General features: G+C 50.3%; 2 protein-coding genes and 1 non-coding gene across 3 annotated transcripts; all 3 read left to right on the top strand.

The window, feature by feature from the left end:
* Positions 1-29,594: 29,594 nt before the first annotated feature.
* On the top strand, positions 29,595-47,865 carry HSPA9 (heat shock protein family A (Hsp70) member 9). The gene is made up of 17 exons (XM_010226480.2): positions 29,595-29,600; positions 29,857-29,915; positions 31,457-31,544; positions 31,657-31,838; positions 32,328-32,452; positions 33,881-33,954; positions 34,039-34,145; positions 34,806-34,968; positions 35,619-35,711; positions 37,477-37,686; positions 39,583-39,810; positions 40,413-40,517; positions 41,501-41,618; positions 43,110-43,204; positions 45,062-45,154; positions 46,778-46,918; positions 47,672-47,865. Exons 1-17 carry the CDS (start codon positions 29,595-29,597, stop codon positions 47,729-47,731), a joined length of 1,947 nt encoding a protein of 648 aa, XP_010224782.2. The 3' UTR covers positions 47,732-47,865.
* On the top strand, positions 40,044-40,114 carry LOC148595050 (small nucleolar RNA SNORD63). Its single transcript, XR_015913268.1, has one exon. It is a non-coding gene; the product is annotated as a small nucleolar RNA SNORD63 (small nucleolar RNA).
* A 1,445-nt stretch (positions 47,866-49,310) lies between the features above and the next one.
* ETF1 (eukaryotic translation termination factor 1) lies at positions 49,311-68,994 on the top strand. Its single transcript, XM_088522638.1, has 10 exons — positions 49,311-49,431; positions 59,330-59,505; positions 60,303-60,442; positions 63,613-63,751; positions 64,621-64,811; positions 65,336-65,465; positions 65,831-65,986; positions 66,589-66,653; positions 66,980-67,127; positions 68,144-68,994. The coding sequence occupies exons 1-10, from the start codon at positions 49,346-49,348 to the stop codon at positions 68,224-68,226; spliced, it is 1,314 nt and encodes a 437-aa protein (XP_088378764.1). The 5' UTR covers positions 49,311-49,345; the 3' UTR covers positions 68,227-68,994.
* The last annotated feature ends 241 nt before the right edge of the window (positions 68,995-69,235 follow it).

Raw genomic sequence — 69,235 nt, 5'->3', positions numbered from 1 at the left:
CTTTGTGGGAGGATGGCAAAGCACCATCAGGTTTCAGAAGCTATCCTAAATCTGCAGTTCCTATGCAGGAATTCGCCCATTCACCTCACTAGATGCCACACTGGGCAAGGTATCTCAGCAGCAATCGCAAGTTAGGGCTGGAGACCACATTTGAGAAGCTGTGACTCCTTCTAATGGAAGTCCACAGCAATAGGAGCATAGCCTGAGCAGCCAGCTCATCTCTCCTGCGCTTTACATCCTGGGAGAGGAAGGAAGAGAAGGGTCTGGAGGAAGCTGAGCGGAGTGCCAAGTAGTGTGGGGGCAGTGCTAGGGGGACGGAAGCACGGATCACCCCCTTCCCCTGATTCATGTAGGTGCCCCATGTCATGCCAAGCAACGCGATGTATCAGAGCTCAGTGTGACAGCTTGGCATTCCGCGGTCGTCTATAGCAACTGAGCCACCTTGGAAGGCTGCACTGCGTGTGTGGGCTTGAAATTATGTGGTTGTTTTTGTTCCCATTTGAAAAAAGACAATCTGATTTGTATGTAACTCTGAATAAATTCCTTGTTAACCTTTAGAGCCATCTGGAGGGAGAGTCATTCCTCGTTCCAGAGAACACCGCGTCAGTAGGAGGGAGCATTCCTGCTCCAGCCAGATTTTACAGGAGTTGGCATCAAGATAGCTGGAAGCACAGCCATGGGGTTATTCAGCAGGCAGCGAGCCGGGCGAGCTCGCCCGCTCCATGCGCCCTCCAGAGTCAGCTTGACTTGTGAGACTTTGCCGGTGCGGTAGGCGAAGCGACAGGGCAACGAGGACAGCCGGTTAGCTGAGACACACAAGAGAAGCTCAGCCTTCGTGCAGACCCAGCCCGGGCAAAGCCTGGCCTCTGGAGAGCATGGAGATGTTTGCGTTCAGAGCTTTGAGCTGCTAATTAGCTGACTGTTCATGTTGATCTACCCCTTTAGCTTCCAGCCCGGACCACAGCCTGTAACAGGAACAGTTTCTCTCTGGTTGTCTTTGGTGGAAGCACAGATGGAAAATACTGAGGGAAAAAAGAAAAGAACCTTTCTTTTCTTCACAGGGTGAAATCCAGGGAAGCCCTGAGGTGTGAGGGCCTGTTCGAATCAGAATAACCATTTCTGAGAAGCTTCATCCCAACGAGGAGTCCAGGGTGTTGCTCCCACAGTCCCAGAAGCCTGAGGACATGCAGGTGCTGGGTCTGTTCCTCCACCTATTGTGTTGCATTGCCCCAGCACCACGCTCTGTACCTGCCACCAGCCTTTCTGAAGACCTGGGCTTTGAAGTTTGCCTCAGGAGCATTGAGGCTTCTGGTCTGCTCCACATGCTCAGTGTGTCTCGGGTCACATGGAGCAACTGGCACAGACCTTGTGGTCCAGCTGATGCACTCACAATCCCAGCAGCATCATTCATCTTGCCAAAGAAATCTCTCTCCTGGGATTTCTGTGCCTCAGAACCATCCTCTGGTATGTCTGTCCTAGACCTGAAAGGCATTAATTTGACTCCAGGGCTTATTCCAAAGTCTCTTATCTAATGGCACTGTGTCTAGCAGTCATTGCCATCCTTGCGATGCTGTTGACTTTCTGGGCTCTGACTGGAAAGTTCCTGCCCCTTTCAGCTGGAGCTGCAGCACCCGGCTGGGCAGTCGTTTTCCCAGCAAGACTCACACATCCTCTGATGAGTGCATTTGATGCCATCTCCTCAACTTTGCAGTTTTCACTCAATGTGAGCAATAACTGTTTAAATCTTCCCTAGACTTTCCTCCTGGCTGGACTTGAATCCTGAATGCAGTGTTGTCCTGAGGACATGGAGTCAACCAGCACTGCTTTAGCCAGGATGCTCTGTCAGTAGTCCTGTATAACTCATCTTTGTATGGATGGAGATGCTTTGTGGGCCCTTCTAAAGCCCCTGCATTATTCTGATCTTTGTTACTAACACTGAAGATGATGGTAGGCTGTCAGGCAGTGTATGTTCCTTTAGAAAGGGATTGATCCTACCTGGTGTTCATGGAAAGTGAGGGGAGGGATGCAGAGGATCCCCAGCTGCCCATGTCATCTCTGTTGGGTATCGTATTCTCTGGTGCAAGGATTTCCAGAAACTCCTCTGGGAATTTTTTATCCAGAAGAGCAGTAGGTTGCATTCTAGGCTGGCCATAGACCTCATAGCAACTCCCAAAGCTATGTGGTTGTGATGTTCTTTAGAGAAGACCCCAAATACCTTTTGACATAGCAAGAGGTCAAGGAGTAGAAAACAGGTTTCCATCCTCCATTTGGAGCCCTTCATCCCTCAGATGGGCTCCCTTACCCCTGATAGAGCACCCAAGAGGGCTGAACGCTCCTCACACCGAGCCACAGGTCCCACCACGTTCCTGCACCAGCCTGGACACAGCACCCTGGGGCTGCAGACGCGCCCATCCCCCGGCTAGTTGTGCCAGCTAGCAAGGGGCAGCAGAGGGGACAGGGGACACATGCCTCCAAAGGCTGAGCAGTGGCAGCCTGAACAACAGGAGCAATTAGAGATCCCACAAAGGAGAAAGAAAAGAGGGGAGCGCAAGCCAAATAAACACAATGTAACTTTATTTTCTTTCTTTCTGTGCTTCTTTTAAAATTTATAAATATTTTGAAAACTTTCCAAAGGGAGGGAAAAAACAGCAAGTTGCACATCAGTGACTCAATGCAGTGTCACTCTGTTCATTAAGAAAGAAGGAAATCAAACCATTACTGGAATTAATAAAGAAAAATCTCTTGGTTGACAAGGAAAGAGGGGGAGGGGGAGATGCTTTAAGCCGATCAGCTCGAACAACAGCGTGGCTGCTTTCCAACCATGCTGAAATCTGTCTGAAGGTCTTAATTATAAGCAGCTCAAAAAAACCCAATGAGAAAAGGAATTTGCAACACAAAAGAAATAAATTAGATCTTGGGTGCCTCCATACATACTTAAATGCTGGGCTGCTGATGAGGAGGAACCTTCCTGATCCCGCCGTGCTCTCTGGGCAGCCCGGGGCAGGACCAGTGCCTGGTGGCCCTGGCCACTCAGGAGGACCTCAGAAGCAGCCCCGGAGCCCAGGGACAACCCAGGAGAGCACTGGGATGAAGGACACCTTTGGGCGAAGGAGCTCAGCTGCACGGGTTGTAGGTACCTCCCTGCAGCCAGGGAGGGGCTTGTGCCCATCTTTGGACCACATGAGAGGAGAGGAGAAGCAGAGCACTTTCCCACACCAGAATTTGAATTTTTGGGACTGCCTTCAGTTAAAAAGAGGTTTGCTCCAAAGACCTTAGAGGGCCCCTTGGCTGCAGCAAAGTCCAGCAAATTATTGCTCCCCTCTTTCACTTTTAAGCAAGTCTCAGTGCTTAGGATCATGACTTGTACTCTCTGAACTCCATTAATTCACTTTGTCATCTTCCGTCTGATGACTGGAAAGATTATTTGTTTTTATCGAATAGAAACTTCTAAATCTCCTGCGCCTTCTTTTTATGTATTGATCTCCTGCAACCCCCAGGATAACCCTTTCCATTGGATCATTTTAAAACTTGGTGCAGATATTATCTCTTCCTGCTTCTATTTGTGTTTGCGTAGTGTGTCCTCATTAATTAGGATGTCTTGTTGGACAGAGTGTAGTCTTCGGGGAGTTCCTTTACTGATTTGTTTACAGATGTCAGGTTAGCAATACATTGGGAGAAATAATTGACCTTTCTTGTAAGACTTTGCTAATCCTGTTTCTTCTTAACTGTTTCCAATTTTTAGTGTACCTCAGTGTTTCTCTTAATCAGTTGTTCAGACTGGGAGAACATTAGGGTAGGTACAGTAAGGAACACGTAGTGGTGATATAATTTTAATGATTCATTCTCTGCTTCTTGTTAGTTCTTTGTATTTTTATAGTGTTGAATTCAGAAGTTATTATGATTTTAAATAGTTTTCTTCAAAAAAATCAAAGCTCTCTTTTTTTGTTGGTAGTTGCATTGTTGTTATGTCTAAGGCTGTGGCCAGGATCCGCTCTGCAGAGCACTGGGCAAAGAGCTGAAAGACTAGCCCAGCCTCCGATCCCAGCAAAACAGATTCCAGATGTAAAGAGAACAGTCAGCAGAACATTTCTATTAAAAACTGTTACTTTTAAACAAGTTAATTTTCCCAGTGGATCAGGCCACTGTAAAGAGAAACCCCATATGGCAGGCTAAGTATAACTGTGATACTCTCATTAGAACCACTCAAACTGTTTTTTCTACCTAAAAGTTCAAACTTTTGCAAGTTGTCTACAGCTACTTGGAAGAGAACCAGCTTTTGTTTTAGGAGAAACTGTTCAGTTTTTAAATTGTACTTTAAAAACTACTAAAATATGGTCCTTGACCGCTAGCAAAACAGCCATTAAGTGTTCTGTGAGGCAATCTGCTATTCCAAGGAGCCCTGTAATTAGCAATTCAGCCATTTACTTACAGTTACAAAATACAGTCAATCCAGGTCAAAACTGTGTTTAATAATAATGATAAATCCCAGTTGAGCGATTTCCTTTCTCAGCGGGGTCAAGTGTCAGCCCCAGCATTCCCTCAGTTGCTCCAATTGCAGCTTGTTTCTCCAGGGACCACGCAGTAGATGTCATGTGAGATGAGCCCCAGGTAACGTGTATCTCCAGCACAAGCTCACACTGACTCTTGTGCACCTGGAGCTATGTTGAAAACAGTACTAGAACCAACAGTTTATAAATCAGACATCATTAGTACAAGCTTTTATCTTGTTTCAGGAGCAGCTATCAATTCAAGGCAATGCTGCAGACTCTGCGTTATCTCCAGGATGTAATTGCCGTCGGGATGCTCTCGGTTGTCGTTTGGTGATGTGTAAGACACCAGCGGTGTCCCCTTGGAGGAGCCTATAGAAGAGGAGATGTCATGAATTTTCCAGCCTCCCCACTCAGATCACTGCAAGTGATTTCAGGCATCCGGGGAGAAACGCGCTCAGCAGCAGAAGGCACACACGCACCTCCATCATCTACCTTCTTCCCAGCCCAAATGCGCCTGCCGTGGGGAATATTTAGATGAAGCACTCAGCCAGTGGAGGAAGACTCAACGTCTGTCACCTGCCAGGTAAAACGAGAGCCTGGATGTCCTCCAGCTCAGCCAGGCACTCCTCATGCCTGCTTACTGCTGTTCATAGAATTGTAGAATCGTTAGGGTTGGAAAAGACCTTCAAGATCATCAAGTCCAACTGTTCCATGTGTTTCGAGGTAGTCTTTCTGCCCCAAAGGTGTAATCCTCCCCTCTGTTTTTTAAGAAAGGCTTGGAGAGACGAGCTGTCATGCTGAGGCGTTATAGCCAGTAGGTAGGTCCAGTTGTCTTGCTGTCATTTATAAGTCTTGGGCTCCAGAGCACACAATTCCACCCAGCTTGGCTCCCTGCCCAGCCACGCTACCTCCCCTGGAAACTCGGTTCCCAAAGCCTGTCCTTCATTCATTTGCACTGAAGAGCAATGAACATCTCAGTGTCTGCTTACAGGCTCACAGTGTATAGAAAAGCACATCTGAGGAGGGCAGAGTGCCCTCGGCTGCGCTAGGCCACCCACTGCCCTCATCGCCAGCACCCTGGCGCTGGGCAGATGCGGGTGTCCCCGCATGCCCGGGGCAGCCCTGACTCCAGGGATGATTTTATTTGGGTATTTAGAGGTATGCAGTGGGCAATCTGATAATTTTGCTTCACTGGGTGCTTTTCTAGCAGCCTCTCCAGTCAGCTGGGGCTTGAGGAACTGCAGAACCAAAGCTCTGACCAATGCTCCTTGGTGGCCTGCCTGGCTCGGACAGGGCAAGGCAGCCTCTTGAGAGCTCGCTGGGCTTTGCCTGCCGCAAGGACAGTCCTTGGAAAACCTCCCGACCTGCAGATATTCCTTGCAGGTTTGGGCTGGCATTCAGTGCATGTGTTCGTAGCAGTACCCTGCCCTGCTGGCAAAAATCACCATGGGGAGGGACGGACAAATAGACAGACACGTTATGGCAGTGTTCAGGGAGGCAGGTGGCACGACCCCATGGGCTTTGGCTCCTCAGGACAAAAGAAAAAAAAGAAAAAAGCCAAACGGTTTACAAATGAGGCCGTTTTCAGCAAAGAAGACAGCAGAGCACAACAGAGGAGCAGCCTGCGGATGCCGCTGCCCTCCCTTCACGGCTCCTCCGGCTCTTCCACTGCGGTGGGAAGGGAAACTCCTCCTTCGTTGGTAAATAGCCTGAGAGGGATTTCCTGCTCCCTCCCCAAATGAAGAACATACTCTCACTCCTATCCAACAGCATCATTTTAATAAGAAACTATAAACAGACCCAGCTGGTTGGATGGGCCTTTTTATTTTTTAACTGATGAGATTTGATCACTTTTCTCACAATTTTTGGGCTCAAAGACATAAGAGAAAATCAATTCTGACGCCAGTGAAGCCTAGTGTGAACTGTATCACAGGGAAGTAATTTAATGAGGGTGATTTCTGTTCTGGTTTAGAGGGATAAAGCGAAAGACCACGTGGGTCAGAAGAAGATCTAGCCAGAAGCCACATCACATGGGGCTGAGGTTAAAGCTTGTTCCTGGGTCTGTAACCCTTGGGGAAGTGTCTCTGCTCACCCCACTCTGTCTCTAGGTCTGTGGATGGCCAAGAACAGATCACTCAGTTTCTAAGTATTGTTACTAATCTAATAGCAGTCATGTATCGTCCCTTCACTCTGGTGTTCCGGACTCACACTCACAACGTGGTTAGGCAAACTCTTTCACCCTCTCAGTTTGGGGTTCATTCAGGGAATTTCTCCCTGGAGATACCCCAAACCCACCTGGATGCCATCCTGGACAATGTGCTGTGTGTGACCGTACCTGCACAGGGGGACTGGACTAGATGGTCTCCAGAGGTCCCTTCCAACCTCACTCCTGTGATTCTGTGAATCTATGGTTGTTTTTATATGTTTCCACCTTGTACTTGTCAACTGGTTATTCTCCTGCCTGCCTTGTTGGCCCACGGGGTTGGCCGTGCTGATTATTTTAGCTATAATGATTATTTAGGTTTGCTTGACCTTCTGTCTATGCAATGTGAGTTCTTGTATGGAGGGGAGACTTGTGCAATTGCACAGAGCCAAGCTAAAAGAAGTAATAGCATAACTAAAACAAGCTCAGAACAACAGAATATGCAGCAACCATCTGCCTGCTCGCCGTTACAGCTCGGACAAGCAAGACAAAATCCTAGAGCAACTTGAAGGCCTGGCAATCATTGCTTAAATAATCTTTGCAGATAGAGCTAAAATATATTCAAGACCAGGCAAGGCCTGACAACTCCTGAAGCCTGCTATGGCTAATTATTGCTCTAATGCTTAGGGCTTGTTACTTGCAGGTGGCACCTACAAATTGGCAGGACTCTGGGGCCAGCACTTCCTGGGGACAAGCACTGAGACGTTTGCTATAGCCATGCAAGACTGAACAAGAGCCCTGGAAAGGACACGGCAGGGATGCAAAGGAGCCCAGACACAGACTATGCAAATAGGAAAGCCACCAGCTAGCAAAGAAATCAATGGCAAAAGCCTTTATCTTTGCCTACTGCACAGGGTGGACAAATTTGTGATTGATGGATGGACCACTTTGGAAATGCTCGGTCAGGTCCTTGCGTTTTCAACCCCTTTTTCCATAAGCAGAGCAGAGCTGCATGCATTTCCCCCATGCATACACCGGGGTGGTCCAAGGTCTCAGCTACACTCGGCTGCTTTCACCGCTTTGGCATCTCCTTCCTGATCTCCTGGGGGATTATTCCTGCGTACGGATTTTCATGTCAATTGGCCAGCGAAGAAAAGAGATTTTCCAGGGCTCTTGAGGAAGAGGCTTTGGACGAGAGCAGCCCTTCGGGAGGTGGAGCTGCTGGGCTAACTCCATCCATCCCCGGCTCGCCGGCAGGATTGACTACGTCGTTACCCAACGAAGGCCCCGACTCTCTGCATAGATTTAACTGCCTGATAAATGAAGGACCTGAGTCAAGGTATGTGAGTTTAGAGCTTATTTTATGAGACTGACCATACAATAAATCTAATAGTGCTGAGTTCAGCAGCCTTCCCCAAGCAACTGCAGCTAATGACTAACTCCGAAATTGATACAAGTGTAGCGCTGTGTGATGTCTCCGAAGCTGTAAAAACAGAAATCTGCAGATGTAAAAACTGCAGCAAACTGGCTGTGTGTGCCGGCTCTTTTGCCAAGAGCTGTTAGCAGGTCTGGGAAAAGTGCCTGAGACTTTGGAGTGTGGCTGGATATGGAGGGAGAAACGTGCGCCTCGCAGGCAGTCCCCAGGCAGGAAAGGCTCCGACTTCTTGCAAAGCTGAACTTGTCCCCCGAGGCCTCCAAATGCCCATGGGGCCATGGATTGGGTGGGACATGTGTCAGGTCTGCTCGAGGAGCTGCGTATCCTGGTGTGGGAGCCCCAGCAACGGTGTCTTCCCCGTATCCGCTCCGTTTCTCCGTGGAACGCGGCAATGGGCGGCATTTGCATCCTACTGTTTGCTTTCTGTTGCTTTTCTTTTCCCCATTCACTATTAAGTGTGGGGGCGATAACAAAGTCAGAAAGAAATCCAGGAGATTTCAGTTCTAATCCTGTCCCCGCTGCTAATGGGGAGTGTGGGTTTGGACACCTCTCCCTCGCCTCTGCTCCCGCGAGCTCGCACCCCCCGAGGCAGCCGCAGCATCTGCGGCGTCGCGGGCTCACGACATTACAGAAGCAATCAAACACCTTGCTCCAGGGCCCGAGTTAATCTCCCTCCTCCAAGTGGAGCACTGCACAGCTGCCACGTGCGTTGCTGGAGACCTCCCTCTTCCAGGGAACAAGCTTGGGCCGTTGCCCAAGAGTGGACACTCAGCTGGGAAACCAGTGCCCTAATCCAGCCCAGCAGCAGCACCCTGAGCTGCAGCGTTGGGTGACGAGCACCGTAACCTCAGATACTGCTTCCTCAGCAAGGAAAAGCAGCCCAAGCTCACAGAACATCTAATAAGGGCTTCAAGGGCTAAAAGTCCGTCCTTTTCCAGTCTGAATTTGCTCATTTATTCAGCATCCAAGCATCTGACAAGTTCTTGTGCCAGTTGCACACATGGTCAGGCCAGAGGAGAACAAGCCCATCCAGTGCTGCTAATCCTCAATGAGAAACTGCCCCTGCGGAAGTAGGAGAATTAGCACTTCTCTGACATGCTCCATGCCTGGCTGGAAGACGCTCCAGCCATCCTCTTGTGTTGCAGCAGAAACAGTAATTGGACCGTTGGCAGACGATCATCACACATTTCACATTTTTAATAAGCATTTCAAGAAAAATGATCGGTTCCTCTCCTCAGGCTTTCCATGAGGACACAAAAAGCCGTAGACAACCTGCAAGCCTGCTCAGCCAAATGCCTGAGCATTAAGGCTCCGCAGAACAGGTCTCCTTTGCTGGCGGGCAAGAGAAACCCGACCAAAACTGTGCAGGGATCAATTCCAACACAGTGTTCAGAAGCAAATACCGGGCTGAGCTCTTCAGCTCTTGCCTACATCAGTGTTATTAAAGGGATTTTGGCCAATATGTCTTAAAAAGCACGGTAATAGCAGGATTTTGAGAACACTCAGCAGTAATTGTTTTAACAGAGCAAGTGCTGCTGATTTCCTAGAAGAAGCGATAATCCCCAGGTTATATTATTTTTGTCATGGTATATTGGATCTACAGTCTTGAGAGCATCTGGCTACAGTGTATGTTCTTTCTCTACGAGCGTGATGGGACAATTCCAGTAATGTTTTAATCTAGATATTAGAGAAGCTCAGTGCTTTCAGAAGGTCATTGATTACATCCACCCCAAAGCCGGGTCTCTTGTCTTTGCACTTGGCTCTTCCAGCTCCTCATTCCCATGTGCTTTGACATCTTTGTGGGGCTTTCTTGGCAGATGGATTACTGGATTATGGGATTATGACCCAAGCTGAGCTCCCAACTATCATGAAACCAAAAAAAAATAAAAAACAAAACAAAACTGTGAGGGAGACCAAAAGAGCCATGCAGAGTCCTTGACCAGTGTCCAGGCTTTTGGACTCCATCTGTTTCTCCATTCCCTGGTGTAAGAGTGCATGAAAATTAGAAGTTGAAGGCATAGCCTTACGTTCATGGCCAAAACGGTCTGATGCGGCATAATGGACCAGGCAGAGGTGAACTGGAATAACGACCAGGGGCTGCAGTGTCTGGAGAGCTCTTCTGTACAGCAGCAAGCTGCGCTCCACGTCATGCAGTCACCCCAGCAAGCTGTTAACAAATGCAAAATTAGGGCACAAACGCATTTGTGTTATCCTGTCCCCATCACACGCCCTGGTGAGAGCTTGCTGAAAGTGGGAACGCGCCCGCCGTTTCTCCTGGAAGGCTTCACCTATTGCAGATCTGGCCAAAGATCACTGATACGTGAGGAGGCCTCCAAGGAGTGAGAAACACCTGGAGAACCACGTCACAGGCACAAACACACACACCAGCGAGCGAGCAAGTACTTGGAACACAAGAAATACGAGGAAGAAATGAACATTCAGAGTCAAACCTAGCTTTATTTGCTTATACGTGCAGACAGCCCTGGCCACTCTGCTTGAGGCACTTTGTGGCTTTTCTTCCAAAAACATTAAAAAGCATTTGAAGGGAAAGAGATGTGACACAATGATCGAAGCTGGAGCGTGCGGTCTAGGAAAGCAGTGGTCTAGGAAAATCAGTTACAGGCGATTAAGGGCTCCCCAACCCTTTTGCCACAGCTCTCCGGGGAACAGGAAACCTCTTCCTTAAACCACGGGGTTGTACGGAGGGCAAGTAGCTGTGCGACTGGGACACACAGGCCCTACACCGACAGCATAACAGCTCTTCCATCTGCGCAGCGTGCGGACGAGCAGGGCTTTGAGAGATCCTCAGGCAGCAGTAATTGCATCTAAAGCTATCCCTGGTGCAGCCGTGGGCATCTCTAGGCATTGCTCCGAGAGCGGAGCATGAAAATTAGCTTGCAAGGGAGCAGCTGCGACAACAAGGTGGCAACACGGACTTTGCAGCACACGAGCAAGGACGTTGCGTCTCCAGGGCGCTCCGAAGAGCTTCCCTCTGATGTGCAAACGCCCACGGAAGCCTCTGCACCTTCTCTCCCAGCTCTCCGTGATTCTGCTAGTGACGGTCAGCAAGGACAAGGACCGAGCATGTCTCGTCCCCATATCTCTCCTTGCCCAGCACCACGGGTAAACTGGCACAAAGCACAGGGAGAGTGCAGGCAGCACGTCACAGGTTTGCTGGGAAATTTTATTTGGCTGTGAAATCTCAGTATTTATTTACCCCTTTTCACTGCAAACAGTCGGTCTGCAATTGCTGGAGTAAAATATTGGCGCCAGGGGAACAGAGAGCCAATGTGTTTCACTGCACAAGTCAAGAGTGACAGAAAAAATGGAGAAGGAGAGAAAACACTGTGCAGGCCAGAAGATGTTGGGCTGGTACTTTCAGAGGAACCTTATGGAGGTGGGCACCTCCGCTCTGTGGAAAGGCCATGGAGAACCAGCACATAAGTCTCCCAGGCACGCTTAAAAATCGTGGCCTTAAACCTCAGCTTGAACAAAGTGCTGCTGTTAGTACTTTCAGTAATAGCAATAAAGATTTTTTATTGTTGTTTCATATAGGGATTTTACAGTGTGTCCCTATCATTATTTTAAGGTCACTCCTAAGTTCCAGCTGCTACAGCTGCAGTAATCGAGGAGGCCAACGTGGAGCGTGTTCTGCGCGGCGCCGGGTCGCGCCGCAGCGTTTATAGCGAGTTTGCTGGAGCAGGGACGATGCTCGTGGTCCCTGTGCCTGGAAGGCCTCTGGGAACCAAGGGCTGCTGCTTGAGCAGGACCAAGCGCGTTGGAAAGGCCTCCAGGCTTCCTGCAGTGATTTTGCTCTACCCTGCTCTCACGTAGACCCAGGAGCGCAGCGATGCACCGGGATCCCAGCGCTCCCCATCCTCATCGCTGCCCCCGGCCCTGCCGCACACCCAGGTCATCCCGCTGCGGCCCTGGGAGCTTTTGCAGTGTTAATCCCACGCGGGCATTCCGGTTCCCGTCCCCTTCGCTCAAGGCACCGCGTGAGCTGCTGTTTCCACATTCCTCAGCATAAATCCTCCCTACACTCTCTGACAACTGATGCACGCGCTGCTTCTCCCGCCTATCCGCAGCGCTGCCCATCTGCTCGGGTGGCACCGTGCCCACGAGGGTGTGACGCCAGTTTTGCCATGGCTTAGGTGCCAGCTAAACAAGCACGGAGGGGAACAGCCTGCACAACACGGAGAACGATCCCTCTGCTGCCAGGAGATCCTGTTTGCAAACAGTGCCAACTTTGGGCAACTCGCTTCATTACAGAGAGTGCATCTGCATGGGCTTGCGGGCACGATAGCACTGACAAGTGCCTTTGCGCTGCCGTTCTTCTGTCCAGTTGCCTCCGCGTTGAAATTGGACAGGCAGGCGGGGAGCTGGGAAGGGAAAACGTGTTGTTCGCTTTGCAGACCTAGGGCAAACGATCCTCGCTGGAGCAGAGCTTCCCCGGCAGCTCTTTTGCAGAGAGCTCACTCCTCAGATGGTCTTTTTCTCCCTCATTTCCAGCTGCTAAACTGCCCATGAAGGTACTGGGCTTTCTTAGCATGCATTTTCATTGTGAGCCCTTCAGAGCTTTTGCATGCTTGTGAAGGGGGAGGTCGTCCCTGTGCTCACAGAGGGACTCTTGCCCGTAATACAGGCTTTGCAATAAAACCTAGTCTTCCCAGGAAGCAAATATGGAAACCGCTACCGTATAACCCTTAACAGGAGAGTTATTCAGAGCCTCATGCTGGGAGCAGCGACGTGCCCGGGAGCAGCACAGAGTCTGCACCAGAAAGGGCAGCAGAGACTGCGCCCGCTGTTTTGGGGGACACTTGACTTTCACAGTGTGCAGCTCCCCTTTCTCACCAGTTTTATGATCCAGTTAATTGGAAAGGGTCGTCTTGCTGACAGGGCTCATTCCTGGCTGGTTGTCTTAACTGGCAAGTGCGGATGGTGGGAGTCAGAGTGGAAATTTGGTTTGATATTAGGTCTCTGTCCCAAATCATTATTTCCTGCATTTACGCCAGTCGTGACTTCTCAGAAAGAGGTGATGCTCTGCAGGCGTAATGATGCTCAGATCGTAGCTGCATTTAAGGAAATACCTGTCTCCATGAATTATCTTTTATAATGGTACCAGTTAGCCAGGTCTGGTAGCTGAAAGGCATGAAGGATGAGTAGGAAAGCAACTGTGACTAATGGAAGCTTTTCTCAAATGCACATAGTCATAGGAGTTAATGAAAAGAGGGAAAAGAGCTGGCTCTTGAACTCTCCATCGGGAGAAGTGAGGTGTAACACTATGCAGAAAAACGAGCCATTATTTTCAGATTCTTTTCCGGCAATTATTTTGTATTTTAAAGTCTCTCTGAGCTCCCAGGTCAGCTTCGAAAAGTGTATTTTCTGAGCATTTCCTGGAAAGGCCCAACATCAATATGGGAAAAGCTGCTCTTCTCATACCCTTGCTCTTTCTTGTGGGAGCAGAAAGTGCAGGGAAGCATTAGCTGAACTGCTGCCCCGTTGGATGTTCATCCTGCTGAACTCCTCGCACGGTGGTACCCGGCTGCCAGCTCTGCCGGTCCGAGCTACCCTATCCCTGGCAGCCAGGGTCACAAGTCCTGATGGATCAAGCTTTTGCTCGAGGCAAGTCTGCAGGAGAGGATCCAGTATGTGAGCAACCGAGGGAAAGCCAGCAGCACCAAAGAAGCTTGGTTTAGTTGCAAAATCACAGCTGGATGAATTATTTCTGGCTCTTTGTAAGGGGTGACTAAATATTATACAATGAGGCTCGGGAAATGCGATGGTGGCTTGCAAAGAAGAGCTCCCTTCTGCTCTCAGCCTGGGCAGAAAACTTGAGTACTTCTCTTTGTCATGTCGGTGGATTAATCAACAGCTAATCGAGGCTCTGTCCCTCCTCGTCGCTTGACACACGGACCCAGGACACAGCTCAGGCCGGGAGCCTCCCTGCGGGCTGCAGACCAAGCCTGTGCTGCTCGTGTCACGCTCATTGTTTAGGTGGCATCTTTTCCAGCTACTTAAACAGGAAATGTTTCGTCTAATGCATCATTTGCTTCATTTTGCAAAATGCTTGCTCCTAATTCAGAAATCAAAGCCCCCAAATGAGGATTTGCAGCAAGATCCCTGTAGCAACAAAAGCCTCGAGGGTTCACACTTCCCCAGGGCTGGAGACAAGGCAAATTTTTCCCTTGTTAGATGGGGACTTGGGAGCCCAAGACCCTCCCCGTGTCACTGTGCACAACACGGGGCTGGGATGGCAGAGGCAGCACCCAGCAAGCCGGGACCTCCAGGGCTGCACACAGGAACCAGGACACGGGCAGAGCACTTGGCGCATCCCAAACTTTTGAGCCGGGGGCAGAGCAAGGATAAAAGAAACTTTCCTGAATTTGACTTTAATTCTAGTTACACAGAGCCATTATCCAGCTCCTAGGGAGCAGGCCTGTGTGCTGCCGGCTTTGGCTTGGCTCTAGCACGGAGAGATAAGACAGAAGCAGCCTGGTTCCATCAAAAAGTGAGTAATCTGACTAGAGCAGGTGCTTAAAATATCTGCAGGAAAGAAAATCAATTAAAGAAACACACACGTGCTGGGAGAGGCCAGGTGCTGAAGGACTAGAGAGGGAGGGGACTGGGGCTGCAAGGGCTTTTATAGGGGGTTGTGGAGAGGAGGGGGCTTGGAGCAGGGGAGGTGCAGGGCTTGGGTAAGATGGTGATAAGGTCCATGGGCCTTGTGCATGCTGCATTCTGGGGCTGTCTCCCTGCTCCTGCGTGGGAGCTGAGCCCTGGGGCTCCTCCTTATCCCTGCTCTCGTGAGCCCGGGTCTGGAGGAGCCCTGTTGCTCCCGGAGCCTGAGCAGTCCCTCAGATCTATAATGCAGCATGTTTGCAGCCTACATGGGCAGGCTGGGAGGAGGGAGAGCTGGGAGGGCTCTTTACCTGCCTGCTTTAATTAAGCTAATTTTAGCAGGAAAAAAATCTTTGGTGACTTCAAAGGAGTTAGGATTGTGCCTATGAACTCCTGGTTAAACACTTTTTTATCTTCCTTCTTCTGCCTTTGCTGGGAGCTCTTCCCTTAGTGCAGAGCTTGTTGGGCTCAGGAGGTCTTTGTCTGGATGTGTCTGGTGCTGGGGCTTCCAGTCCCCCAGCTTCCCTGTGCCCCAGGTGAGACCTTGGGTTGATTTGGGGATGGCTGAACTGCAGCTCTTGCAGGACCACAGCTTAGAGCAGGAAAACAAGCCCACACTGATCAGTTTCCTATGATGAGCTTGGGTGGTTCAGGAGCTGCTTTGTGCCCTTGTCATCGGGGCTGCAGTCTCTGGGGTGCAGTGGGACTGTCACTAAATGCAATAGCTGCTCTGTTTTAAAGCCTCCTTTTACCATGGGCATGATGGAGGCAGCATGTGCAGGAGCAGTGCTGATGAGGCCGCAGGCACCGGGGCTGGTGGGCACTCGGACCTGGATCTGCAGCCAGGCTTGGAGGAGTCTAGCGAGCCCATCCTTCACAGTCTGGACTCCTTGGTCAATATGGTTTTCGCCGTCTGTTGGTGTTAGCTTGTAGCCAGAGTCCACAGGCTGATTCATCTTCCTGTCCTGGTTTAACTTAGCTCTCTGTGATGGCTTCCTGATAATCCAGCTGTGCTTGTAGCGATGCTGTCACTGCATCCCTGCTGGCTCCAAAAGGCCCAGGGGGACTCCAGCAGGCCGGATTTCCTTCCTGCAGAGACAGAGTGTAAATGTTTGGAGTTTCAGCCTTAAAGAGGTTACCAGATCCCTGGCATGACAGAGTGCTATGAAATGTCCAAGCTAAGCATGTGCTTTCTTGAACTGAAGCCAAGATTATGTAGTTTTTCCCTGGGAAGACTTGATCCAGGAAGGCACGAGCGTGTGCTCAGCTCCTGCTTTGTGCAGCATGTTTAAGTGACTTCCAAGCCCTGTTGACTTCTGTGGGACTTGCGTGCTCCAGACATGGCCTAGATAAATATTGTTTAGGAAGGGTATTAACTTCATTAGCTAAAAAGCAGTTTCCTCCCCTTCTCCTGCCGCCTTAGCCACGTTTGGCTACAGCAGTTGCTGTCTCCATGGGCTCCCTGGGGAGCCTCATTAGCCCAAGCCTGTGATCCCGCCTGGGCTGGCGCTCGCCTCCTGGCTTTGATCAGGGATCGTGAGCTGTCTGGGTAACTCCACAGAACTTAAAGTCAAAATTCTTCCTCAAAGCGGCTGCTTGTGACCTTGTGCTCGCTAATTGCCTCTTGTTCCGTTAGCGCATGCCGCCTCAGAGGAGAGCGGTGGTGATCGTGGAGGGAGGCGACAGGCGGCCCCCCAGCAACCCTCTGCCTTCGCTTCACCTCCCTCCTTCCCCTCCTTTGGATTTTTAGTGCTGGTGAAAGAGCCAGGCTGGACTCTACTATGTAAGGTTAAAATATATATATATAAATAAGCTGGTTTTGGAATACGGGCACTGAGCTTCCCAGGGCTGTGAGCTACCTGGTAGGTGCTTCCCCAGTGCTGCTTTTGGCACTGCTGGGCCTGCTGCCCGGCATGTATGTGCATGTATCGGAAAGCCTGTCACGCCGTGGGTTATACCCTGGCTGTCTCCTATTCTTCAGCTTTCAAACATTTCAGCTGCAGTACCTGGATTGATGCCCATCAAACCATTAGCAGCATTGCCACTGCATGCGGTTGTACTGTGGCTTCCAAAGTTCGGGTGTTTCTTGTTTCCTCAGGGCCACCGGGAGCCCCTGGGGGCTGCTGGACCTTCCTGCCAACAGGCTAAACCCCCAAAGACACAACGGGTTTGGTGTTTCTTGTGTGGCTTTCCCTTAAATTAAGGTCCAAAAAGCAGCAACATGCCCTGTGGGTCTCAGCAAATGTGCAAATCACAGCTGGCATGGAGAAAACAGCACATAATGTCGCTAGCTCCTAAAATTGAGTGGGAAGGTCTGGCAATGTGACCTCCCAAGGGTGCAGAAAGCTGGTAAACAAGACCCGGCATTTATTATGTTTTATACCTCCTGATTTTTCTGAGATGCTTCTCCGGCTTTTTGGGAGCTGGATGCTCTGTTATTGACTACTTGGAGTCAAATGCCACCATCAGAAGTGTTCGTCTTCCAGGAGCCCTGGAAGGGGCCCAGAGGGAGGCGAGTTGCCCTGAGAGATATTTCTTCTCCGTCTTCCATCACTGGTGGTTATTTATACTGAGGTGAAGTGGTGTAAATTCCCACTACATGATTTGCATCCATGTAAATGATTCTGCAGAGGTTCCTGGCCCATGAGACCCTGCCACTCCCGGCAGCACGGGTTCCTAGGCCAAGCTGTGTGCTTCTGGCTGGGCTAATGCAGGGGTCTGTGTGCTCACCTGCTTGGGGACGGCTCCCAGGCACGCAGGGTGTCTGGGGACACTGGGCAGGTGTGCAAGAAGGCTGCCAAAATCCTCTTCTGTCCTTTAGGTGCCTCCATGTGTGAGATGAGCTTCACGATTGGCAAGCTTTAGGTGTAAGCACAGCAGATCACAGCAATTGTGGGCAAGATTTCAGGGTCCCAGAAAGCAGAGGGACCAGCCTGGGGGAGGCTCTCTGAGGCAGGGAACATCCTGTCCCGGATTTGATCCAGGAGGGTGAGGGCAGTGCCTTGGATCCTACCCCCTTGCAGGGTCATCTGTGCTGGACGGGGCCTCTGCCCTGCTGGGTGCTGAGCTGGTGCTGAAGAGCCCCAGGTGCCTCCTTTTCTCCTCCTGCTCCTCTTTTCCCAGCTGGGTGGAGAGCTGGGGGCTCGTGGAGCTCTTCCCCTTGCTGGGCATAGCTCCCTGCTCTGCTCCCCTGTCCCCAGCGTAAAGGGGGTGTGAGGTAAAGCTAAAAAGTGCATTCCTGGAGCTATCCTTGGCATGCAAAGGAGGATAAACCCATATGGGTTGAGATTGGAAATGGGAGCAGGCAAAGAGGTTGTCCTCTTTAGAAGAGGCTGTGAGTGATGAAGGCTTCCTTTGCAGTGTATTTTACTGGATTTTTTAGGAGGATTTGGTTAAGAAGTTTCCTTGAAGTGAGACTTGTGACATCAGAAGTGTCTAAAAGGTAAAACAGATGTTCTGTTATAACTAATGGAAGAGGAAATGGACCCCAAAGATTCCCCATCCTCACTCTGTCCACTGTAAAGTCTCCAAGATGCCAATGCCATTAGTTACAAAGCAGGACAGACCATCTCTGCTTCTAGTCCTCCAAAAGCACCTAGAAATACATCTCAGATGGGATCTTTCTATTGCTGGTATCTACAGCAAGAGGCAGTGGGCACAGCTGCCAGATGTGGCCTTCCCACCCCACTCTTAGCTTTATCCCAGAGCGTGAAGAACAGGAATACCCCAGAGTTGCAAGAATGTTTGCCTTGTTTTTGTTCCCCATTTTCAAAAGCAGCTCTTAGTTTTGCAACTGCAAGTGATGACAATGACTGATCATTTTCATTTGTACATACCCAGACTGTTTTGGAGACGAGGCATCCTCAGCTGATGGCCTCCCCAAGACTTGGAAAATGTCCCCTGTAATTTTGTGATCTGATGTGCAGAAGTACAGTAAATATTTAAGCCTATCAAACTGAGGTTTCCAAAGGGCTCTAAAGAGATTGATTTTTCTCACACCCTTGAGACTGCAAATGGAAATTTTGTGCCAACTTCTCAGACACTGTCAAAACATAGATAGACCTCAAATGTGCTTGCTGAAGTTAGGATGCACAGTTCCCCCTCATCCCTGTTCTGCAATCCCTTTCCTGCCTGGTGATACTGAAGGATGAAGCTGCTAGCAGTGACATGCTGTTCTGCTCGGATATGTCACACTGCAGTCTTGGGGATGTAGGGTGTCTGCTTGTTGTTTGCCATGTTGGCTGCCTCCATGCCTACTCCATCCTTCCCTCCTTTGATGGAGGAAAATCTGGTGTTTCCAGCCAAGAGCAGAAGTGCCAGAGATCTTGGTTGCGATGAGTCTGTCGGCTGGGCCTGGCAGATGCGCGGGTGGCTCCGTGTTCGGTGCTGGAGGATGACCTTGGCCAGGGAGGTCTTGGTGAGGCCCTCTGCTCTGGGTGTCAGGAGCTCAGCACGAAGGGTCCCTCTGCAGCTGGCTCACACCTGGTGGGATCTGGCTCCAAAGCCAAGCCCAGCACATCAACATGCGGTCAAGGTTGTGCTGCCCAGTTGTGCCCACGTGATCCTATACGTGGTGCCCCATTTCCACGCAGATGTAGTGGTTATGGGAGGGTCTTGCTGGTGCAGCCCCTGCAAGAGTCTCTGAAGAGCAACTTGGGTGACAGCACCAGGAGTTTCTGCCCTTCCCACCTCTGTTTGCTTCTCCCCAGCCTTGGAACGTTTCAAGGCCTCATGTGGTGTCCCATGAGTCCTAGGCAGTGGTGTGGCCCCAGTCCTGCCTGCATCTCCCCCTTGGCAGCTCTCTAGCAAGAAAATGGTCTGTGGTGAGGATCGCCAGGGCTGGTGGTGCTCTGAGCAATGTTTCAGCGAGGAGACCCACGTGCTTCCCCCCTTGAACACGCAGAGCTGCCGCGAGCAGCTCCTTTCCACTCCCGTCTACTTCAGCTCCTTGCACAGGTGGCCAGTTTGGAAGCTCTGCAATGAGACATGGGTGTCTTGCAGGGTGATGCTGCTGCCACCCTCTTGAGAGGGAGAAGTTGCAGCGTGCCCATAGGAGCAGGGCACTGGGATGTGAGCACCAGCCTTCCCCCGTGCTTCGTAATGCTTGTTTGCCTCACGGGGCTTCCCTCTGGAGATGTTACAAGTGTCCAAATGTTCTGAGCTCAGTATAACAGGGAAGTGGAAGCAGAGAGAAGGTGCAAAGACTCGTAGAGAGAGCTGCAAAGAGCCCTGAGACCGGAGCGATTGCACAGCCCGGAGCGGCTCTTCCCAGCTCATCGCGGTGGAGAACGGCTCCTCAGGGCTTCTCCGGCTCCATGTGGGGACGGAGGCTCTGCCTTGGCTTCCCCCAGGCCAAGCCGCCCAGGGGGGACTCGATAGCGCGAGGTCAAGGAGGGCCGGTGCTGCCGAGTGCTGCAGCAAACGGGAGCTGCGCAGGGAGCTCCCGAGGGAAACCAGGCGGGAGGGAAGGAACAAACGTCGTGATGTCAGTGCAAATTGGGGCTGAAACGACGCGAGCGAAATCCCCAAAGAGGCGATGCCAAGAAAAATAAAACCCAGCATAACACCAGGAAGCCAAAATATAGTAAGCAGCGTGGGGAGGAGCGGGGGAGACAGAGGACAGTGGGGAATGGGCGGGCAGGAAGGCAGCAGCATCTGAGGCGAGCAGCATGGGAGCAGGGGGTGCAAATCCCACCTGCGATCTCCAGGAGGGAAATTAAATGAATTGGGCAAAGCGGAGAGGAGGCGGGTGAAGGTGTGTGAGGCTGGAAGCGACTCACAGACCACAGCGTGACCGATAAAGTTGTTGGAGGAGTGGGAGGTGAACCCAAAGCAGAGCAGTGCAGCGGGGAGCGCGAACGTGCTGGGCTTGGGGAAACGCAGCTGCGTGAGAGGGAGCCGAACTCGGGGAATGAGAAGCCGTGCAGGCCGCTCGCCGTGGCGTGGCGGGAGGGAGCCCGTGTTAAATTCATGCCATGTCCTTCAGAGGCGATCGCAACTGAGCGTGTTTAGTACATAAATAATGTTAAAATACCAGGAGTGTGCAAGGGAAATGTCTGCCTTTGCCCGTGGTGCTTTTCCATCAGCTCCGTGCCCGGCGTGCGTTCCAGGGCTCCGGGGAGGCCTGGCCTTGCTCCGGCATTGCTCACGCGATGGTCCTGTCAGAAGGACATGGGATGGGTGGATTTGGGGACAGGGAGCGCTCGCGCCTCCCCTGGGCCCAGCCCAGGTCTTGGCCGTGTCCCATGTGAGCTCGGAGTGCGAGTGCTGGCAGAGCACCGGCAGCCCCTGCGTTTGCCCTGCTGTGACTTGGAGCCGCGGAGTCTCTCGGTGCCTGGAGATGGGTCTCCGTGGGCCCCTTCAAGCCCAAATGCACTAGAAATTACTTCCTTCCTCTTAAACGTTGTGCAGTGAAGCTTTTATCCATGGGCGCGTTGAGCAAATTAGAAAGAAACGGAGTAAATATTTAAATGTCGAGAAGCCCATTTAGCCTCCTGCAGACATCCGTGTCCCCGAGCAGCTTCTCGGCGCGTTTCACCACAACGAGGGCGGACGGGCGCTAGCAATGCCCACGTCCTCGAGCAGCGTTTCTCTCCGTGCAGCTGCCTCCTACCAATGCTTCACTGTGTGAAATTTTGCTGAACCTGGGCCTTCTGCCCCAAACGAGAAGCCTAATTAGATGCTGTGATTTTTAGGGACCGTATATGTGCAGATATAGATTGGAGGAGAGGATGGCTGGGCTTAATCAGCCTCCACATCGGAGGATTAACAGCAGCAATCTCGTTTCCAGCCGCCCTCCAGATGATACAACATAATAAGACGTATAACAGCCTCTTGGAAAAAAAGAAAGTTATAGTTCCCACAGCAACTGTAACTCAGCCATATTACACACGTATATATATTAAGGCATAAATTTAACAGCATATATTTTAATACAAAATACTAGTAATACACACAGGGACAAATAACAGTGGCTGAGGGAACCGTGATGTTTGGCTCTCCCAGATTTGGGCTGTTGAGGGCTCACAGCGCGAGGGAAAGGAGCCTTTGCCATTAGTCCTGAGCATCCTCTTCCTCCCTTGCGCTCTGGCACACGGAGCTATGCTGGTTCACCGGCCCCAGGCACAGCGACCTCCTCCAGCGCTTGGATCGGGCCGTGCGTGGCCATCCGTGTATGGGGGAGAGAGACGTATGGATCCTCGACGTGTGTATGGAAATCCTATGGAGTTTCCTATGGGAATGGCTCATTTTTCCAGCTTTCTGCTAGCCACAGGAGCACCCTCCAGCCACAGAGTGTGGAGCAGAGCTGATGGAGCAGAGCCACAGGACTTGGAGTTCATCACGCCAGCTCTTGTCTCCTTCCTTCAAGGTCACTCAAGTCCCTCGGGGTGCCCTTTTAGCAGGGGTTTGTCGACAAGTTCCCAAGAAGGCACTACATGGTTTTGGATGAACGATGTAGGTCCTTGCTCAGTGCGTTCGTTACAAATGTCCAGCCTCCTGCCGCTAATTCAGCGGATCTGCTTGTGTATTTAAAGCGAGGCACCAGTTTAAGTGCTCCAGTAAATCAGCGCCTTACAGCCCGATCTGGCATTGCTAATAGGGTCTGCTGATAAAAATAGCCAACTTTATTGACCCAGGGGAACGTTTGCCTTGGTCAACGTTACATCTTGCGAGACAAGCGCTGCTGGTCCCCGCGGCCAAGCCTGAACACCCGCGTTGCTCCGTCACCGACGTCGCTATCAGTACAGGGAGCAACTCGCTGTCTGAATAAACATGGGTGACTTCAGGTAGCTCAAGGAGTCAAAGCTCCTCCTGGATACCAAATTGGACCACGAGCCTCGTGCTGGTGGCATCTCCGTCCCCATCTCCAGTAGCTCCAGGATGTGGACCCAGAGCTGGGTGATGCCGCTCTGGGGAGGATGTTCGTGTGCTCTGGACTCGCAGGATGGCACTGACCCCTTCAAACAGGTGGTTGGAGCCAGTGAAGACACACGCACACCTGGCACTTCCCAGCATCATGTATTCATGTATCCCACCCTGTGGGAGCAGTCGTAGCGTTTCAGCAGCGACCTAATTAGTGGGTCTAACTAGTCCTGTTTTCTTGGTCACCTGCAGCTCTTGGTGCAGGGTTTTACCTGGGAACAGCAGCCCTGCTTGGGCAGGAGATCCAGCCTGCTTGGAAACGCTCCCCTCAAGGAAACAAGGTCACCAGGAGCTGCCTGGGCTTTGGTGGACGTCAGGACCGTAGGGGCAGGACTTGCGTTGTCTTGAGGGAGCTTGGAGGAACCTGGAGGAGGAACCTGATGCTCCTGAGATTAGGGAGGACAGGGCCTGCCCTGTGAGTGTCCCCAGCCCGCCTTAAGAGGGACCCTCCATCCCTGGGCATCTCCCCATCTCTTGCTTGTCTCGATGGTCTCCGAGTGATGGAGAACAGGCTTGACGCTGATCGCAGCTGGAGCTGCTGAGACCCTGGAAGCCCCTGCCATGCTCCATCCCTGCTGGCTGTGGCATGGGATGTGGGAGCAGCCAGCGCAGGGAGAGCGTGTCCACCAGCATGGCCGGTGCAATTAGTCTCTTGCTTTTAATCAAGAGCCGATGAGTCTCTGGGGCCCAGTTCTCTCACCGCAGTACGAGTAACTTTTGCAGGAGTCAATAGAAGTGACTTGTCCCCTTAGGCATGGGAACGTGGTCCGAGAAAGCCGCTGGAGAGTTCTGATTTATGCTCCGTGTGGCAGATGCAGCCAGGCTCGTGCCTGCCTCAAAACTAAAGGTGCATTTATACAAAAGAAGGAGTAAAAGGAGCGCGTTTTGAGGGGCAATAAACATGTCAAAGGCTTCCAGCGGCCAAAGACAAGAAGCTCTTCCAGGAAGGTCCCAGGTCTGCAGGTAGCTGTTTGTGCACATCAGGTGGCTCGTTCATGGATTTAAGGACTCTCGATAGGATGTTTAAATGATCCGTAAAAGGAGAGCAGGAGAAGAATGCGCTGCAGCACGAGGAGCTGTGTGGGGGCTACGTGTTTTCCTCGTTGCTGCTCGTGCCCGGCTTTCGTTAACATTCCCGGGAACCCTCTTACTGGCAGGAATGTTTACAGAAACTGGCCGTGTCCCCAGGTCCGAGCCCATCCTGTGTGCCGTGACACCCGGGGAGCACCAGGAAGCACGATAATGGAAAGAGAGGGATCTCCTTATCTGAACAAGGGCTGAATGCGAGAAATCTGAGCGCTGATCCCAGGGAGGAAGAAGGGAGAGAGCTCGGAGCCCCAGTTATGTGTGACGAGTTAATTATGATGCCAAAAGGTGATGGAAGATGGGAGCAGCAGTCAATCTTCTGGCTTTTCCCACCTTCCTTAGATCTGCTCCGGATTAACTGCATCCAACCGCAGCTCTCCGGGGAAAGCCCGTTTCCCAGGGGGCTTCCCACCACATCCCCCGGGGCTCGCGGGGATGAAACCTGCTCGCGCGCGCGGGGTCGAAACACCCCGCTGGGATCAGCGCACCTTTAATTAAGGGCAGTTTTGCGGAAAATTGCGTGAGGTCAAAACCAGCCCGCGAAGAATTGAGGCGCTCGCCTTTAATTACACGCGCCAGGATTTATTGAGACATCCCAGCTTTGTTTTCTGAGCGTTCAGAGGCGCTTTCTATTACAAATCCCCAGGTTTTCACGCGGTTGGAAATGCGTTTCTGCAGGAATTTTGCGACTGGAAAGAAGCCACTAGCAGGGGACTTGTTGGGGCGTAGATGTTGGCACCCGAAGTAGAAGCAAAAAAAAAGAAAAATTGGAGAGGAATAATACTTAATGAAAATATATATTTGTATAAACAATCAATGAGGATCGTGTTTGCGTGTTAAACAACCACCTTGAAATTGCTCTGTCTCAAAGGACTGAGCAATTGCAGCCTACCTTAGCATGAATGATTTATGACATTCATGAACTTGGCAACTGCATCAGTTTTCCTAAACCTGGCAGCAAACACCACCTGCATATTAAGTGAAGATTTATGATTTATAAAATTCACCTCATTATGCAGAGGAACATGAATTGTCTTATGTGTGCAGTCTATAACTCCCGGGACAGATGAAAAGACAGCTCTGACACACAATTTATGCGTTCTCCCTGCTCAAGTTTGTGATGGGAAAAACAGGCGGAATAACTAGGTCTTTGGATGGGATAACTTCAAAAATTGTCCGTGTCCCTCTCCCTCCGCCCGGAATGAGGCAGGGGCAGAAAGCGCCCGCGCTCTCATGGGAGAAGAAGCCCTGCAAAGATTAATGGTGGAGGTCATTTTAATCAATATGCTAAATGATGCGCTCCCTCCAAAAAGGACGGGAACAGGAAGCATCCGAGATTACTCCGGGGAAATAACAAGCTCGCCGTTGAGCTCATCGTTCCCCCCACCCCTTTTGCTGTCCTTTTTGATCTCTCCCACCACGGGACTCGGCTTCCCGGCTCTGGGGAGCGTCTCTGCCGCGTCCCTCGGCTCTCCAAGGACACTGAAACGCTGCGCACAACCCCAGGGAAGCAGACACGGTCCGAGGCAAAGGCTCCACAGCAGAATTTATCTCCCTTTTTTTTTTTTTTTTTTTAATGATGTTCCCCTCTCGTGAGCCCAGGTGGGTGCCCAGAGCTGGGGAGGTGTCGGGGCAGACGGGTGCGAGGCAGCTCCCCGGTGACCTTGCCGGCACTGGGAGCGCGGGGGCGGCCGCGCAGCGCGGTGCTGATGACACCCGGGGGCTCCCGCTTCTCCTGCAGGGCAAAAACACGTGCGCAGCCTTCGGGCTGGTAACTGGCTGCAAGCTGCCAAAATCAATTGAAGCTGCTGCTGTAGCCAGCAGTGGAACCAGCCTGGCCAGGTACCAGGGTGCAGCAGATCCCTCCTGCTCCAGGTCCCTGGGTGAGAAAAGCAGCTGCTCCAAGGGGCCTCCAGCCATCAGAGGTTGCAACTTGGGGCTTTGCTGCTCAGGAAGGCGAGGGGCAGAGGGTGTCGGGGCTGGGCGAGCTCCCTGTGTCTTTCCAGGTGCACAGGGACTTGGATAAAGGCATGGATCAAGCCCCAGGTGCCCCCTCCTTGGGGAAAACAGGGCTTGGCTGCTTGTGCCAAGTGTTTCCATGTCCTGGGGTGATGGTGAGGCTTGGCTGCGGGAGGAAGGCACGGCAGGGCAGGGCAGATGAGGAGCCAGTGCTGGAGGGAATCGGGATATGCTTGTTCTCATTCCCCTGCCTGGGGCGTGGGGGACAGAAATGTTTTACTGCTTATTTCCTGCAGTAAAAACCTGCACTGAAGCCTTTCAAGATATATGCTGGTGCTCCTGGAAAGAAGGGAGCTGGGAATGTGAATTTTTCTCATTCCCCTTCAATGCCATTTTATCATCGAGGTAGCAGAGAATAAGCGTTTCTTTTCTCTAAGCCCGAACCTGGTGTTTCGGGAGAGTTTTTCTCCCGAAAAGGAGAAAAGGGAAGGTTTTTTTCTCCCTGCTTCACGTTCAAGCCACTGCAAAACCAAGTGTATCTGCACGGAGGAGCTGTGCGAGCTTCGATGCGCTGCATCCTGCAAAGACAGGGGGTTGTAGTTAGGAAATAACACAGGAAACAATGTGTATGGATCAGTTTTCAAGAGGAAAAAAAAAAAAAGTACTCATGCTTGAGATCCAGACACCAGCTCAGGACTCGCGCGCTGCTGCAGAGTCCTGTGTCCTTGGAGCTGCATCAGGAATGGGAAGCGCATTTCTCCTGGGAGGCTTCTTGGCTGGCGGATACAAACCTAGAGAGCAGCTAAAACTAGGGAGGATAAAAGTGCTGGCGCAGTGGGTAGCTGGTACTTCAAGGGAACCAGGTTCAGGTGTTCATGGGCCTGGGGGAGGTCTCCCTGAGCGCTTACCCCTTGAGCACAGAGATCCCAGAGGCTGGAAATACAAAAACAGGCAAAGGGGGCTGGGGAAGTCGGAGAGATGGAGGGGTGGAGGCACTCAGGTGGTCAGAGGCAGCCTGGCATGTGCAGGGAGATGCCTGGAGAGCAGCAATGGGGAGAAGGGGCTGGGGGACGCTGCACGGCTGGGCCTCATGCTGCACGAGACCTCCGCTGCCTGTGCTGAGTCACCGGGACAGCGCGGGGGACCCGCGTGCCCTGCGGAAAGGCCTGCGTGGAGCCCGGCCAAGAGGACGGATTTCGCCCTGCTCTGCTGGGACTCGTGTGCCAGCTTATGCACAGCGTGAGCCCTCGATGTTTTCATTTGTAACAAGCCGATTGCCCTCATTACGGCTCCTGGAGGCACCTCAAACACTTACTACAAACAGCTGCGATCACGTACGGGTGAGATGTGGTTTCCAAATATCCAATAAATGGAATGTGCATCTGCATCCCTCCACCCTGCAAGGGGGAGCTTTATTCCCGCCCTGCTATCCTCTCCCTCTCTCTCCTCCCCTGTATGGTGACTTTCCCCTGACCAGGCCTTTGTTAAGCACGAGGATGCCCTTGGCCTCTAATGTCTTCCTTCTCTTGCGCACCAAGTGCTGCTGGACTCTGCTTGGCCTCCCAGTTGTGCCCCTTGATTGAGGGTGCGAAATGAAGGTGCACAGTGTGTGACCAGCCACTGCTTATCCTAGTAAACTGAAATGCAGTTCTGACAGCTGGCTCCCACGCCTTTTCATGACAGGGCATCCAGACGCTTTCCTCACTTAGGATAACTCCAGTGTGCTTCGGAGCAGGAGTCGCCCTCAAATCCCCATCAAGAGAAAATAATGAATATGGAGCAGCTAATGCAGAGCTCCCTGCAGGCCTTGTCATGCTGCCAGCACTCCTGGCCTGCCTTAACACCGACAGATGCCTCCAAAATGCTGCTGCCACTGAAAAGTGCATGTACCCTCCTTGCATTTTGCCACTAACATCCTTCTAGCACAGATGCCCACAGAGCTCAAAACCACATCAGAATGGCTCAAAGCTGCACAGGAAACTAGTTGTGTTCCCACTCAGCTGTTCAGGGCATTGAACGTGTGTTTTGCTGCTGATCTGTAAAGGAGCAGGACAAGGCAGGCTATTTGGGAGCCCTGCATGTGGCTTCCCTGCCAGCTCCTCGGTGGTTTTCCCTAGGAAACCTCAGGAGGTCCCACTTCGCACACAGGGACACCGAAGAGCCGGGCAGGACGCACTCCGCAGAGCCGCCTCTCAGGGTGGCTGCGCTTTAACCGCAGCCCCGTCAGCGCTCATGGCTCCACGGAGCCTCTTTGGGCGAGGGCCTAGCCTGGCGGAGCGCCGGGAAGCGGCAGCGCGCGGCTTTGCTGCCCCTGTCTGGCGGCGAGGAGGCGCCTCCGCCGGGCGCGGGCGGTTCGGGCAGCTCGCGCCGCCGCGGGACCCCGACCGCGCCATCACGGGGGAGACTTCGGGGCCGCCGAGGACGGGGCGCCCGAGACGCCGCGACCCCCACACCTCGTCCCGCCCGGCCGCGCTCCCGCCGCCTCAGCGCGGCCGCCCGCGCGCGCCCGCCCACTGCGCAGGCGCGCTCGCCGCGGCGCAGGCGCAATAGCGCGGGAGCCGCGGCGCGGCCACCTCTGCGCAGGCGCAGTAGCGGTGCCGCGCAGTAGCGGTGCCGCGCGCTCGCTCCGCGCGCATGCGGTGTGGCGGCAGGGCGGCGCATGCGCACTGCACTGCCCCGCCTGACGCAAGGGCGCCGCAATCGCCCTGCGCTTTATCCTGGCCGACCTTGAGCGCGCGGCCGCGCGCAGGACCTGGGCTGCCCCGCGCCGCGCCGGCGCGCAGGGAGCCCCTTGACCGCTCCTGTCCTCCTCGCTCCGTGCCTGTTGCGCCGGGTGCCCCCCGTGAGGAGCTGAGGAGGGCGGCGCGGAGCCCCCTCGCGCGCTTCTTCCGCGGTCGGAGCCGCCGAGGGGCGAGCGGAGAGTCAGGCGCGCGCCGGGCAGCCCGCGCCGGGGGTCCTGCGGCGGCGCGCCCGCAGCGCTCCCGCCGCGGCCCACGTGAGCGGAGGGTTCGAGAAGAGCCGCGCGCAGCCCGTCCCGCCGCCGCCATCGCCGGCCTCGCCATGTCCCTGCTCAGCGCCCGCCGCGCCGCCGCGCGCCTCCCCCGCGCCGCCAGCCACCCCGCCGCTGGCGGCCTCGCGCAGGTGCGGCCCGCGGAGGGGGGCGCTGGAGGGGGTGCGGGCGGCTCTGCCGCGCGGGCCCGGCCCGGGCCTGCTGGGGCCTTGGCCGCCCGAGGGGCCGCGGGGAGGCGGCTTTCGGGGCTCTGCCCACTGCAAGTACCGAGGTTTTCACCCCAAAAAACGCGTAGCCGGCGGAGGGGGCGGCGGTTCCGGCCGCACTCCTGGCGGGGCAGGGAGCGGGTTTTCCATGTGCTCGGCCTAGTTCCCGGTGGGGAAAAGGGCGCCCGCAGGGCCCTGTTTTGGGGGATCTTTTTGAGGGAAGGGGATAGAAGAAATTGGGGGCTAGTTTTTACTTTCTGGCTTGTATGTGTACGTGGTAGGTAGATGTCGAGCTGGAAAACGCTGCTGGGATATTTTCTAAATGGCCTTGGACGTCAAAACTCCCAGCCGCTGCTGGGGGCTCCTGCTGCTGGCAGCCCTTGCTGGCCTGCAGGAATTGCAGGAGCAAAACCCCGGTGTTCCTGGGTGGTTCCAGCTGAGTTAAGATATTTTGTTAAAAGTTTATTTTCAGATGGGGAGGAAAATGATATATTTGTTGCGTGTTTTTTTTTTTTTTGGCTTACACACGCAAAGTTTTGGCTAGTGCAACATTTTATGAGTTACTGCAAAAGTCCAACTGCAGTTCCTTCAAGGGATACCGTCAGTCCTTAGCTACTGATATTAGTAAAGCTCCAAGGAACAGAGTTAATGTTTATCTGCTGCTGCTTGGCGTGTGCTGGAGGTTCAGGTTAACTTACTGAAATATCTTCTGCCTTCTAAAATGGTAGCGAGTTCATAGATTGTTTTGCATGAGCAAATTTGCTGGGCTCTGGTCATACAGGCCGGTTGTATCCTACCAAAACCAAGGCAGCAAATCCTTTGTAGCTCCATGGCAAATAGAAATTTTATCAAGTTCTCATTTAATTTTAAAATAGCATTGTAAAAAATCCATGTTATTTTATAAGTAAGTACTTAAAAGGTATGGGTTGAAGACAGTTTAATGTTGCAAACTGTAACTTCATTAGAACATCTTTATTTTACAGACATTCTGGAATGGCCTCAGTCAAAATATTCTCAGAGCAGCATCAAGCAGAAAATATGCGTAAGTTTTTGTTTTTTTTTTTTTTTTCCATGTTTGATAGCTTGATATTGTCTTTACTTTCACTCTAACACTACAACTGATTATATGCAAAAAGGGAACAAAAACGAATCACTGTTTTCTGCCTCATAAGCATTTAATAAATCTGGTGACAAATTTTCTATTTGGAACTCTCTTTAAGAGCAGTATTCCAGTAAGTGCAGAGAACTTAAAAAAAAAAAAAACAAAAAAAAAAACCCTCAACAAACCAGTTAGTTGCATCAAAAATACTTTTTTTTTTTTTTAAACTCACTTCAGCAACTGCTATAAAAGGTAAAACCAGAACCCATGAATGTTAATTTTCTAAGACTGTATCTTATTTCTTCATGCCCCCACCAGGAGCAGTCTACACAAAAAGTGTTTAGGGCTTCCCTGTTTGACACAAAATAGGTGCAGAGGTTTATTGTAAGCTGTCAGTTACTCCTCTCCATCATATGCCGTGGAGTCAGGGTGATCTGCAGCTCTGTTTCACAGCAGCTAAACTAGTATCAGACAGCTCGTCTGTTCTGCTTGCCTCTCTTTCTTGTTGCAGGGGGAGGAGAAGAAAAAAAAAATGTGTAGCAGTCAGTTGTGTAGTTGACATGTTTTGTAACTGATGCCCTTATGGCTAAGGGCCCAAAACATGGGGAATCTGTGTGTGCTAGGAAAACTGTCCAGCAATTGAGCAGTTGCTCATTTTCAGGCTCGCTGCTTTATGGTGTCTTAAAATGATGGACTTAACTTAGACAGCATGAGAACATGGTATGGTCTGGTAAGGAAGTGGCTGCAGTATACCTTCTTCATCCCAGATCATTATTTTATTTATGAGGCAAAACAATGCTTCTGAGTTCTCTCTGGCCTCAAAGGGTGAATATGCCCTTCCTGGAAACAGGAAAGGGTTCAAATTTGGCTTGTGTAAGAACTAGTCCCACTTTTCAGAGCTCCTCTGTTGATCTTTAGGATCAAAAAAAAAAAAAAAAAAAAAAAAAAAAAAAAAAGTTCAGCTCTGGGTCTGCTTCAGAGAGGCTTGCTTGGATGTAACCAGTTCTTACTGTCTTCTCTCCATTGCTTAAAAATAAACCAATACAATATGTTGTGAAAATTTTCACTCCAGGTGGTTGTTCAAACACAAGTTGGAATATGACATCAAAACTAAGCAAAAAAGGAAATTTCATGTGGGGAGGGGCAGAATTAGTTGTTATTTTCATGTTTATGCCAAAAATTGCAGTTGTTGAGACTATACATAGCAAAGGCTATTCTGGTGAAGAATCGTGTTTCAGATCTGTAGATAAACAAGTGGAGGTTTAGGTAAAATGTGTTTGAATACAGAGATGCTTCGTGTCATGTTGGCTTCCAATGTAAGGTGTTCTCTGGCTTTGATCCTAATGCTCAGGATTAAAATATGGATTTGCTTCAGGTGAAAGATGACTTGATACTGCCTTCAGGATAGGCAGCTTCCTTGCTATTCCAGATAATAAGTTGTCATCTTTCTGTAGTAGTTATTTTATGTGTAATATGCTTTACAGCTCAGAAGCAATCAAAGGTGCCGTTATTGGAATCGATTTGGGCACAACAAACTCCTGTGTGGCAGTCATGGAAGGAAAACAAGCTAAAGTAAGTCAAAATAAGTACTGCTGCATGGTAACTCTACTAGAGGTTGAATTTCAGAGGGGGTGTTTTTGAAGGCAGTGTTTCCTGATGCCACCCTCTTCCGTTTTGTCTGTAGGTGCTGGAAAATGCCGAAGGCGCCCGGACGACGCCGTCGGTTGTGGCGTTCACGGGGGACGGGGAGCGCTTGGTGGGGATGCCCGCCAAGCGGCAGGCGGTCACCAACCCCCACAACACCTTCTACGCCACCAAGCGCCTCATCGGGCGGCGCTTCGATGACCCTGAAGTGAAGAAGGATATGTAAGTGAGAACAGAAAACACATAAAATATTACACTGTGCACTGCACAGCATGACTTAAATGCAAGATAAGCAGTGAAGTAGCCGAACCTTCCTGACTGAAGGGGTCATTGCTAATATACTGAAAACTACTTTTTATTTTGCTGGAGTAGTTGCTAATCTTTGAGGTTTTCTGCCCTGAAGTTGTATAATGGGCCTTTTAGTCTGTCTGCCCGATGGTCTTGCTGATGCTGTGCTGTCAGCATCTGCCAACAATGCTGTACAATTTACCAACAAATTTATGATTAAATGATTTTAGTGGAATAAGGGGGGGAAAACAAAATACTTCAGTGCTTCTGGGGCTCCTCAGATCAGCACGGGACCTGTCATGGGAAGGCTGGGTGTTCTTTCTCAAAAACCTGCACATGTTGTTCTGCTGGTGTTAATTGTAAGGGTGCTGTGTGTGGTGCCATTCATGCAGAAATCACTCTGGAATTCTTTTTCTCCGTTAGTAAGAACGTTCCATTCAAAATAGTTCGTGCCTCCAATGGGGACGCCTGGGTAGAAGCTCATGGGAAGCTCTACTCTCCAAGCCAGATTGGTGCCTTTGTGCTGATGAAGATGAAGGAGACTGCAGGTTGGTGCAGCGTGGGCTTTGCTGTGTTTGAACACAAATGTGACCTGGACACTGGGGAAAGGAAGAACTGCAGCTGTCAAAACCACTTTTGGGTTCCAAAACCCCTGTACAGCAGGGCCTGCTGTGGGGCAGATGGTGGAGGGTACAGTGATGGGCTGCTGTGCAGTCCCAAGGCGAGTCAGTCTTCCTGCCTCCAACTGAGGCCTTTGACAAGATGTTAGTACTTTATTTAAAGCATATTCTTACCAAAATTGACTGCTGTTTTGAGGTAGCTGGATTACCTGCCTGGCAAATGGCTTTTGCCTACACTGTTATAAAGTCTCCATCATGAGTTACAAGAATGGTTGTTGTATTGAACTGGAGTTATTTTTTTTTCCCCCGCTACTTTCAATTCTTAATACAGTTGCTGGAGGAACTGAGTGTAATATTTAAGCAAAAATACATAGAGTAGCTGTTGTGTGATCTGGTTTGGAAAGCACTTGTGCATCCAGTAGTAAGTATTTGGAGAAGACTGGATGTTGTTACTGAAGGTTCAGAGCTATTTCAGTGTCAGATCCAGGGCACTTGCTGAAGCGCCATTCAAGAATGAAGTAAGAGGATGGGGAGTGTGAGGCATCCAGATGTGGTGATCGTGTCTTATTTCAAAACCAAGGGTAGTGCTCCTCTGCCTTGAGCAGAAGGTCCTTTTAGTCAGTTGACTTTTGCCCTGGATGCTACCTCAATTTGCCTGTGACATGAGCTAATTTTCCAAGCAAAGCAAGAATAATGCAATGAGTAAAGTCTGTGCAGGGTTAATATACAGGCGTAAATCCTGCTGGCGTGTTGTCTGCACCTCACACGTGGTCCTATTTTTAGCAGGTCTGAGTCTGCATTTGATCACATCCTGCCCTTTTTCAGGGCAAGAAGGTTCTGCCATGGCACTGGACTGTGATATGTCTTTCTATCCTACTGCATTTAGTGTTTCCAGCTCTCAAGTTGCAATATGTGGTTTTTGTACATTACTTTTGTACTGTATAAGTGTTACCTACAGCAGACTGTACAGAGGACCAAAATGATTCAGTTGCAAGTGGGTTGCATGTTGAATGCTTCAAAGAAATTCAGAAAACTTCAGTCTTGCACCCCAAAAAGGCAAGTTGAGCCCTCAGATAAGCTCCTGCTCACCAGCTCCATCTGGTTACAGATCAAGGACAAAGTGCTTGGCTTTGTCAGAGGTTTAAAGGCTGTTCCAGTGACTTGAATAAGGAAAGATTTGGCTTTGGTGCACCTCCCTTTGCATCTTCCCCAAAAGCTGCAGGTTTTTGAGCAGCAAGCTTCTGTTCTTAGTTCAGGAGAGGGGAAAAAAAATCTTAACTAAGTGATAATTTGGTTACCATTTTAAATTGTGAAGATAACCTGTTTGGCCTTTTTTGTTTGTTTTTTTCCCCCTAGAAAACTACCTGGGACATTCAGCAAAGAATGCAGTGATCACAGTCCCTGCTTACTTCAATGATTCCCAAAGACAGGTATTCACCAAGCTGTAAGGCTTTTTGTTTTGTCTGGCTTTTAAGCTCTGTTTAGTTTCTCAACATTTTTTTTCTTCTCTCCAGGCTACAAAAGACGCTGGGCAGATTGCTGGCTTGAATGTTTTGAGGGTGATTAATGAACCAACAGCAGCTGCACTTGCCTATGGTCTGGACAAATCTGAAGACAAAGTGTAAGTGCCTGTTCATAACACCAATTCTTTCTGAAATAATCATGTTGCAATTTGCTTACGTGCATCTTCAGATGTTTTTTGGGGAGTTTTTTGTTTTTGAACTTAATTACTAAAGCCGAGTGTCAGTTTAGTTATTACCTGTTGTTAGCAGTGACGAGTGTGGCCGAGGACAGCTGCCCCTCAGCACTGGTGCTTAAGGGTGACGTAGGGGCTATGTTCAGGTTTGGTGCCCAGTGTGCAGCCTGTGTCCTATCTTCTGTCTCTGTCAAACACCCACTTCACGTTTCTGATGTAGATCATAGTGCTGTGAAAGTCTCATGCTTTGCAGAGTGTTTTTTCATAGTGGTTTCAGCATCCCTGTACTTGTCTCTAGATGTGCATGTCCCTTTTTGAGGAAGGAACTACCAACCCCTGTGTGCAGGAGCTCTCCCTGCTGAATTTGCAGGGTTTTGTGCTTCCATAATGCAACAGCCCTGCAGAGAAGACTTCAGCATGGACTCAGTGGCTGAGAAATAGGTGCATGGTGCAATCAGCTCATGTGTCTTTAAAGAAGATTTTTAACTGACTGTGGATGACGGCGACATGTATTGAGGACAAAATGCTTTTGAGTTGCACAACTCTTGTCTAGAAAGTAATGTTTTTCTGCCTCTGTTCTTGCAGTATTGCAGTCTATGACTTGGGTGGTGGCACTTTCGATATATCCATTTTGGAAATCCAGAAGGGAGTCTTTGAGGTGAAGTCCACCAATGGTGACACTTTCCTAGGTGGAGAAGACTTCGACCAGGCTTTACTGCAGCACATTGTCAAAGAGTTCAAGCGAGAGGTGAGGTGTCTCATCAGAATTCAGTCTGTGTTTAAACTTGGCTTAACTTCTGTAGAAGGGGGAGCATTTATTTAAATTACTAGGACTTAGGTTGTCATCTGTAGGACATCTGAGATTTAAAAGCAGGGCATTAAAGACGTGGTTAGCACGACTTCCAGTTCTTACTCTCCTGAGAGGCAGATGGAATAGCAGAACTTGTCCTTTTTTCTCCTGTAATGTAGCAGGACTATCCTATATGTAATCTGTTTATCTATGGATAAACTGGTTATGTCAATACAGTTGCATTAGAGTGTACTGTAAGGTTACCTGTAGAAAAAATGAGATGTCATTTCTACTCCACTGTTAATCTATTCTTGTTTATGTTCTGTGAAGCAGCAGCTTCTCCAAGCTTTAATCACTAACATGCCATACAATCATTTCCAGAGCAGTGAGGGCTAGCAGATTTATTTTATTTTTTGAAATGCTGAATACGTTTGCCAGAGGTAAGAGAGATTAGCAGAAGAGTGCATGTATCTGGCTATATTTCTGCAACTATTCTTAAAATATGAGAGAAAGGAGAATTCCAGTGAAGAACAGCCCTCTGTGGCTGTTGGCAAAAGCCAGGTTGTCCTTGGCTAACAGTTTGTTAACCTGTATTTTTTGTTGCCTAGACTGGAGTTGACCTGACTAAAGACAACATGGCCCTTCAAAGGGTGAGAGAAGCATCAGAGAAAGCAAAGTGTGAGCTTTCTTCATCTGTGCAGGTAAGTGGCTGGACTGTAAGCCATCCAGTAAAACACTGTGCATTATATTTGTTTGCAAAAAATATATATATAAAGTTGCTGCTCTTCTGTTTTAGCAGAAGAAGCTTCAAGAGAGATCAGTTTAAATGAAAATCTTAGCAGGATAGTCAGTATCTGGGAGAGACAATAGTTGTCTGAAGCTTAGAAGGGTGGCAGTGCTGTGTTTTCTGGCTCTGTTCTGACCCAAGATGCTGATGCCTTGTGCAGGGAATGTGACCAACTGTTTCAGCCCTGCCATGGGTGTTTAGCTGCGGTTGGTCCTGCTGCATTTGTGCCAGCCCTCGTGGTTTTGTTCTAGCCGTTCAAAAATCACGTAAGGTTATTCACGTGCCATGAACTATCGTGCAGCTAAACTGGTACCACTGAGACAGCTAATGTGTCTAAGAAGGAATATTATTTGCAGAGAATCTTCCCTTATTTGCTCATAGAAGCATTGTTCAGCCAACAGACAGTTTATAGCACTTTTATTCACCTGCTTCATATAGCGGTGCTTTTAAATGTGTCCTTTATTCGCTACTGAATAAGGAGCTGGAGAAGCAGCAAACTGCGGGAGGTGATAGCCTTGCTGAAGTGAAATTAAGGTCAGTTATAAAGTAATTGAAATGGGGACTGTGCCAGTTTCTAAGTTTTGAATAAACTTTTTTGTTGGCGGTCATTTTGTTGGCCAATGGGGAAATCATAGAAAGGAGTTTAGGCCAGTCACAATAGAAGCACAGTTCTGCCAAGGACATAGCAGGCTCTGTTTTACTAGCTCATGAGCTGGCAAATACGGTCTCCTCATACCAGGAAAAACTGGATTCTTTAACTCCTTAGCGGTGAAGAGTAACTGCTTGCTTTTGGCCACATGCTTCCTTATATTTTTGACTGTGCTATTTAGCAAAGGGAGGGCATTGGTCCAGCCAGTAACATGAGTTCAGGTTGTGTTTTATAGGCTTAATTGCTAGAGCTTAAAGCATTAATGTTATAACGGGTTTGATTTGTAACACGTCTTGCTGTCAGCATGACTTGGCATCCAAACAAGATAGTTGTTGGATTTAGTCTGTGCTTTGCTTTGAAAATGCAACATGAGAGTTTGTGAGGTCAAATAACCAAGAAAAATGAGGATTATGGTCCCTGGCACTGATAGACTTAATTGTTTGCAACTTACTCTTTGTATTTAAAGAAATGGTTGTGAGTTGTGTCCTTGAAGTGGATTGTCTTATATGAAATGTTAGGCAGGTGTTTGACAAGCTTGATGAATTTTGATGGGCTTTCTTCTATGCCTCTGGAGGGAGGGAGGGAGGGAACACAGATAGCTAATTCTGATATTTTACCTCTTCCCTCCTGGCTGTGATAAAAACTAAATAGTGGTGCTTTCAAGCACTAGTGCAGAGATGTTTTCATCTCAATTTGTTTATTTATAGTAACATTAACAGATGATGAGTGTAAGACATTGCGTAAGCTGCAACAAGCACGACTACTTAAAGATAAAAGACCACAAATAACACAGTGTTAGAAATTATATCTAATAGTTGTAGCCATGAATTCTTTTTAACCAAACTTCTCTCTCTTGTCTGAAATATAAAATACAAAGATGTTCTTTACTCCACTTGGACCAGGGTGTGGGGTACAGAGTAACGCAGAAATTTCAGGCACAGCAGTATGTGTGGCTCGATCTGAAACCTGCACGTAGCAGCCTTGTTTTCGGGTTGCTGTTCTTGACACTTTGTCCCCTCCTGTGCTGCAGACTGACATCAACCTGCCCTACCTCACCATGGACGCCTCCGGGCCGAAGCACCTGAACATGAAGCTGAGTCGCGCGCAGTTCGAGGGCATCGTCGCTGACCTGATCAAGCGGACGGTCGTGCCCTGCCAGAAGGCCATGCAGGACGCTGAAGTGAGCAAGAGTGACATTGGTGAAGTCATCCTGGTCGGCGGTATGACCAGAATGCCAAAGGTAGGACACTAACCTGTTGGGGCAAAGCTGCCACTGCTGCCCGCTGCTTATTTTTAAGGCTGTCCCGAAAGGGAAAAGTTAGGAGGGTGCGACCTGCCCTTCCAGCAGGGAAAGGCCTCCAGGTAGTGATGGGAGAGCAGAAGCAAGGGACACTCAGCTGGCACCTGGGGGCCACAGCTGAGCTGCATCTTACCAAGACAAGTGGGAGTTCTCAGCAGTTAAAAGTCAGGTTGAATTCTTCTGATGTGCACAGAACATAAGCAGCATCCTTAAGATAAACAAGATAGTTCATTTTTCCCTTTATTTGTGGAGTCAAGCATGTGGTAGAGGTATGTTTCACCTGGTATAACCTGTTGGGGATTTTTGCCTTCCTGTGACTTGCTCAACTGCAGAGCACTTATAATGTGACCAACTGCACTCCAGTGCAGTGGGAAAACTCACGAGCAGAACGGTGCTGCTAACTGAGCTTTCCTTTTTCATTCTTCCTCTGGAAGTGTAGAATGACCCTGGTCATTCATGCAGGAGGCAGGGGAACCAGGGCAACAAGACAAAAGTTGCAACTCTGGCCAGAACTTAAGTGGGGTAACTCTGCTGCACCTCCCTGCAGTCCTTACTGTAGCAGCTGAATACAAGAGAAAAGGGGTAGTTAACTGTGTATAAAGGGACAAAACAGCATCTGAAAGTCTAGGAAGCTCTTCCTGAAACATTAATGCATCTTTTGGGGGCAGAAGATGCTACCTAAAAGCAGGAGGTCAGTGTTTAACCCCCAGCAGCCGTGCCTCTGAGGTTACAGAATGTTTTCCCGAGTGCTGTGGCTGAGCTGGGCCCCAGGCTGCTGTGCGTGCGGTGCCGGAGCCTTCTCATGTATGTTGTGCACCCTGGTCAGAGGGAGGTCCTGGGCAGTGTTCCAGGAAACCTCAAATGGGTGGTTAGAAATAATGGTGGGTTTTTTTTTTTTTTTTTTTTCTTTTGGGTACTTTGTGCCTCTGGTGGAAGACTCGCACTTAATTTTGTGCTCACATAGTGTCTTGCTCTATAACAAACCCTGCCTGCTGACGTCTCTGGGCTCGAGCACACGGTTTCTTGGGCACGTGCCGCTCCCCTGTGCGGATATTTGTCCAGGCAGGACTTCCTCAGTACAGGGAGGAGAAGGATGCAGAGCCACTGGATCGCAGGGACCTACCTGTGTTCCTGTCTGGGTGCTTCAGCATAAGCCTGTTGCAGTCATGAGCACGTCATTCTGAAAGGGCAGAAGAGTGGAAAAGCTAGTAACAGCTCCAAGTGTCTGCTGACGTGGCAGCTCTACCTCCCTGGCAAAAGAGCCCATTAAGTAAAGAGCTGGAAAATGAAGAGTTTGCCCTTCCTACAGCTTTATTTTCTTTTTATTACACCCCGATGAACTGTCCTTCTGCTCGGGCTGTTTTGACCTTCCCCTGTGCGCTGCCTCCACAGCTGTGCTGTCCTTGCCAGCTGTGCTGTGCCCAGCGTTGGCTCGTGCAGATCCCAGGGTGGCAGTGCCTCCCACCCCATGATAGCATGGAGTGTTCCCTTCTCCAAAAGGCTGAGCCGGGTGGAAAGGGCAGTGTGGGTGGGTGCCTGGGTTGACTAGCAGCTGGCAAGTGCCAATGCAGGAGAGTCTGCAGGGAAGGGCTTGTCAAAACCCCAAGGAGTGGGTCTAACGGGGCACGTCAAGATGGGACTCGAGACAACCACGTACTTGGAAGTTTAGTCTTTCCATCGTTGCACGGGGTTCTGTGGTAGTAGAAGGGAGGTGCTTCAGAGGGGCTGAGCAAGGTGGGATACCCGAGTGGAGGGTTTCTCCTGTACAAGCCTCTGGCCAGGCTACTGGTGGTGATGGTGCATGCTGAACGCGAGCTCTGCTTTTTTCCCATCCAGGTGCAACAGACTGTGCAGGATCTGTTTGGCCGTGCTCCTAGCAAAGCAGTGAATCCCGACGAGGCCGTGGCCATCGGCGCGGCCATTCAAGGTGGCGTCTTGGCTGGTGACGTTACTGACGTGCTCCTGCTGGACGTGACCCCGCTCTCCTTGGGGATTGAGACCCTGGGAGGTGTCTTCACCAAGCTCATCAACAGGAATACCACCATTCCGACCAAGAAGAGCCAGGTACGTACTGATCTGCCTGGATCTCTGTTCCGTGGTGGTCTCAAACAGCCATTACGTGCTGCACAAAGCATCCAGAGAGATTATCCCGGCTCCTTCTCGGCTTAGAAATCAGGCTTTAGTCAGTCCCGAGCATCCCTGTTGATTATTCACCTACTTCAGGAGGAGGATAAGATGAGTTGACATGTGCCAAAATATTCCAGGACGTTTCTGCTCTGGTTGGGAAGGCAGCGTGTGTGCTGTGATGTAACTGTCAACACATCATTCTGAAGAGGAATTGTGTGGAGACCCTTTCCAACTGAGCACCACCCTGCTGAGATGACTTTTCTTAGCCCATGTGCCTGGAAAGGATCCTCCCCAGCCCTGCTCTTTTGCTGATGCTGTTGTTTTTTGTAGGGCTAAGAGGCCAGTAAACTAGGCTGTGGCCTGGTGTTTCATTAGAGCTTCTTAAGGAATGAGGGCTTGAAAAGCCTTTAGTGATTCTTCATGACTTCAATTTAGCTTTTCTCTATGGCTCTCGCTGTTATTTAATGAACTTTAGCTGTACCAGATCATGTGTTGCAATTTCCTGGCTATTCAGTAACTTTTTGTTTGCTTTTCTACAGGTGTTTTCTACAGCTGCTGATGGCCAGACTCAAGTGGAGATTAAAGTGTGCCAGGGGGAGAGAGAGATGGCGAGTGACAACAAACTCCTTGGCCAGTTCACACTGGTATGTTGGCTCTTGGGATTCATGACCTTAGACTTGACCTTCTTTGAAAAGTTCAGGGCCTTCTCCATTTCAGTTGACCCTTGCTTTGAAGGCACTGTGGGGATTTTACTTGTTTTTGCAGAAGATGTTTGCTCCTTTTTGTAGTAGAACAGTAGCCTCCAAAGAATTCCATTGTGGGACCGCCTCCTCTGACATGGGAAGAACATGAGGAAGGCTTTAAGAGGGAGCTTAATTGTTTTTAGGAGGATTTAAATGATGCAGTAGCCGCTTTAGGACTAGACGCAGTCACCTAGAAGGGCCCTCTCTGGTTTTGGGTGCCAAGAGTAAACAGAACTGTGCAGTGCCCGGCCTGCGCAGCAGATATGCTGAGCACTGCCCTTTCCTCTGGCCATTGTCATGGGGGGCTGATCTTAGAGCAGAGACTAGACCTGAGTCAGCAGGCTCCACATTAGGGCAGTTTCCAGCCTGGCACCACTTCTTTCCAAGTTCCTGTGGAACCTCCCTGCCTGTTCAAGAAGGGCTGTGTGGCGAAGATCTTTGTGTGCAACATGGGGCACTTGCAGCTGAGCGTGGCCAACTGACCAGCTCCCTGCATGCGGTCAGTTTATTGGGTAGTGCAGACTGCCTGGAAGAGCAGAATTGAGAAAATAGTGCTTGCTGTCATGCCCCAAAGGGTGTGTGAACAAGAGTGCCTTGCTCGCCCTTAAACAGCAGCTTTGTTACCTCCGAAACAAGCACGTGGCCGCTTCTTGCGGGGTCTGTGCAGTTGTCTTTCCTTCTGGGCAGAAATCTGTATCCTGTTAAATCTGTCAGGGTGTTGCTAATTTGCCCCATGATGCTGACAGGCGTTTAAATGGCTCAGCCCGGAGCTTAGTTAATAGTGGAGCTGGCTGATGGCCAAGATAATACACCCGGCACTGGAGGCTCGTGCCCTGAGCTCATGTCTGTGTGGGAGCTCGTGGCTGAGCACTTCTCGCTTCCAGGTCGGAATCCCTCCGGCGCCGCGTGGAGTGCCCCAGATCGAGGTCACGTTCGACATCGACGCCAACGGCATCGTTCATGTCTCGGCCAAGGATAAAGGCACCGGGCGCGAGCAGCAAAGTGAGTGCAAGAGCCCCAGGGTGCTTTGGAGGGAAGGAGGGAAAGGTTATGGAACAGCAAAGGTGGCTGCCATAGGCACTTGGCACCGAGGGTGGCACCGGGTGACTCCTACTCACAGAGAGCCACCACCCTGGAGGTACTGCAGACCAGCAGCGATGGCTGCAGGTGTCATTTGGGCTACGGACAGTTTCGTTTCTAACTATTTTGTAGCAAAGATACTGAAATTCGAGGACCTGCTGCAGGTATCCTGGTAACCACCCTGTTCATTTTCATACAGTTAGCCTCAGAACACCTCTAAAATTAGGAGGCTCGGGGACTGCCAGTGCATTTTGCTCTGTAGAGCAATGAGATGTTAGGCCTGCTGGCTTGGGGTAATTACTGATGTGGTAGGGGTTTTTTTATTTTGTTTTTCTATATAGCTATAATGGATTTAGATATTGTGAAGTAGCAGAAAACTAGTTTTGAAGTATCTGCAGATTCCTCTGATAGAGGCAAAAAAGAAGCTATTTTCTATCTGGAAAGTGTCTGTTTCTTCAGCTGTTTCTTGGAGGAAACAACATAAGCAGTCAGAGACGTGTTGCAGTTAAGGAAAATACTGTTAGCTCTGCATTGGCAGCGTGAAGGGATGTGGCGTTCTTGATCACGCAGCTCAGACTTTAGCTTCAATTTGTTTCCAGGAAGGCACTGCTTGTGACCCTGGCTTCTTGTAGAGTCAAGAAGATTTTTCACATGTCGTAAACTTCCAGCTCTGAATAAATACCTGCTGATAACAGGCAACCAGAACTCCTTTAGCTGCCTGTGTGTAGGCACAGTCTTAATTACAAAAACTGAACTCATAATCCTTCATCTGCAGCCAAAGCATACCTCTGTTCAGGGTTTTGTAGCTTTTGTACCAAATATTGTACAGAAAACTATTTTCTAGTAAGTATCTTTATTTTGTACTTTGCAGTATCCAAGGTGTTTTCCCTTTCCCAGTAAAATAGTGCTTTTCTGTAGAACTTGGCTTGTTCTAGGCTATGCTTTTTTTGGCACAAACAAAGCCAAAAGGGTGTTGTGGAATTGTGCTACTCTTCCTCACTGAGGGGAGTGTGAGCAGCTGGGTGAGGAACAGGCTCCTACCCTGCTCCCAGCCTGGGCTGCTATCCAGCAGCGAAAGGAAACTCCGTGCCCTGGTAAAACGATTCCTCCTATTGCTTTACCTGCCCAAACGCCCCTGGGGTGGGGGCCCTGTGTCCACGCTGCCTTTCCAGGAGGAGTAACTGAAGGACAGTCCAGGCGACCCAGAGCAGTGGACAGGAAGTGACTGGGGAGCTCATGGATCCATGTGTCAGGCTCCCACCTTGGGAGCTGCTTCGCTGCCTCTGCGCTGCCCACGGGGTCTTCCCTGCCGCAGAGCCAAGTGGCTGCTGTTAAGAAGGCTTGGGAAATAATAGCATCTTTTTCCTCAAAGATGAGAACATGTTTTTCATTAATGCCTCTTCTCTAACGCAGTTGTCATCCAGTCTTCTGGTGGCCTTAGCAAAGATGAAATTGAGAACATGGTGAAGAACGCGGAGAAATACGCGGAGGAAGACAGGCGAAGAAAGGTAACGAGGCTGCTGCAGCACCTGCCACCTGCTAGTGGGGCTGCTGGCAGCTGCCTTGGGGTGTTCTTAGCTGTGCTGGCCTTGAACAAGCTGCTGGTCCTGGTCTGCACCTTCCCAGGCTGTTTGTTCGCGTAGTTATCTGCACATTTGGGTCTTTCCTTCTATCCAGTTTGCACTTGGAAATTGCCTCCTGTGCAAGAGGGTGCACACGTGTAGTTCTGCCTTTTGGGCTTGGGTTGGGCAACTGGCCTCTTGTGGTTAGTATCTTAACTCCTTCCTGAGGAATTACTGGGACATGGAGACAGCAGTGTTGTGCACTACAAACAGCTTTCCAAATCTGCTAATGTTTTTTGTCATCAGTGCTCTTAGCTGTCCTGCCCGTTACCTTGGCGACACTGGTGTTTCTCCGTTTAAATGGAGCCACTGCAGCAAGTATTTGAACAACATTCTCCAGGTTTAGTTAAAGCTTAATCTACAGGAGCTACCAAGCAAAGCTGCCTCTCAGCAGGCTTCCTCTGTAGGTGGGAAGTTGCTCTCTGTCCTTTGAAATGATCACTCTGGCATCTCAAAGGCTGTATCTCACCGAGAGCAGTATTTGCCTTCCGTGCAGCTGAAGCTGTTGGGAGATGCTCAAGAGTCTCCCTGACTTTGGAAAGGACTGACACTTAGCACAGTCCAGGGACTGAACCTGTGATGCTCGTAGAGTTAATGATTGGAACTAATTGGTTTAACGAGGGTCACACTAATGAATTGCACTAGTAAATATAAAGCATTGATTTTCAACAGACACAGGGAAGGCCTGTGCTGGGATATGGCAGCAGCCTGTGTTAGTGACTGCTGAAATTGGTACATTGAGCTTATCTGCTTTGTGTTCTTCTGCACAGATGTGGTTTGAATGTTGAGGCAGCACTGGGAATCTAAGCCTTGGCAAAAGGATTGGGAAAGGGGAGAAGGTATAAAATTAAACACACGTGAAGCAGCATCGCCATGGCTCAAACACTCTAGAGCCCCAAAGCTCTGCTGTGTTAACACTTGCAAGTTGGATGCAGAGCGTACAAAGACCTGGTTTTGAAAGCCTCCACCAGCAGGGAAGACACAGCAGCAAAACCAAGCTATTCCTCATCAACTTTCTTCCATAAGCAGTTGGCCTCCTGGGAATATTATTGCCCCTTTGTTCCTGTAGCCTGTTCTTTTGGATGCCGAGGGCTGGGTGCCCCAGAGGCTGTTGCTGGTGAAATAGTTCATGCTGACACTTGAATTATCATGTCTCAGCAGAACTAGCACTTTCTGCATGTTAAGCACACTGCCCTTCATCCCCTGTTCATTCTTCTAGTAGTAACTCAAACTTATTAATTAGCCTAATGTTGGGTTGTGTTTTTTCCCTTCCAACTCTTGAGATGCTGTAAGTACTTGCAGTAAGAGGGTGTCAGAAAAACAACCCCACGTTTTAGTCTACTCTCATGCCCTTGTTGCAGAGGAAAGCTAAGAGTGGATAGTGCTTTTAAAAAGCTGTGTGGCTTTTCCAGGGAGCAGAGCAGAGCTTTGCCGTCTCTGTAGCTGCTGGCTTTTCCAGGGTGTCAGTGGCACTTTTGCTTCCAGGGAAGTGAGTTTTGCTGACAGAGAAGGTGTGTGAGGGAGGACTGACTCCCTTAGCCTGCCTGTTTGGGCTTCCCTGCATTGGGATGCACTTAGAGATGACTCTCTTCAATCTCCTCTCTCTATTGCCTTTAAGAGGGGCCTTAGGTAGAAGCTGGACAGTTTGGGGAAAGACATAGCTTTTTTTTTTTTTTTTAATACATACACAACTCCTAGTGCCAGTGACATATGAATTAAGGCCTTATGCGCTGTCTTCCCCAGGAACGTGTGGAAGCTGTAAACATGGCTGAAGGCATCATCCATGACACGGAGTCTAAGATGGAGGAGTTCAAGGATCAGCTGCCAGCAGACGAGGTGGGTAGTTCTGGATCACTTAACCGAAAAAGGAGGTGAGATTCCTGGTGTGGATCCACTTTAATGCTGGTTTTGTGCCAGAGTTTGTTCTTAACTCGTAGCTGCCTCTCTGCTCTGTGCAAAGCTGGCCCAGCCATTGACTCCTCTGCCTTTCTGCACTTGAGCAGGATGAGTGTGGCTCATGGGAGGCTGTAAGGATGTGTTCTTGGGGATGTGGCTTGGATAACAGCAAGTATCCTGCTTCAAAGGCCGAGTTCAGTGTCAGTGGGGATCTAAGTGCTTGTGAAGCTGTTGATGAGAGGCTTCTGCATGAATTGTGTCCTTGACTTGGCCTTGCAGTGGTTTGATAAGAACTGCACTGTGGCCTCTGTGAGCGGGGAAGTTTGCTCAAAAGCTAAGAGATGATAAATGGTGCCTCCAGTGTACGAGCAGAGGGACAAAAGCAAAAGCAGTCCTGGCCCTCAGAACAGGGCAAGCCCAAGAAATTGGAAGAAACAAAACTTGACTTTTTTTTTTTTTTTTGACTTTGGGGTGAAGTGCCTATTTAGTATCAAAAGAGGGCTTTTAGTAGTGCTCTAAATGACAGTTCCTGTGTTACAAATTTCAAAGGCCGGGTTTAAAGCAAATTTTGCAATCTTCGAGTTAGTGACTTTCAGGAACAGAGTTCCTGGGCCCCTCTGAGGAGTTAGGGAGAGCTAGGTAGTAGTTTATTGCTAAGCAGCCTCTCATACTGGAGGCTTTTTCAGCTCAGCTGTTCAGGGCACATGTTGGCTGGCTCTGTGACTGCGAGTGCTATCACTGGTGCTGCCTTTCCCAGGAGCACAGAGCAAAGCCTAGATCGCTGTTCCCCCTGCTCTTGGGAATACCAGGGACACGTGGTTAGCACAAGGCTTGGAAGAAGCTCTGTGCAGTCTGGGTGGAGATGGGAGATGGGTGGAGATGGTAGAAGGCCTCAGTTGCTTTTCCCATCCTCTGGGTGTGAACGAGGTGGAGGCCATGGCCACACTTTGACCCCAAAGAGCCCTGAGCAAGTGTTGCCAGCAGAGCTGTCCCCTGGCAGCCCTGCCCTGCCTGCCCAGTGGCATGCCAGTGTGCCAGAGCAGTGCCAGGCTGTGTGGAGGGTTGGCAGATGGCTGCAGGGGCTGGGATGAGGTCACGTCGCTTTTGTTTCCCTTCCTGCTCCTCCTACATGCAGCACGGGGATTAAACGGGGTGGTCCAAGCGTCCTCCTTGGCTTTCTGGCAGTGCCTTAAATGGAGATGAGGACCAGGTTGCTTTTTCCCCCTCCCCTGGCTCTGGGAGGGAGGGCAGCTCTCCACCTTGGCGGGCTGCTCCGGCTCCGCCGTGCGCTCTGTCCTCAGCGCCTCTGCTGACCCTGCAAACGAGGGGTCCAATTAATGCCAGCTGTGGGGGGTTTTTTAGTGACATGGGCCCGTGCCCATGAGAGCTGGACATGGTTCTAGTCTCTGCAGACCTTATGGCTTCATTTGAGCCTTTGCTTCAGTGCTTCTTGGAGAATAATGGCAGCTTGGCTGTGGTCAGTACATGGCTGAAATGACAGGAATGCTACTTCAAGTGAAACAAGTGATGCAATGCAGCATGTTTCTTGTAACTTATTTGCAGTGCAACAAACTGAAGGAAGAAATTGCTAAAATGAGGGAACTTCTGGCTCGTAAAGATACTGAAACAGGAGAAAACATCCGACAGGCAGCAACCAGCCTGCAGCAGGCTTCCCTGAAGCTCTTTGAAATGGCCTACAAGAAGGTAGGTTCCATCCTTGGTGCTCTGTAGGGTGTGGATGGATTGGGGGTCAGGCCACCAAGTGTTCAGGCAAGAGCTGGAGGTAGCATTTGGTCTTGGTGCCACTCCCCTGAAGCAAAACTTGCTGTGCCAGCAGCTGTAAAAGGACATGGGCGATGGCCAAGCACATTATGTTCTCCAGCGTTTACGTAGGGGAAACCGCTGGATGCCATTAACAGAGGAGCACCCAGAAGCGCAGACCAGGATTTCTTCTGTGTATGTAAGGTGCCTAGAGAAGTAATATAATGTCTAAGCTCTTATGAAAGCACTGAGATAACAGGCATCTTGTTCAGCCTCTCTGAGTTTAGAGGAATTTCTTGTCCATCTTCCCAGCAGGAAGCCCACCAATTTAAGCCCTTTTTGGCAGATGTGCACTTAGCCTCTCTGAAGTCTCCTAAGATAGAAATGTCACATGCGGCTCAGGTGACCTTGGCTCTGCTCATTGTTGAAAACTTTATTTTCCTAATGTCAAACTGAAATGTTCAGTGCTGCAATGTAAGCCTGTTATGTCCGCTAGAAAAGGGAAAATAAGACAATCTCTTTCCTCTTAGTGGCCGTCATGCAGGGATGATGACTTTCATTCTCTAAGGGACAATTAGGCTTTTCAGTGAAGAAAGGTTTCCTCAGTTTAGCACTGACCTAAAGCAGCTCCCTGGAAATAAATACGGCTGAGAGAAGCATGGTGAAATTGCAACTAATGAGCGGACTCTTTTGCAGATGGCTTCAGAACGAGAGGGATCTGGAAGTCCAGGAGATCAGAAGGAAGAGAAGCAATAAGGAGTCTCTGTCTTGCCTAGACTGGAGTACGAAGAGGATGTTCTTGACGCTTGGGAGAGAAGGGACCTTCCTGAGCAGAAATGGGCAGAATTCAGTCTTACTGTGTTTTTGCAGTACTCTATATATAAAAACAATCTTTAATGTATAAACTTAGTGATGTGTCTGCTAGATAAATTGTCACTTAATGAAAGTTAATTCATGCAAGACAAAGTTCTAAGTTTTGGCCCCGTGGTATTCAACTGAGCTTCCTGGGGCCTCACTGATCATTTATTTCTGATAGAGGACACAATGGTGTACTAAATTTAATGTCGGCGTTTGGAAACCATGTTGTTGAATCTAAGGATGGAGAAGGAAGTTCTGGAGAGGAGTGGTGCCTGCGGGGATCCTCCTGCCTGTGAGGGGGTGACAGGCCCTGTGCCCAGTGGTGACACGGCTGGCCATGTTGCTGGAGAGAGGTGAGGGCTGCAGGTGGCCTCGTACCTTTGCTCTGAAGGAGGGGGCTGCTTCACCTTGAGCTGTACTATTATTCCTTAAAAAAGAGGCTGGGGGAAGTCACGTACATGGCTTGTCTGAGCCTTCTGCTCCATCCTGTGTCTGTTCTCTGCTTATGGCAAAACAGTTTCCTTGATAATAAAACTGTTAGTGAATCCCCTCTGGATTTTTTTTTTAAATAAAAACAAAAGTGGCCATAGTCGAGTTCTTGATGTCCTGGCAGTTGATAGAGAAGGGGGCCCATGTTCCCTGCCTCTGCCACCTCTCGTGAGGGAGTCGTCTCGCTGTGGGAGTGTGTGCTGGTGGCTCAGTTCAGACCAGGGCTTGACCTGCTGGAAAGGGAGAGGGAGGTGGGAGTCCTGGCAGACAGTAGAAGGTGGCAATGGGCCCTCGGGGCCAAGAAGGCTGAGGGGATTCTGGCTGCAGTCCAAGGAGCAGGGGCAGCAGGTTGAGGGAGGGGATCAGTTCCACCCAGCATGTCATTACTTTGCTGGGCCTCAGCAGGGTGCAAATGGCTGACCTGTCCTGAGTTTCCTAGGCCTCAGCAGCATGCAACAGGCCAGCATGTCATGAGTTTGCTGGGGTGCAGTGGGCTGGTGTGGCACAACTTTGCCAGGCCTGGGTGGGTTGGAAGGGGCCGGGGTGCCACAAGCCTGCCAGGCCTCAGCGAGCTGCGCGGGCCGCCTGGCCCGGGGCCGCCGGCGCTACACGTGGCGCAACAGCGGGGCGGTGCGCGGCGCCTTTAAGAGCCCGCGGCGCCTCCTCTCGCGAGATCTCCGCGGCGCCTCCCGCGCTGCCGCCGCCTACCCGCCCCAGCGCGCCCCGCGCGGGCGGGCGGCCCAATGGCGGCGCGCGCGGGGGGCGGTGGCCGGCCCGCCGGAAGTGATGTCACAGGCGCCATGTGAGGCGGCTGCAACACATGCAGCGCGGCGAGGGGGAGCGCGAGCAGCCGCCGCCCGACGTCAGCGCCGCCGGCCCGCGCGCCGCCGCGGGGGGGAGCGCGCCTGGGGGCAGCGGGGCGCCGGGCCGCGCTAACCGCCCTGCTCCGCGCCCGCCGCAGGCCGCCGCCGCCGCAGGAGGAGCCGCAGCAGGAGGAGGAGAAGGAGGAGGAGGAGGGAGAAGATGGCGGACGACCCGAGCGCTGCCGACCGCAACGTGGAGATCTGGAAGATCAAGAAGCTCATCAAGAGCCTCGAGGCGGCCCGCGGGTGAGCGGCGGCGCGGGGCGGGCGGGCGGGCGGAGGCCCCCCTCCCGGCCCCGCTGCTCTTTGTGGCGGCGGGAGGCAGCGCCGCGTGGCGCCGCGGCCCGACCCGGCCGCGCGGGGCCCTGCCGGCCGCGCTCCGCAGGTGCGAGCCCCGGCGCGGCCCGTGCCAGCTGGCGCCGGCAGCGGCCGCCTCCAGCCCCGCCGAGGGCGCCGGCAGCGGCCGGGCCGCCCTGCCTGGGAGGGCGCTGCCTCCGGGGACGGTGCCCCCCAGCGCGGGCCTGCCGGGCTCCTCTCGCGGTAAATCCGCGTTTCCACCGTCGTAATGGTTGTCTTTGGGCTTTTGAGATCCCTGTTCGTGAGGGGGAAACTGCTCGGCGCTTCCAAGGCCTGCGCCGTGCCAGAGGTGACCTGAGTGCCGTTCGAGGGTGGGTGACAGGCAGTTCCTTGTTGCATGGATCAGGGAGCCCCTTCTGCTCAAGGGATTGTAGAAACTCTAGTCAGGGGAGCAGCTAAGTGCTTGTCCTGGAGCCTAGTGAGACAAAACAAGACCTGTGGGGGCTCTGCAGGCGCCCACGAGGCTGCTGTTCATGGAGGTTCATCCCCAATGTCCTCCTGGCTGGCTGAAGTGCTCCTGGTGTCCTGCTGTGCCCCCCAAAAGGCAGGACATGTTTGGGCAGCTGCCTTAGGCTGGAAGGGCTGTCCTGGCCCTCATCCCTGAGGCTGGGAGTGCTGGGCCCCAGCCTGGACTTTGGCTGCTCGGCAGGAAGGAGCTCCAAAGCGGCACACGCGGCAGCGGAGCTGTGAGGGGGGCTGTAGGCAGGGCTTGAACTGCGTGGGAAGGGCCCTCGCTCCCTGCAGCAGCCTTGGGAGAGGCTGGAATGCATTTGGGAACATGTAGTTGGTGTCTCAGTGCCCCTGACCCGAAACGCAGTAGCGTAGAGCCCTGATGGCAGCTCCTGCTGTGTTCAGAGTTTGGAATAGGTGCATATTGCAAAGGGCTGGATTAAAGGTGGTATTCAGGAGCTCTTGGAAAGGCCAAGAAGGTGAACTGGAGCAGGTGGCTGGGCTGTTTTGGGTAAAATTTCTGATCACCTTTTCTTTTTGACAGCCTGCTGGGGCCACAACCCAGGCATCTCCCCTCTTTCCCAATCCACATCCCCTGGCACACTTTTAGTGCATGACAAAGGCCCTGTAAGTGGAAAAAAAATGCAGGTAGGAGGTCTAGGTGAGTCCTCTGTGTCCAGTGTGTTTCTCCTAGGGGGATGCTGCTGTTCCCTAAACTAGTAGTTGTGTCCTGGCTAATGAAACAACCACACGACCAAGGAAGTAGATGCGCACGAGCCTTGCCGCAAACAGGGCTGCCCCGGTTCAGTGGAAATGTGTGCAGTGCTTGCAGGGAGACAGAGCCAAAATTTTTCTAGTGTGTTTGAGCCCGTAAGGGGGAGAGGTGCTGCAACTGCTGCTACCTGCAGCATGGGGATGCAGAGGGCACGGAGGAGCGAGCAGCAAAACAGGCTTTTCCTGCCTCCGGGAGAGTCACTTCCCCTTCCTGCCAAGGAGGAACCTGTTCTGGGGTGGATCGGGGGGCAAAGCCTTTAAGTAGGGCGCTGAGGGGGGACCGGACCTCTCGGAGCCTCCACCTTCCCTTACTCATGAACTCCTAATAGTGACCCAGCAGCAGTGTCCCAGTTTCATGTGCTGCTTGCTGGATCAAAGGGATGGGAAAGAGGAAGCCGGAGCCAGGCAGTCAGTTTGCGGGTGACACGTGGGGTGTCTTTGCTATTATCCAGCCCTTCCTGTAAAATCACGGTGAAATGTGCTGAGTATTATTAAAAACTTAAGCGAGTGCCTCTTTATCACATTTGGGATAGATGAGGTAAGTGGCAGTGTTTGGCTAGAAAAGCGAGGGAAAAGATTAGGCTTTGGGTTTGCTGGAAGCCAGAGGCCGGGGAGGGTAATAAGGCTTCTCCTTGAATTCCAAGGTAATGTCCTAGTATGAGTGTCCCGTGGTATTTTTCAGGCCCCGCTTAGGAAGCTGGTCTCTGGTTAGCAAGAACCTGGCAAATGAAAATAATAACAAAATAATTGAAGAACCCCCCCAAAGCTGCTCCACCCCTGCTGGCAGGGAGCGGAGGGAGCTGCTGTCTCTATCTTGCTGCCTAAAATAGACGTATCTGTTATCTGCTCCCAGCTCTTCCAGAGTTGAGCTGCGAGCTGCCTGGTGCTCTATGAAGTTAATGAGTTGATGGCCCTCGTTTGGTGCAGAGGGAAGGAGGGAGCAGCTGGGGCCAGTGTCCAGACTCCCCAGGACCTGCAGCCAGGTCTCTGCGAGAGGAAGGTGGCATTTGCCACTGCTCCTCCTCATCCTCCTTTGCTTTTGTGCTCTAGCTTCGTGCAGTTTCCCAGTATCGCTGCTCAGCTGACAATTGCTCTTTGTTCCTTTGGTCTTTGCAGCCCTGAATAGTTAGCAGGGCTCCAGCCAGTGTTTCTGCTAGTCTAAGCTGTAAAATTGGCAAAATGAAGCAGCAGCAACAACTAGCAGCCTCCTTGCTGACTTGGGCCTAAGGAGGCATCTGAATCATGTTGGGAAAATTTTGGAGAGTTTTAGGAATGGGGGTCTTTCTTCCTGCAGGCCGTTCTGTCAGAAATGATCTGGATTTCTGACCTGGAGGGAGAGCCCAGCTGGTGCAGCATGTGAGGCTGCATTATAATGGCAAAGCCTTCAGGAACCTGCTCCCTGGAGACATCTCTCCAACCTTCAGCTTAAAGGAGTAGATGTCTCTGCAGAGCAGTAACTTCTGTTAGTTATTCTTTGAAATGGGGAGGAGAGGGGGTGGAAGAGAAAGGTGAAAAGTGACTTTGGGGGCTCTGCCTGCATGCACAGTTAAGCCCGATGGACAAGATGGGTAGAAACTGAGCATCAGAATGATGGGTTTCCCGAGTAAGTACTTTAGAGGGAAGGTAGGGAGAAGTGAGACTTGTGCCCAGCTCTGAGCAAGTTCAGAAAGTAGCTTTGAGCAAGTAACTTACTCTGGTTGTAATTGGAAGTGGGGAAATGGCAGGAAAAGGGGAAGTTGTGATGCTCTTAGGGCTGCAGGAAAGCAGAGCAGGGCAGTCTGCTGCCAGGAGGGGCATCTGCAGACCCTCAGAAGGAAGCCCCATTGGTCTGTCCGTTAGCATGGGGGGCCTTTCTGGAAGTGACCTGTGTGTTGCTGTGGAACTCACAGGTCCTGCTTTAATCCATTTGGGAATAACAAGGTCATTTGCAAGTCTTGTCCTGTTTCAGGTTTGCATGCTTCCTGATTGCTCTTCAACAAGGTGCTGCAAAACTTTGGGGATGCTGGAGTTGCTCTGCATCAGAGCTTCCCTGCTTACCTGAATTAGGCAGCACAGACACTCGTTTCCTCGCGGCAGCATCTGGCTTGTTCTGCCCATAGCAAGTTTTGTGCCACACTGACACAGTAACTGCACTGGAGTAGCTGCTGAGTGGTTGTGTGTGCTGGAATGGGCGAGTCCAACAGTAGTGTGCACCCTGCCCAGGACGTGGGGGTGCAGAGGACCATAAATGGGTGTAATAATCCTACCATGTCCAGGCAAGTGCCAGGCTGACTGTGTTTAAGTGAGGGGGAGGATTCAGGGTGGTCTTTCCTTGCCCGTGGCTGGTTTCTGGCCACGCTGCCAGGGACACGCGTGTTGGTTCAGAGGCTCCCTTACCCGCACCTAGAGTTGCACAGACTTTGTTCCTTGCTTCTCACTCGGGGTCCATCTGTCTCTGTGGCTGTAGCTCCGATCTGGGTTCTGGGAAACAGTCTGACCCTTGATACAGAACCTGTTTATGCAGAGCTGAAGCTTTACCTTTGCGTGCAGAGCGTGATGGAGACCTTGAAGCAGATCCGAGTGAGCTATTCCATCTGTGAAGGGAAGTGTTGTGGCAAGGTACTACTTGGGTTCCCAACTTTGGCTGTGTTGATTAGGTTGCAGTGCTGATATGTTATTCCCAGGCATGAGATGGCCTTGAGGATCTCTGCACAGCAGTTTGCGCATGGTGCACACCAGGCTCTGTTGGATCTGCCTTTGCTGAAAACCTTTCCCTTTGCTGCCACTGTCCCGGGCCAGGCCTGGGGCTTGTGTTCTTGTGGGGAATGTGAGACAGATGAGGAGTACCCATGGGATAGTACACGTTTGTGTTCCCCCCTCCCCTCCCAGTTGACCCTATATTTTGTCTTTCTGTTCCACCATTGAAGTGTGGAGTGCTTGGGGACAAAGTCAGGCTTTAAATTCTTGGCTAAATTCCTTCCTGAAATTAATGTAGTTCTTTCTCGGTTCCAGTTGTCTTCAGGAGAGCTTCTAAAGAGGAGCGATGCTCCTGTTGCACAAGTAAAGGCTGTAACAGTAGTTCTGTTTTTGATGGTGTGAGGAGAAGGGCTGCGTGTGTCAGAGTTACTGGCACTTTGCTGGTTCAGATGCTTCCTCGGCTTCCCCGTCTGCCTGCTCTACCTGCTCCTTTTGGGTGAGAGCAGGCGTTAAGCAGTGCTGTTTGGAGAGCACGCACCAGCAAGCGGCAAAAAAGTGACCTGACCTGGGAGAACTGTTGCGTGTCAGAAGAGAGTTGGAGTAAGTGTTTATAGCCCTTGGTGGTTCTCTAGCCTGATATCCTCTTTTACAACTGTGAATCATGACGGAGCAGCATGATTCATGCGCAGATCATCATTCACAGAGCTAATGAATGAGACCCCGTCTGCTGCAAACGAGCAACAGGCTAGAAGATGGGAATGAGCACCTCGAAAGAGGAGGGATGTTTTTGGCTTTGTGGCAGTTGGATTTTCCCCCTCTGTTAGTGCTCTCTTTCTCTGTACCTCTGAGGCATTAACATCTTAACAAGCAAATCTGGATTTGGCGTTTCAGTCCTTCAGCGTACATCTTGTACCCAACTGGCCCATTAATGCAACAAGTCTTTTAAAACTTGGAGCATTAATAATTGGAGAGGGAGGAGGGAGAGCCAGGGAGCTGTAGCAAAACTGAGGCTGCTAGTGAGTCACAAATATCTGAAGTGCAGAAATGTCTGTTCCACTTCCCAGTAATTGGGCACACGGGCTTTGGGCATTAGGTCAGATGCAGCCACTGAGGTCTATTCAAAGCAGGCCCATGCAATTATTTTTTTGTGATGTGTCGCCTTTGATGCAAGCTTTTCAAAGCAGCATTGATTCACCTTCCCTGTGGGGTGTGCACATCCCCTCGTGCTGACTCGCTGCTCTCCAGCACCTCAGGATGAAGTCAGGATCTCCTTGAGCTGCGGAGCCCACTTGGGATGTGGGCGCTCCCGTTGTCTGAGGATCCGGGTTCTCCTCTCGCTGCCTCCCTGTCCTGATGGAGCCAGGCGAGCTGAGCCTTGGAGCAGGTCCTGGCCATGGCCCAGCAGCTGCGTGGGGGGCAGCAACACCCTGGCTGAGCCTTGGAGGCCTTGCAGCCTCTGCTGCCTGCCTGGGGGAGGCGCTTCCTCACTGCCCAAGCAGGGAGCACCTTTAGGAAAAGCTAGATACAGAGAGATTGTCCCCTCCTTCCTTAATTTCTTCCTATCTTTCTTTGGCCTGGAAGGTTTTGACACACACTTTGTACGGTGTCTCCTGGGGCTGCCTTTTGGCAGATTACCCCGGGCTGCCATGTGTGCCGTGATAAAGCGCAGGGTGCCACCGCCACGGCACCCGTGAGGCGCCTGCTGAGGCGATGCAAGAAGTTACTACTAAGAACACAGCTTGTCCCGTAGCTTGCATTAGCTTCAAAGCAGCTTCAGTGGTAGGTGCTGCCATCAACTAACAGGTGACAGCAGGAGAGGGAGTTACAGGTGCTGCGCAGGTATCTGTCATCTGCTTGGGCTGTGATTTGAACCCATTGTCTGAAGAGGCAATGGGATTTGGTCTCTTTTTGATGGAGACACCCCAAAGCTGCCTCCTTCAAACCCCTTCCTTGGCGGCAGGCGCTGCAGCTTCCCGGTGAACCGGGCCGTGGAGCGCTGCAGAGGGGCCGCGTCGTTAGGTTGCTCTGCCCTTATTTAGCAGCCCACAGGTTTTCCAGGAAATGTTGTAGAGCTTTAGTCATCCCTCCAGATTTGGCATTAGGAAGCTGGGGTCACTTCCTATCTGATGAATACTCCGTGTTAATAAAAGGCATGAAGTCAGAGAACGTATCCATGACCGGTCTACGTGTTCTTCAGGCAAAAATCATGACTTAAGAAACTCTGTATGGAGACTTCCCAAGGGAAGGTCTCATATGAGGATATACGAGATGGGAATATCTGGTGAGACATAGTAAGAGACCCGTCCTGGTAATTCTGCGCTTGCCTGTACCTGCCTCGAGTCCATCACACAGGTTTGGTGGCTGTGGCTCTCTAGGTAGGTTGGGATCCTCAATTTGTGTGGTTACTGCCCTGTATCCTCTTGGATGGAGACCAAGCTCTTACCTTGGGGAGGTGACACGGCATGAAGCCGTGTGTGGCAAGTTACTTCATAGAGAGCTTCCTTGCTGGGTAGTTAAGATTAGATTATCTGCAAGCTGTTTGCTCCAGTATCTTGCAGTCAGGCACAGCCCCAGTGCTGCCCTTGCTTCACGGGGAGCTTGTGAACATGGAGCTAGTGCCCGGTCAAGATGAGCTGGTTTTGAGCCATAGAGTGACTTCACGTGGAGGGCAGGCCTGCAGGAAGCCGTTTAATCCTGTGCTGTGTAAGATGGTGGGGAGTCTTTTGGAAAACATCAAGGCCTGTTTCTGGTTTCAGCTGGAGGTGCGAGAACCTGCCCAGCTGTTTCTTTCGACCAGCAAAGCACAGAAACCAAATCCTTGCAGGTGAGAACAGGGGCTCGGCTACCAGCCATAACAAAACCCATCCACGGGGCAGAGCTGGCAGCTTATTTCCAATGCCAAATGCTGTTTGCCCCGTGCACTTGCCCCTCCAGCACTGGTTTCTGAGCCACAGAATGCGAGCGCAACAAGTCACCATCTGTCCCCAGACACGGGCTGGGCCTTGGCACAGGGATCCAACTGATTTAAGTGCTTCAGAAGAGAACCCAAAAGGTCCTTTGGCTTTTAAATACTCCAGCTGTCTCTGCCCTTGTGGCTTGCAGCAATTGTGCTGCCATTGTAATGTCAGGACGTGCAGCGGCCTCCGAAACGTTTTGGAGGCCGCTGCACGTCCTGACATTACAGTGGCAGCTATTTGGCTGCCACACAGGCACTCCCCGGCCCAGAATAGGGACAACAACTGTCTCCAACTGCTTCAAACTTCCTGGCTCGGTTTAGTCTGTGAGCATTAGCTTCCAGCTGGTCTGTAACTTGCCTTGGCTGCGTTAAAATAAGAGGGCACCTCTTAACATCGCCACCTCCTTAAAATAAGAAACCTGCTGAGTCGGCTATGACCTGAGCTGCTCCAGATCCCTCCCTGCTGGAGGAGCATCGGGAAAGGGACAGGGAGGCACCAGCAAATCGGCCGCTTGATTGCGAGCGCTTAGAGCGCTTCCCTTAATCTAGATTGATTACTTAATCGTGCGCGCTAACAATTTTGTGGTGAAGTGTCGCTGGGCAGCGAGTGTCCCGTGCGCTTTGCCACGGCCGAGCCTGTTTGTGGTGGGGTTTTGTTGTGCCGAAAGACTTCTTTCCCGAGCTTGGGAACCCCCGTGACTTCCCGTATGTCATTCCTGGTGTAAATGTCATCCAGATCGTAGCGTGCGGCTGATCCATGGGATTTGCGGAAAGACCTGGCCCTTGCTGTTCCGGGGCAGTGGCTGCATCGGCACAGAGGATCCCTACAGGTTGTATTGATGCTCAAAATACATTTTTCCCCCCCGCTATGTTTTTTTTAAACTGCAGCTTTCTTACAAACTATGTTTGTCTTGATGAGGTGAGTCTGACAGGCGTGCGCTCCAGTGTGCGGAGCAGCGAGGTTGCACTTGGGTGCAGGCCTGTCCTGAGAGGGGAAAACGTCCCCTCCAGGTAGGGAAACAAGGCCTGGGTGCTGCAAGGCGCCTGCAGGCTCTGCAGCATCTTAGCCATCCGTGTGCACATCGAGCTGGACGGGTTAATAGTACCTGGCACAGCAGCAACATGTTGGCAGGGGCTGTTCCCGGCCTCAGCAGTTCCCAGGGGCCTCCGTGGGCACTGCTCTCGTGCCAAGCCCATCCTCTGTTTTATTGGGTTCCGCAGGAATCTGCGAGCGCCCAGAATAGCTGAGTAAATAGTGACTAATGGGCGTCACTGGAGCCCGCGCGCCTGGTGACGGGCATGGGAGGCGCTTCTGGATACGCAACCAGGGTGGAGTTTGGAGGGTGGATCCGAGTGCCTCCAGCTTAGGGGTTGTCCAACACCTGGATTTGCTCCCGCTTGAAGGTCCCGTGCACGGTAAGGTGCGGGCACAGGATAAACAACTGAAGCCTCCAGGCGGTGGGACCTGCAGAGCTCCCTCCTCTCCGGGAGGACGGAGGAGCCCTCGTCCCCTTCCCAGCCTGCCGTGAGATGCTGCTTTGCCAAGAGCCGCTTTCCTTCTGCTCCGCTCTTCCTCAGAGCAGCCCGCTGGGAATGGCAGCCCCTTGTATCTCCCCTATGGTCTGTGCCATTCGCCGAGGTAACCAAGGGCTTTAACCAAGGGGCACCTGGAGTATCCACCGCAGCTGCTGCGTGGAAGTGGGTGAGAGCTCGGAGCACTCCTGGGAATAGCATGTGCAAATGTCTCCTTGCCACTTTCCTGGTTAGCATTGGGAGGGGGATCTTGGAAATTAAAACCAATTAGTTGTCTTTAAGGTCAGGGACTTATTCGACCTACCGGCATCCATTTCGACGTGGCCTGAATTGAGGATCTTGCAGAGGGCTCTGCAACTTCATTAGCCTCTTTACAGAAGTGATGCTTTTTAAAGCACTTCCCTGCTGTCTCTGTAGCCCAAACACTTCAGGCGGGATGTTAGTGCGTGACAGACTGGAAGGGCAGCAGGCAGGTGCTTGTCCTAGTGTAAGAAATGCAGGGAAAAAAAAAAAAAGTAAACCCAGTTTTCCTAATAGCTGAAAAAAACACCTTGGTGTTCTAAACCAAAAGTCCTACCTGGAGCCTTCTCCTTTCCATAGAGCTCAGCTGGTTGGCACTTGAGAGGCCAGAGGGCAAGATGAGGCCTGTCGTTTGTGCCTAATTGTGAAGCCTGAAGTTTGGGTCATGTTTGGGGCAGCAGTGAAGACATTTGAATAATTTTATAGCAAATGGGAGTTTCCTGAGGGAAGATGGATGGAGGGCGTAACACTGAACCACCAGGCTCTTTGTGGATTAAGACTTTCGTTGGATGTAACCCAGAACTCTGTGATAAAGGAATATCTAACTTGATTGGTACTTGACTTAATCCAGGTCTTGTAGCTAGTTGATTTAAAGTATCTGTCAGCGATCGTGAGCCTTTCTGTAAGGCAAAGTGCTGGTAGGAAAGTAGAAAAGACGAAGTGCCACCAAAGGATCCTTCCAGGTCACTTTTCTGTATTCATCTGAGGTGAGCAAAGCGTTAAAGCCAGGCTCGGGCCGGCTGCTGGGTTCCAGCTGCCTGCAAACAAATGGAACGGGCTCAAAAATGCCCCCAAAGCACGTGGCTGTGTTGAATTACGGCTGCCTCCTAGCTTCAGCCCTCGCCTCCGAGTGCCTTGGACTAGGCAGAAAGCTCCTTGGGGCTAACCTGGATGCTTGACTCTGCAGTTGGGATCCTCCCAAGAGCCCCTTTCTCATCCCGTTAGTGTCCGGCAGAAAGGGAATTCTGTTGACAACGAGGGCATCCATTGGGGTGGCAGGGAGGAGAGACAGCTGTTGCTGCAGCTTGTTGTACGAATCCGCCTGTTGCTTTGCCTGCTGGCTGCTCACAACCCCTTTTTTGTTCTCTCGTTTCCCAGCAATGGTACCAGCATGATATCATTGATCATTCCCCCCAAAGACCAGATTTCCCGAGTCGCAAAAATGCTAGCGGATGAGTTCGGCACCGCCTCCAACATCAAGTCCCGAGTGAACCGCCTTTCAGTCCTGGGAGCCATTACATCTGTACAGCAAAGACTCAAACTCTATAACAAAGGTAACTTGTAGCTTGTGTGGACCCTGGCAAATTCCCCGTGCTTGGAGGCATCCTTAAGCTCCTGCCCTGAGCAGTTTTCTGCTAATCAGATCTGCCTGTGCTGCTGTTTTGCACTGATATTCCAGGTATGTTTCCTGGAGGTGACTATTTTCGGGATAGTCCTCGGGACTTGGATACTCCTTATCTTTAAACAAGTTCAAGACTTTGTTGTTAACAATTCTGGTTGTTCTAAACTTGGTCAGCCTTGAGACCTCTTCCATTATGATTAGTTGCATTAAACTACTGGTTTTCCGTTCAGATTGACATTCATTTAGAGGAACTTTATGTGCAGATGTGGTAATAAGCAACTACAGTCATTTTGGGAGGGAACAGACCCAGGCCGTTGAAGATGAGTGGAGGTAAAGGGTTCACTGCTCCTGTTTTTCCTCCAGCAAGTCACCTTGGCTGAGATGGTCTGTAAACAGCTGTGAGAGCTGGGAAGGTGTCATGGGATGTTCAGTGGGTTTGCAAATTCTCCAAGCTTGCAATCCCCCAGCTTTAACTTTATCTCAGGACTGCATTGGGTTCCCTCTGGTCTCCTGCTTTACTCTGTTCAGTACAGGTGCACTGTCCCAGAGTTAGGGCTAGTTTTTCCTTCCCAGGCACCCAAGAAGGAATGATGGGACAGATAGATAGTAAAGAATATAGAAACTTCAATTTCAATCCCATCTTAAGACTCAAATCCTGGTACTTAGCTTTTGATGGCTTTGGCTTGCAGTATTTCCCAGTGATCTAAAATTGCTCTGTGTCCTTTACAGTACCTCCAAACGGTCTGGTTGTTTACTGTGGAACAATTGTGACAGAGGAAGGAAAAGAGAAGAAAGTCAACATTGACTTTGAACCTTTCAAACCAATCAACACATCGTTGTATTTGTGTGACAACAAATTCCACACAGAGGTAAGAAGTCTCTTCATTCACAGATCTTGCAGTAGTCAAAATCAAACTGGTTTGCTTGGCTCCCTGAGATTCTTGAAGTTCTCCAGAACTGCAGGCTTTAATTACGGGATTCTGTCGTGAAGCGTTGGGTGGTTTGTGACTGGCCAGTGTTCAGAAATACGTGGTACTTGCTGAGGGCCTGGCAAGTTAAGATGTTGTCCGGCTCCTACTATAGCTGATTTCATGACCCTGCCAGTAACTGCTGAGTTTGTGCAATGCGCAGACATGCACTTGTCTCTGTAATTGGGGGCAGGTTTTTCTTAATCTTAGAGGCCTGTAGATCTTATTCCTTAAGATATATGCCTTAAAGAAATGCCTGGAAAATATAAATGGTTCCGATCTTGATCCAGATGTGTTACCTGCAACTCTGATAAATTAGGCACAGGCCAGTTCTTTATCTAGGGTAAGAGGAGGTTGTTTATATCCAGCATCTAATTGCAGGATCTGCTTGTCTTGGTTAAATGAAGAGTTTTGAGACCCATTTCAGTTGAGGTGGATTTCAGTGGTCCTTTTGTGTTTGCGTGAAGTCACTTGGTTGCTTCTAGATCTGTTCTGACTCTGCTGGCAGGTGCAGAGGTCTGTATTTGTAGCAGAGGTTTGACTGCATTTCTCCTCCATGATGCTCACTACAGTAAATACGGGACAGATTTAATTGCCTTGGGTTTGAAGTGTGGGCTTGATGCAGCTTTCAGTGATGTTGTTCTACCTGCTTGTTTGCGTTTTTGGAGACCTAATCTTGGGTTTCAGAGGGCAGAAGCACAGGCAGAAAAAGGGATATTTATTCCACAGGTGTGGGGGGGTCTTCCTGTTATTCTGCCTCCCCACCAAGGATGAAATCCCAGGGCATCCCTGACCTCCAAGGAGTGCCTGAAAGTGGGAGCAGGCGCTTCCCTCCTAGAGACAGAGCTCCTGAGAGCTCTGCTGAGCCCATATGTGTGTGGGCAAGTGAAAGGAAGAGGGAATTCAGGAGAGAGGTGCAACTCCAAGGGTGGAATCTTCCTGCAGTTGCTGACAGTGGGTGGATGGCAGTAGGGCAGTGGGTTGCCTCCTATCCTAGCAGGAAAAGGGATTAATCTGGTCTTGGCAGCAGTTCCTGCTTTAGAGCACTGATTCTGTATTTTTTTTTTTTTTTTTAAAAGCTGCTGTGGGCTCTTCCCAGGAGGCAGCTGCAAAGGCTCGTGCTGATGCGTAGCTCTGCTCAGCAAGAGCTGTGATACGTTGAGAGGAATTTGTGGCAATGGGTGTTGCTGATAACGTGACTTAGGAGTAGCACCTTTGTCCATGTGCTGGGGGCTCTCCTCTCTTTGGATGGGTTCTTAGTTTCCTTGATACTGGAGGTCTCGTTCGTCTGCTGCTGTCGCATTTGCTTGTTTTGGTTCCCAGTGTGCAGCTGGGACTCCAGGTGGGACCTCTAGTTTCACACTGAACTGGGGAGAAAGAGGATGTGAACCTCTATGTTAGGCTGAAGCTGGGAAGAAGAAATTCAACCCAAGCTGGTAGACCAAAATATAAAAGCTAAAAGCCCTTGTATGCTTGACAAGTGGAAAGTGGAATTGCTGATATAGACCTAACGAAGGAGAAATTGGGATTCACTGATCACTGGATACTTAATTAAACTAAGAGTGGACCAAGAACATGAGAGCTGTAGGCATTTGTTGCCCAGCAGTGACATCTGATAAGAGTTTCCTTAGATATTTTATTGCATGGGTGAAACTGAAGTAACCCCCCAAGAGGGAGATGATCCCTGATGTGTGTCTGAAGGGCAGGATTCACAATGACTTATTTTGCTACCTTTGCTGGAGCATTCATCCCAGTCACACAATTTCCTTGGCCCTGTCCCAGTCAACTGGATTGAAGTGCAATCTGCCACTGCCTCCTCTCATTCATCCCACTGCTGAAGAATTAATGCAAAATATTTATTTTGGCCAGTGGGTTCTGGTAAACCTCAGTGTCTGCTTTTGAGCTGGAAAGCCAGAGCCTTGGTGTGTGGATTTTGGATGAAGATGAGTGTGTTGCTCCTTCCATTCAGTCCAGCAATTGCAGAGGCAGTTAAAGGTCCTGTGGTATAAACCAGCACCACCACTTTCCTAGTACTGGGTTGGCAAATCCTCCACCCTGCTAATTGTTTTTTTGCTACCCTGATTATAATATCAGAAAGATGACTCTTGCTGGTAGGTTTAATGGGGCACGTGTGTAGCCCAAGAGCAGCATGAGGCTGCTGAATCGGCCTCCCAGTTTGGCCTGGCACTCAGAGCAGCCAGAGCTCCCTCTAAAGGGCAGATGCAGAATTTGGGGTACCAGGCAGTGGTCCATAGCACCAGCACAGGCTCTGGCAGGAAACTATAATCACCTTTCTCTTCCCCAGACTCCACACAGAAGCAGCAATTGGACAAAAAGATATTTCAGGCCCTTGATACTGAGCAGTCATTTCCTTTTTAGCCACCTGGAACCACGTTGTGGAATGAGTTTAAAGAGAAGGGAGGGAAGGATAACTGCTTTTTGCAGCAAAGGTTATAGTTGTCTTCTCTGTAACTGATTTCTCACAGGCAGTTTTAATTCTGTTTGGTAGGGCCGAATTTGTCCTTGCCTTTGGGGGTTTCACCCTTCTGCATTTGGGACCTTCCGAAGGCAGCAAACAGAGCAAAACAGCATTTGTGATGGTTGGCAAGTGGAAAGTCAGGCTATATTGCTGCTTTGTAGGACAAAACTTAATTGGCAAATAGCCTGATCAGAGGGCTAAGCAAGTTTCTCTGGCTGGGATGCTAGGAAAAGGTTCTGCCAACTGGAGAGGTGATGAGTTTTGTGTTTTCCAGAGCCAGTGAATTTTGCTGTTACACCTGCCAGTGATGAGCTGGTAGTGCGGGGAAATTGCTGTCAAGCTTAAGTGTTAGTTGCCTTTCAGCTGCTGGCAGCACCATGTGAGCTGGAGGGGCTCTTGACTCCTTATTCTGCTCCTTTTCCTTTAGTTCGTCGGCCAAAATCGCAAAGATCATCTCCTACATTAAATCATCTTGATGTTTTTTGTCCTTCATAGTCTTTCAGAGCAAGGTGAACATGATAGAAGGTGAATTTGGTCTTTCTGCACCTTGTTAAACTAACGCTTGCTGCTGGCCCTGTTGTTTCTCGCTCAGGCTCTCACGGCGCTGCTTTCTGATGACAGCAAGTTTGGCTTTATTGTAATAGATGGTAGCGGGGCACTCTTCGGCACTCTTCAAGGAAACACGAGAGAAGTCCTGCACAAATTCACTGTGGATCTTCCAAAGAAGCACGGTAACACACCGGGGTGCTCTAAGCAGTTTGCAGCAGCGGGTGCAGGATGGGGTTAGAGCAGGCAGTGTCAGCTGTATGTGTTAGCCGTACTCACTCCTTGCTCCCCTGAGGTCTGCCTGCAAAGCCTCATGGTTTGAGGCTTCTGACAAGATTAATTGAACCAATATCATGTGCAGTTGATCCTAAAGTGGCACTTCTTTCTTCTTGAGCTTTTATTTGGTTTTGGAGTAGCCTTTGGTGCAGGTTACTACTCAAAGTGGTAATATCACTTGGTAGTGTCCTTAAATCTTGTATCTCGTGGCATTGCATGCAAAACACAATCAAGAACAAGACCCTGTTCCTTGTGAGAAGCACAGAAGCTTGATGGAACAAGCTTCCATGTTATGGGGCTGGGTTGTATATTGAGTTTGGAGAACTATTCTTCTCTGCTGAAGATTGGGATGGGACAAAATGACATAGGAATGTCTCCTCAGAAAGCAAAACCCAGCAGGGTCTGGGCTGGAATACCCGGCATCGGTGTGGGAAGCAGTGTAATAAAGGAAATGGCGTTTAATGAAGGAACGGGATATAAAAGCTCTGAGCATCTGTGCATATTTTCCATAGAGAGGGCTATAATGAGTCTTTGAAAAATGTATTTCCCTCTGTGGGATGTGTGGGGAAAAATCCCTTGCTGTGAATGAGCACGCTGCTTACTTGCTGTTTTGACTGGATGCCCCTGGCTCTGCTTGTGGCAAACAAATTCAGCAGATTTCCTCTGCCCTTGGCTTCAGCTCCCCGAGGCCCAGTTGGGACCACGTGCTAATAATGTCCTAGAAAGGAAATTTCTAGAGCCTTCCAAACTGCTGCCTCACCTCTGCTTTCTCTTAAAGGTAGAGGAGGTCAATCTGCCTTGCGTTTTGCTCGTTTGAGAATGGAGAAACGACACAACTATGTGAGGAAGGTCGCGGAGACGGCTGTGCAGCTCTTCATTTCGGGAGACAAGGTGAACGTGGCTGGTCTCGTTTTAGCTGGATCAGCTGACTTCAAAACTGAATTAAGTCAATCTGACATGTTCGATCAGGTGAGTGTCCTGTTCTGAGCAAATTGTTAAGCTGTCAATAGTAGCTTGGTGTTAATAGCAGTAGCTCTGAAATTAGATGCATTTGAAGAGGAGAGTGTATTTAGTGTCTTAAGTGACTTGATCAAAATATAAAATCTGATGTATTTGGAAGTGGCCTCCCTTTCCTAATAGCTTCCAGCAAGGAGGTAAGATCTCATTTTGTTAGTAACAGTATTACTAAGAAATCTGTCCTCCCTGGCGTAGAACTGGCATTCGCGTTCTTTGTGTTCCAAAAATCTAAAGCAGAGGCTTTAGCAGAATTAAACTCCACTAAATCTAATCTGTCTGGCCCTTTTGCCCGAATGTTGTGCTTCAGTATTAAGTGTTCAGAGGTCCCTCTGACCCCAAACCTGAGTTTTGCAAGTGAAGTCAAATACATTAATGCTGTGACTCTTGCCAGGTACTTGTTTCTGTGGGGGTTATGCAGGAGTTTTATGGCAGTACCGTGTTGTGGAGTGGCTAATCTTGTGTCTCTCCATGTTCAGCGGTTGCAATCCAAAGTGCTCAAACTAGTTGACATTTCATACGGAGGAGAAAATGGATTTAATCAAGCAATTGAATTGTCAACTGAAGTCCTCTCCAATGTGAAATTCATTCAAGAGAAGAAACTAATAGGTATGTGACTGTATTTAGCTTTCTTCTGAACCAAGCACTCTGGATCAAACTCATTAATCTTTCTTTAGACTTTCTGGTCATGCCTCTGTGTGGTAGCTCAGCCCTGCAGTGATTTCCAAGTTGGACAGAATGGAACTTCTAGTGATGCTCCCTGAGGTCCTCAACTCCTTCCCAAATGCTGCAGGAGTTAGGGGCACATTAAGGAGAGTTTTCTCCATTTTTAGCAGCCACATGTTGTTGCTCGTATGAAAACCCAGCGAGGGCAATAGTAACAAAATAGGTACCTTGCCCTGATGAGAGGAATAAAGGTAAATGGTGGTAAATCTGTGTTTGTGACAATCTCTTTCTTTGTATCCTGATCGCAGGCCGATACTTTGATGAAATCAGTCAGGACACGGGGAAGTACTGCTTTGGTGTTGAAGATACACTAAAAGCTTTGGAAATGGGAGCAGTAGAGATACTGATAGTCTATGAAAACCTGGATATCATGAGATACGTGCTGCACTGCCAAGGCACAGAGGGTACGTGGCGCTTCTGGGAGACTGAGAGGTCTGTGAGGGGATTAACGCCTAAGCCACCTCAGTTGGGCAGATTACTCTGGGGGAAGCTCCTAAGCAGAGCTGTAGGGACTTCAGCAAGGAGATGTTGTGTGGGCAGGTCTCTAGCTTGCAGCTCTCCCGTGCTCTGGGAGAGAAAGCAACTAGTAGAGTTCCTTTCTGGAGAAGGGAGTTGCAGGGCTGTGGGTGGGTGGCAGAGGCAGCACGGAACCTGCCCGTCAGCTGCATGTCCATGGATGGTGGCACGTGGGTACCCGGGGGAGACTCGCTGGCCTCTGCTAGCCACGAGCAGAGCTCTTCTGGGCCCTGCGTGGCCTTGTTCCACACTTGGTTGGGGCTTTGGGCTTGGACCGAGGGGGTGGTTTTGCACAACAGTTGTTATTCTCCTGTGTGCCCGGTTCAGTTTTTCCATATTCCCATTGAGCTTCAGCTCAAAGGAAGTGTCCACGACCAAACCCTCTGAGCTGGAATTCCTGGCTGTCCTCGGTCTCCTGCTGTTTTTAACTCACTTCTGGCAGTCTAATCCAACCTAATACTGTTCTTTTCTTTTTTTCCTCTCTCCTCAGAGGAGAAGATCTTGTATTTGACACCAGAGCAAGAGAAAGATAAGTCCCACTTCACAGATAAAGAGGTATTTCAGTGTTGGGGGCTCTAGATCACTATTTTCCTTCCTACGCTAAACTCCTTAGCATGGAAGCCCCAAGCAAGATCCACCAGGAGTCCTGTGCTTGTGCCAGCACTGGTCTGATACTAATGTATCGGGAGTGCTTCCCACCTGGATCCTGGCAAGCGTGTCAGGCTGCTCCAGCCTGCAAAACATGAGGGCAGGTGTCTCTGCCTTGTGGCAGCAAAGACACTTCTGGTGTCCATTAAGCCAAAGACAGCTTCTGGTGTGGGACTTTTTTCAGTAACTAACAGGCAATGACCATAACGTTGTTGTTTCAAATGTCTGCATAGACTGGCCAAGAACATGAACTGATAGAAAGTATGCCCCTTCTGGAGTGGTTTGCAAACAACTACAAGAAATTCGGAGCAACATTGGAAATTGTTACAGACAAATCACAGGAAGGATCCCAATTTGTGAAAGGATTTGGAGGAATTGGAGGTAAACTGCAAGAGCAAAAATGTGCATTTTTTTTCCTAACAGTTGTTTTGATTAAACTATTGTTAACACAAGGAGAGAACCAAACAAGTCTGATTCCTGGTCACGGTCCCTGTGTAAGAAAGGCCTGTGTTCAGCAGGGGTCTGCACTGGGATCTGCAAATCCAGGTGACAGATCCCATGACGCTTTTGTTGCTTATTTGCTGGTGGGGCGGCTGCTGCCCAACAGCAGCACGTCTAGCTCTGGGTTAGTTGAACATTTACTGTGTGTAGCTTGATGGAGGTAAAGTAGAGGTGAATTATTATAGAAAGTTACAGGGGGCAAAGGGTGCCAGTCAGCAGGAACCAAGCTTGAACGGTTTGTCTTCGTGTGCAATGAGGCTTCTGTGTTTTCAGGGTTTGACTTCCAGGAGTTCTCCCCAACCTGCCAGATCCGGCCTGTTTGCCCAGTGGGGATGTTTGCTGCTGTCCCTGTGGCCTTAAAAGGCCACACTTGAATACCCTTCACCCAAGCAAGTGCTTCCAGGGATGAAGGTTTCCCAGAGGCCTGGGCTGGGGTGGGGGAGAAAGTCCCCAAAGATGCCACTGAGCATCACTTGTGTTCCCTCCTGAAAGCTCTTTCAGTGTCAGCTCCATTTACTGTTTGGCCATAAAGTCCCAGTCACTGAGCAAGTGTATCAGGACCAATGTTTGCTTCTGGTATAATCTTTCTGGAGGTATATGTCCTACCCTACACTGGACAGGTAGGTTTTGATTCCTTTGGGGAATAAATGGTTGGACTCTTTTCCAACTATAATGACTCTATGATCGAATTATCAGGCCAACGTGGATGCAGAAACGTCATATAGTTGAGTATCTGCTGGCAACCGTAGCAGATTGTGCCCAAAACTAAGTGATCAGCGTCTGGAGACTCGGATGCAGAGACCTCAGCGCTCTTGTGCGAGGGCTCAGCAAGCTGCTTCTGGTGCCTTTCTAGCTCTCTGGGTTTGGACGAAGCTGAAGTGTTCTGTTTTTCCTAGGTATCTTGCGGTACCGAGTGGACTTCCAGGGAATGGAATACCAAGGAGGAGACGACGAATTTTTTGACCTTGATGACTACTAGGTAGTCGACCTGGGTCCGGCAAAACGTGCCTCGCCCCTCCAGCATCCAACCCAAGGAGCAAACTCATGGTGGAAAACACAACAGATCCCTGCCTTAGAATTGGAACATTTCCAGAACTTGATCCACAAGCATTGGATTTAAAAAAGCAAAGCCCTACACTTTGATTTGTCATAGTGTCAGTACAGCAGCAAACTACTAAGTTCCTATATGCCACTTGGGACTAATTTAAAAGGAATCCCGGTTTTTACTTTTACTCAATGGTGAAATTGGTTGCTCTTGTATTTTATGAAAATGATTTTTTTAACCTTCATGATACATTAACTGCTGTAAACCTCTTCCTTCAAAATTAATAGAAGTAAGATCCTACTGGTTTGTTTCTTTTTACTTTGATTGGATAAATCAATTGCTGCATTTGGCAGCGACACGACCCATTTACATGGCATTCTCAGCTTAGACTGCAGAAGAAGAAACGTAACAAAACGGGAGCCATTCATTCTCTTTGCAAGAATGAGAAGGCACTTGCCTAGAGTGCCAGCTTATGAGGTGTGGCTTGCAAATTCAGATGGTTTGGGGAGGCTTACCAGCCAAAAAGTACTTTAATCTACTTGCAGAGCACTGCTCTTACAAACTAGGAAATGCACTTCATTGATTGCAATGAAAATGCTGCTGAAGTCTTAGGCTTAATTTGGATTTGAGTGGTGCAGCCTTCATTTTTTTTTTTTTTCAGTCTTTACAAAAATAAACATGCAATTTAAGTGAAGTAAGGTACACTTTGCTTTTTGTTCCTTGGTTTTTTTATTTTTGATTTTTTGTTTTGTTTTGCTTTAGGACTGCGTAAGGTTTCCTTGATTATGTGAATTTGATTGAACCCACAGTTCTGCACTGGAAGCGGGTGTTTTACAGGAATAACTAAGGAGTGGAGTCCTCGACGGAAGCCTTCGTGCTGGTGCATTTGGAGCATTTAGCACAGAACGTGTTGAACCTCAGCCCACCCCGCGGGGGCATCCAT

Source organism: Tinamus guttatus, unplaced genomic scaffold (genome assembly GCF_059628265.1).
Source record: "Tinamus guttatus ecotype Peru unplaced genomic scaffold, ASM5962826v1 Tinamus_guttatus_pri_ptg000155l, whole genome shotgun sequence".
Classification (NCBI taxonomy): Eukaryota; Metazoa; Chordata; class Aves; order Tinamiformes; family Tinamidae; genus Tinamus; species Tinamus guttatus.
Note: the sequence above shows the minus strand (reverse complement) of the source record. Positions and strands in the feature narration are given on the sequence as shown.

Excerpts from the sequence above, each read along its gene's own strand:
- HSPA9 (XM_010226480.2), top strand. Across the intron at positions 32,453-33,880 it reads GAAGATGAAGGAGACTGCAG|AAAACTACCTGGGACATTCA; the intron begins GTTGGTGCAGCG and ends TTTTCCCCCTAG. Across the intron at positions 33,955-34,038 it reads TCAATGATTCCCAAAGACAG|GCTACAAAAGACGCTGGGCA; the intron begins GTATTCACCAAG and ends TCTTCTCTCCAG.
- ETF1 (XM_088522638.1), top strand. The coding sequence starts at position 49,346 with ATGGCGGACGACCCGAGCGCTGCCGACCGCAACGTGGAGATCTGGAAG. Across the intron at positions 60,443-63,612 it reads ACAACAAATTCCACACAGAG|GCTCTCACGGCGCTGCTTTC; the intron begins GTAAGAAGTCTC and ends TTTCTCGCTCAG. Across the intron at positions 66,654-66,979 it reads CCCACTTCACAGATAAAGAG|ACTGGCCAAGAACATGAACT; the intron begins GTATTTCAGTGT and ends ATGTCTGCATAG.